The following is a 69,793-nucleotide window of genomic DNA, read 5'->3' as shown; positions in this document are numbered from 1 at the left end:
CCACTGCGCCACCAGGGAAGCCCCGTTTATTATTTTTAAGTGAACCAACCCCCAAATAAGAAAAAGGCCGAAGCTGTCTAATTCAAACCCGGTGGTGTTATTGTTGGTTGTGCTTTGGCATTTTAAGACTTGACTTCTTTCTCTCCCTTCCTCACTTACTTAAAAAAATCTAACCTTTCCAAAGCAAGACAACTCAAACATCCTGGGTTTAACTGACATCTTGACATTAACCTGAATCCAGATGGGATTGCAGAATAATTGTTAAAATCAAGTTTTGGCTAAACTTTCCCTATCATAGACTTGAAATTTTACTATTTTATCACTTCAGGAGTAGGCATTGAAAGCTTTATGCCCAAGACAATGGAATAAACATGGGCTTCAAGTCTATATCCATTTGTTTTATTATCAAGAGACTAAGGAAGTATTTGTAACTCCTCTTTATTTTTGTTTTTACATTTTTTTGATGTGCTGTCTTAACCATCCAGATGCAAGAGATGGGCCAAATACATTATTTGGTGTCATTTGGGTGTTCTGATTCCACAGATGTGTCTAGTTTGGAAGCTATTGATATGTTTTCTTTTTAAGAAAACAAATCTCATCTTGAAACTCTTTAAACCTGGTAGAAAAACATTCACAGCGAAAAGAAATCTTTCTTGTACTAAGTTCAACTAAGTTTAATCATTTAAAGGAAAACATGTTTTACTACTGCGTAAGTAGAGTCTAGTCATGTGACTCACAGTTTAAATATATCCAGAGCTCCCTGTGTTCACCTCCCTGGGCAACTGATTTTTCTGACCGCTCTTGATTCCAACCCTGTTTTCCCCAGACGTGTCTGGCTCACTCAGCTTCAGTGAGTGTATCTGCCAAAGCCTCTGTTCTTTCCACTCTAAGAGTGCATTTAAAATCAGCTACATTTGGGGACCTGGCTTCCATCTACTTGTGCTAAAAACCCAGACTACTTTTATTAGAAGCTTCCCATGACAAGCAAACAACCTGAGTTTTCCCACGTGACCAATGCCACCTAAGATCATCTCTAGAAATAAACAAGAATCTCTTTGTCCCAAAGGGTTGGCAAAGTCCCGGGAATATTGGGACCTTGAAAATGGGGTCTGATCCCTCTTAAGGAAGCAGCCATACTGGCAGCCACACTTCTCCAGCTAAAGGACTTCTTTATGCAGTGATTGGGGTGGTGGCTGGTGAGGGTGGTGGAAGATGAGGCCCAGGGTGGGAGCTGTCTGCTTAAACTCCTGGAAAAGAACATCCTGCAATGAATAAATTAAACTTTGCGAGAGAACTACAGTTGTTGATACTTTTGGCAGGAGATGTGTCCTGAGTGATGTTTCCCTTGGCAACAGGACTAGCCTGGCATCTGGAGATGAAGCAGGTCCTTTCCTTACCGCAGCCTGAGGACCACCCTCATTGCAGTGGGCGGGCAACCCCTGCCCCCCTTGCAAAGCCCCACTCAAGTGCCCTTCTTCAGGAACTCTCTAGATCTCTCTGCTCAGAACCTCTATGATTTCCCACCATCCCTGACCCATCACTAGCTATTACATAGGAGAGAGATATTGTATAGGTGCCCGTCATTATGAATATGCAGAAGGATAGTGTTTGTATTCAGATGAGAAATGAGATAGCATTTGAAATGTAGGCAAGCCATGTTTCTATTTTTAATGCTTAATCAGTAACTTGAGAGAGCCACAGTGCTATCAATTATTGCTGATACCTTCATACCTTTTGAGAGCAGTATCTCATATAATTGCTATTGTCTTCTTGCAAAGTTCCAAGCTTTTGCATTTGGTTTCATGGCTTCACCACTGAGAGGGGTGGGAGAAGTTGTAAAGGAGAGTCAACACCATTCATTAAGGACTATTAATGAGTTACAGAACTCCTTTGCAAGATTTATTCAGAAATAACATACCTTGGACTTCCCTGGTGGCGCAGTCGTTAAGAATCCGCCTGCCAATGCAGGGGACATGGGTTCGATCCCCGGTCCAGGAAGATCCCACGTGCTGCAGAGCAACTAAGCCCGTGCACCACAATTACTGAGCCTGCGCTCTAGGCCCTGCATGCCGCAACTACTGAGCCTAGAGCCCATGCTCCACAACAAGAGAAGCCACCGCAATGAGATGCCCCCGCTTGCCACTACTAGAGGAAGCCCGCAGGCAGCAACAAAGACCCAATGCAGCCAAAAATTAAAAAATTTTAAAAAAAGAAAAGAAATAACGTATCTTAAGTCCTCAGAGTTGGCATGTTTACATCATGATTGATTTGGCCCATTCTATAACATTGTAAAAGATTCTCACCCTATGGGGTAAACATGGATGACTTATACCCCGTTTGAACAAAAGATGGAAAGTGGGATTTGTGATGCAGACTTTCCATTAGCTGACCAGTTCTCACTGCTTAGAGAAACATCTACGGGCTTCTGGTTCAAAATGACAGATCAGGCAGAGTTTGCTTCTCTTGTTACTTGAGACCCCTCTAAAATTAAGATATTGAAGTTTAAAAAAGGAAGTTCAGAAAAGAAAAAAGGGACGGGGAAGGAGCTGTAAAGGGGAGAGAAAATCACAAATGAGAGATTTCAACACACTTCTGGAAGATGGAAAGCTGACAGTAGAGAGCTGCCAGATGAAACAGGAAGAGAAATTACAACCTAAGCTATGATGTCAGGGGCTGGAGAGGAAACGGGAGTCAGCTTTCTGACAGATGAGGTCTGGGACTCTTCCTACGGACAGTGCATCATCCCCCACCCCGTTCACGCGTAAGGAGAAAGGACCAGGTCGCTGGTGTGGCTTACTCTGCTACTGTGTGAATAAGACTTTTCCTGCTGAGTTTTTACTTGGAGTGGGGAGCTGTGTGTGGACGGGGTGTTTGCTGGCTGCTCTGGAGTTGCGTTCCTCCAGGTTCAGCTGCTCACACCTGCCCACTGAGCTGTGGTGATGGCTTGTGTGGAAAGACTGTCCTTCCCAGGGGCTGTGGACAGGGCAGGCATCGTGACTGTGCAGGACAGTATCCATGGCTGTTGGCCTTGAAGAACCCGTTCTCTTCTCCTTGCAGAGCCGCTGCACAGAAGCCATAGGCTGAGTGTTCTTTCCATGAACCCACAGTTTTGAGTTGGAGATGTGGAGGCTACTCAAGGCACACTCAGATTCCAGGCTTTGTTAGGGTTATTTATCACCCCGAGGAAATTGTGTAGCAGGAGGGGAGAGGGGAGAGGGCAATGGTGAGGAGGGGGCAATGAAGCCTGTGCACATGTGGCCATTAACATGCTCTGTTTATCACAGAAGTTAACCTTTGCAATACCACTGGCTAAAAAAGAGTGTGTAACATACATGAAATGTCAAACTTTAAGCTCAAACATCCTCACCATGAATGGCAACTCTGCAATGTGGAAACTGCCCTGTTTGGATAGTCAGTTCTGCACAGAAACAGCCTATGGTTCCAGAGAGCTGGGAAGATACTCACAGCCCCACTTCTCGCTGGAGACCTAAGAATTAACTAGTGAGATAATCAGCTGAAGGTACGGAGGTCTCCGCTTAAAGCTCAGGTTAAACGTTGTCTCTTGACTCTTTTGTTCGCAGCTCTTTAACTTGTAAAGTGGAGTTAAAGTCCTAGCCTGCTCACAGCTGTTCCTGATGAATGCCTGTGAGCTGTTTGCACAAGTCCTCCTGCTGGGAAGGATCTCTTGTCCTCTGGAATGTACCTTCTTCCTCAGTGCCATCAACTACCGTTTCCTGAGAAGCTGCCCTGGTTCCCTTACAGGCTGTAACTCATTGAAGGAGCCGCTCAACACATCCTTCTGGTGTGGATGTTAACTTCCTCCATTTTACGGACGCAAAGCTGAGGCTCGGGAGAGCGGGGGAACTACCGAAGATCTCAAAGCTAGTAAGTAGCAGAGCTGGGACTCAAACCCAGGGTCTTTTCATTACGCTAGCTATGCCCAGATAAATGAGAAACCTAGTAGAATAGACGAACGGACCTCTGAGTATAAGGAACTACTACTCTGGTACCCAGGGCTACCATGCAGGTAGGGTGACCAACCATTCCTGCTTGCCTGGGTCTGGGGGTATTCCCAGGTCATGGGACTTTCAACTGGATGAGTAGGTCGCCCTACATGTAGGGTTGTACAGGTTGCTCACTGCACAAAAGTATCTGACCAAACAGCAAGTCGAGGCTGCAGTCTACCCACGCTCCATTCACCAAGCTGTCCCTGTAGAGCAGAGCTGTATCCCCCTAGACGAAGGGCAGCATGGGCTCACCAAGGCCCCGCTGGTTCCTCTGACACTATTGACCCAGAACTTTAAGTAGTTCAGTGATTAAGGTAACGGCTTCATTCTAAACTGACCTTTTTACACTCTCTTGCCAGAGAATTTCTCCCAATCCCTGTACACACACACACACACACACACACACACACACACACACACACACAGAGGATCAAAACACAAAGTCCTAATCATGTTCTTACAAACTAGTCCTGTCACAGATGGGAAAAGAAGCTGGAGAAATACCATGACGGATCTGGAACCCCGCGTCTGACGGTGGTGAGCGCGGCTTTGTGAACATTTCTTCCCGGATGTGTGGGAGGGATGTACTTCCCCCCTGGGGATTGGGTGGTCCTGGAGCAATCTCTGGCCAATAACTCATGAGCAAAAGTGAGTGTGTCTCTTCTGAACTAGAGCAATCAATCTTGCTGAAAGAGCCCCTCAGTGACTGGCTGTGTTAAAGATGGTGGCAGCTCTGTCAGCCAGGGTCCTGGAGGGGCTAGCTCATGATGGACGTGGAGCCTGGGTAAGAACTAAACCTTGGCTCTCCCAAGCGAGTTCTGCTGGGTGCGTTTCCTACTGTGGCATAATCCAGCCTACCCTCGCTGATACTCCACGGTAAAGACAGTGACACTCGATTCTGTGAACCATGCGGGGCCCTGGAGAGTAAGTCAGGTTTGCAGTTTTCAAAGACCACCCTACTCTATCTCACTGGGTATTTTAAACATGAATAAGTTTAATAATAAGGTTAGTCTTAAATATATTCTTTTTTTTTTTAGTAAAAGTTACTTTAATGGTAGATGTGTGGTTAATTTTATGTGTCAACTTGACAGAGCTAAGGGATGCCCAGATTGCTGGCACAACATTATTTCTGGGTGTGTCTGGGAGGGTGTTTCCAGAAGAGATTAGCATTTGATTCTGGACTCAGTAAAGCAGAGGCCCTCACCGACGTGGTTGAGGGCCTGAAGAGGACAAAAAGGTGGGGAAGGGAGAATTCTTGCTCTCTTCTTGAGCTGCAAAATAGTCTTCTCCTGCCCTTGGATGCCAGCCATCCTCATTCTCAGGCCTTAGACTGGATTACATCACCGGCTTTCCCGGGTCTCCAGCCTGCAGACGGCAGATTGTGGGACTTCTCAGCCTCTCTAACCCTGTCAGCCAATTCCTGGAATAAGTCTCCTCTTATATACATCTCTATATGTATCCTATTGGTTCTACTTCTCTGAGAACCCTTACCAATACAATAAGCCACATAAAATCTCTGAGTAATAAAAGAAGCAAATTTACTTTCCTACATTTCTCAGAAAGTTAACATTTCCAGTGCATGAAGGTTTGAGTAGTTGCTTCAGAGCCCGTTTGTCAAAAAAAAAAAGGGGAGTTCCCTGGAGGTCCAGTGGTTAGGACTGTGCACTTTCACTGCCAAGGGTGAGGGTTCAATCCCTGGAGACCATTTGTCCTATGAAGCCTAAAACATGTACCATCTGGCCCTTTACAGAAAGTGTGTGGAGCCCTGGTTTAGTTGAAATTGCTCTGAGTTTCACCCATTAGTCCTGGATGACAGGGTTTATTCATTAAAGAAAAGGAAGTTAATATTAACCACCTACAATTTTTAGTAACTTATTCCTGCCTTCACACATAACTCAGTATGCTCACCTGAGCCCCTAGGTGAGATTGCTGAGTTACGAAACCCAAAGCAAAAAGGTTCTTCTAGACAAATCAGCCTTCCCAATGTTTAAATTCCTTCTTGTGTATGAACCAGAAACTAGACCTGAAAGACACCTTTACTTTTCTACTTCTAGATTGTGTTTTTTCCTTACAGATAAAATATGAAGAGCATTTCCCTTCCTTCTTCGCTCTCTTATTTGGATACAAATAAAAATCTTTTTTTAAATTTTTTTTTGGTATGCGGGTATCTCACTGTTGTGGCCTCTCCCGTTGCAGAGCACAGGCTCCGGACGCGCAGGCTCAGCGGCCATGGCTCACGGGCCCAGCCGCTCCGCGGCATGTGGGATCCTCCTGGACCGGGGCACAAATCCATGTCCCCTGCATCGGCAGGCGGACTCTCAACCACTGTGCCACCAGGGAAGCCCCAAATAAAAATCTTTTTTATACAAATAAAAATCTTTTCGATTTTTTGCAAGTATCAACACTAGGAATATATTAAAAGTTATTTTTGATCCACTCAAGAATACTTATCCAAATATGTTTTGATTATTTAAACTGAAAGCAAACTTATACCAAAATGAAATCATCAGAAAAGAAACTCAATCTGTTTGAACAAGGATACACCCCTTGTACGTAGATGTAATTTAATTCAACTCTACAAACATTTGCAAAGCACTTACCATATGGTAAATTTGGGGAATATACAAATAAATGATCCACAATCCCTGCCTTCCAGGAGCTCAGGGACCAGCGAGAGAGAAAGCTGTGTTGAACAATTAAAGTAAAGAGAGAAATGTGAAATAGGTACAAAATCAGAGGAAAGACAATTTACGTGAGTTAAGAAGTCTAGGAGAGGTCAATAAAGCATCATGGAGAAAACACCATAGCTGGGTTTTGAAAGTGGAGCAGGGCTTCCCTGGTGGCGCAGTGGTTAAGAATCTGCCTGCCAATGCAGGGGACACGGGTTCGATCCCTGGTCCGGGAAGATCCCACATGCCGCGGAGCAACTATGCCCATGCGCCACAACTACTGAGCCTGCGTGCTAGAGCCTGCAAGCCACAACTACTGAGCCCGTGAGCCACAACTACTGAAGCCCACATGCCTAGAGCCCGTGCTCTGCAACAAGAGAAGCCACGGCAATGAGAAGCCTGCACACCTCAATGAAGAGTAGCCCCCGCTGGACGCGACTAGAGAAAGCCTGCGCTCAGCATCGAAGACCCAACACAGCCAAAAATAAATAAATTAAAAACACACACACACAAGGAGAGGGCACAAAGTAAGTGATCAGAAAGTGCTATCGGGCTTCCCTGGTGGCGTAGTGGTTGAGAGTCCGCCTGCCGATGCAGGGGACACGGGTTCGTGCCCCGGTCTGGGAAGATCCCACATGCCGTGGATCGGCTGGGCCCATGAGCCATGGCCGCTGAGCCTGCGCGTCCAGAGCCTGTGCTCCGCAACGGGAGAGGCCACAACAGTGAGAGGCCCGCGTACCGCCAAAAAAAAAAAAAGTGCTATACGCGGGGCTTCCCTGGTGGAGCAGTGGTTAAGAATCCACCTGCCAATGCAGGGGACAAGGGGTTTGAGCCCTGGTCGGGGAAGAGCCCACATGCCTCGGAGCAACTAAGCCCGTGCGCCACAACTACTGAGCCCGCATACCACAACTACTGAAGCCCGCGAGCCTAAAGCCCGTGCGCCTAGAGCCCGTGCTCCACTGTAAGAGAAGACACCGCAATAAGAAGCCCATGCACTGCAACGAGGAGTGGCCCCCACTTGCCGCAACTAGAGAAAAGCCGCACGCAGCAACGAAGACCCAACGCGGCCAAAAATAAAATAATTTTTTTTAAAGTGCAACCCCTCCACACACACACAAAAACAACAAATAAGTGCTGAACACCAGCTGCCCTGAAAGTAAACTTTGGTTGCCATGGTAACTGGGCCATCAGCCTCTTCCTGACTTGAACAGTGCCAGCAGCATCACTGTGGTCTTAACTCCAAACTGTCCCTCCAGCAGCTCACTCTCTGGCTGCACACTGCGGAACTCTGGGTCCCTGGTCGGGCGAAAGGGGGCGAGGGGGTGAGGAGGGTGGGAGGGTCGCGGAGGAGCAGTCGGGCCTCTCCTTACTGGCTGCAGTGTTTTTCAGCTTCAGGGCAAATTTCAGAGTCAGTGTTTTGATCCTGACAGAGTTCAGGAGGGGCCCCCCTTTCCTTAACCATCTGTGCTCTGTTGAGGAAACAGGCAACACAAGGGGGACATTTTGCTGCCTCCCAGGCCCAGCTCTGTTGATCAGAAGTGGCCGTGGTCCACTGGGATAGTGGATCGGTGGTCCCTGGGCTAGGAGCTCCAGTGAGCTGCGGACCAGTGCAGTGGCCCAGGCCAGGGAGAGACCCAGCTTGGGCTACTCCTCTCTTGGGCAGGCTCCCTGGGTGGGCGGCCAGAGCTTCACCCCGGCCCCAGACTCCTGCCCAGACCTGGGGCCCAAGGAGAAAGGAGAGAGCTGCCTGGCAACCGCCAAGGAGACCGAGAAACTGTCTCAGATTGGAGGAGAGTAAGGAGACATGACAACAAAACACAGGGAGGGATCCTGTATCACAAAAACAACAGTAGGGGGAAAACTCGGGAAATGTGAGTAAAGTCTGCAGTTTTTAGCAGTATTGCGCCAAAGTTAATGTCTTATTTTTGTAGCTGTGCTGTGGTTATGCCATATGTTAACAGTAGGGGGAGCGGTGTGCAGTATGGAAACTCTGTACTATCTTCTATAAGCCTAAAAGTATTTCAAAATAAAAAGTTTAAAGCATTGTGTATTTTCCTTCATGGAAATAAAAGGAGGTGCTGGCTTCCATATCTTGGTACACTGTGAAATAGTTTTGTCATACTGCCTTCTGTCTTTACCCCTATAACTCTGGCACAGGCATGCCACCCAGACCACTGGGCAAAGGTCCACAGAGGCTGTGGGCTACAGAGAAGAGAACAGCTGGCCTCTTCCTGATGCTGCAGCATCATTCTAAATTCTTTATTATTCCAGCCACTCAGTTACTTGGGGTCCTCCTTGACTCCTCTTCTCCCACATCCCACCTTCAAACCACCAGCGATTCCCTTAGTTCTGCCTTCCAACTACATATCTAGAATCTGGCCACTTTTGACTACCTCCACTGCCCTTTCTTATCTCTCTCCAGCCTCGCTGGAGTCCTTGCTCGGCCTCAACCAGACACACACGCACCTCAGGGCCTTTCCACTGACTGTGTCTGCGTCATTCTTCCAGAAGGCTGCACGGCTCACATCCGCCCCCAGTCTCCCTATTATTGCAGGGAGGCTTATTTTATTTTATTTATTTATTCTTTGCGGTACGCGGGCCTCTCACTGTTGTGGCCTCTCCCGTTGCGGAGCACAGGCTCCGGACGCGCAGGCTCAGTGGCCACGGCTCACGGGCCCAGACGCTCCGCGGCATGTGGGATCTTCCTGGACCGGGGCACGAACCCGTGCCCCCTGCATCGGCAGGCGGACTCTCAACCACTGCGCCACGGAAGCCCAAAAGTTCAGATTTTAAAGAACTAAATATCAGTTGAATTTTTTTTCTGTTCAAGCTAACATTAAGTGGTGTTTAGACTTTTCCTGCACTGTTTTGAGCGCTTTTTGAATAGTTTCCTGTGTCAAAGCAGAGCTGGAGGGTCTCACCCACACATCCTTGTCTTAGGAGGGGCAGGGGGGAGAGAAAGGTGGGGCTGCCACCCATAGGAAGGTGCTCAGGAATTCAGCCGACATGGCGGGCGCAGGGGCTCGGCCAAATGACCGCCCCAGAGACGGGCTGGAGGACAAAGGCGGGGCCAAGCTGATGGCGCTGCAGGTGCTGGGGGCAGACACGGCGGGACGTCTACTCCGGACTGTTCAGGCACATAAACCAGTAACACCCTTTATGCTTAAGTGTCGATCACTTGCAGCCAGAAGAGTTCTAACTAACAGTCTCCCGCTCCATCTCTGTTCTGCTTTCCTCTACGTAGATTCCACTTCCCACTCTGTGCTCCCAAGAGCCTCAGACTTAATTCTCCAAGCTCCAAATGCAGCAGAAGTCAGAGCTTCTCTTCGCCCTCCCGCTGCCCCCCACAATCAGCCTGAAATCGGGCTTCCTTAGGAAGGTCTGAGATGGTCGCCATTCCTGAATGGGTCAAGAGACTAGAAATTACCACGGTCATGTCCGTCTCCCACATCTTCAAGGGCAAGGAGGACAGGTGGGGAGCTGACCCGCTTAAACCTCACGAGCCTTGTGGGCCTCGGAAGGACTTGCACTTCTGCTCTGTGTGGGACGAGACAGATGAGGGCAAAGTGCGTCAGGACCAGCGCTGAGTGTGGAACCCAGGCATCTTGGCCCCCTGTCCACACTCGCTCCATGACCTCATCCTGTCCCTCTACTTCCTGGAACATTTTCTTGCCACTTTGGGGTGTGTCAACCCACCCTAAATGTGATTCTGCAGGTTTTTAAAAATGTGCATCTGCCAGGCCCAGCCACCAACCTGTCTAATCTCCCTGCACCGCATGGGGCTGGGCCAAGATAAGCTTCCCATCAGGCACAGGCAGAGAGAGAACAGCGACACCTCTGCTGGGTCTCCTGAAGCAACACGGCGGTGGAGCTTTTGGATGGGGGGTATGGGGTGGGGTGTTGGAAACCCCTGGAGCAAAGCTCACAATGATCATAACAGCTACCATTTATTGAGGATCGCAACGTGCCAAGCACTGTGCTAAATCTGCCATGAATTCTCACTCAAGCCGCACAACATCCTACCACAGCACGAATCCCCATTTCACAGATGAGGGAGGTAAAGCTTGCTGAAAAAGCAACTTGCTCAGTTACACAGCTAGGATGTGGCAGGCAGGATCCACCTGGGTGTGTCTGGCTCCAAAGGCCGTGCACTAACGTCACGGCGCCTCCGTTTCAATGTCCCACCTCAGATGAATCTGGTCTCCTGTTGAACTTTCTCAACCTTTTTCACTAAGTAGGGTTATGTGATATGCAGCAGATAATAGTATCAGTTTTATTCCAAACTCTACACTGTCCACCTATTAAAATACTCCTATAAACGTTAATGATGGAAATGTACATCAAAGCCACAACGGTTATTTTTTTCTAAAAAACATAAAATAACAAATGTTGGTGAGGAGGTAGAGAAACTGGAACCCTTGTGCACTCCTGGTGGGAATGTAAAGTGATGCAGCCAATGTGGAAAACAATATGGCAATTGTTCAAAAAATTAGATTATTCTCCATGCTTAACAACATTTTTTTAATGAGAGAGAAAAACATGCCACATTTTCTGATCACAATGCAATAAAAACAGAGAGTGGAAATTAAAAGATAGCCCAAACTGAAATCAAACCAACATGGATTATGAACATTTTTGACGTTCTATGTAACTCAGATCAAGGTGGAAATCAAAACCAAAAATTCAGACTATTTAGAAAAGTGCAAAAATGAGATCACTACCTACTAAAACCTGTGGGATTTGCCCAAAGGATACTCAAAAGAATGCGCAAGGGCGTTAATGATTTCATTTTAAAAAATTGCTAAATGCAGTGGGGGATCCTGGATTGGATCCTGGAACAGAGAAAGGACATTAGTGAGAAATCTAATGGAATCTGAATAAAGTCTGTAGTTAATAGTTTGGTGCCAACATTAATTTTTTACTTTTAATAAACGTAAGATGTTAATATTAGGGGAAGCTAAATAGATGTTAATACAGGAACTTTCTGTAACATCTTTGCAATTTTTCCGTAAATCTAAAATTATTCCCAAATACAAAGTTCAAAGTAAAAGATAGCAGTTTATAGCTACATGGGTGTCAAGAGGAAGGGCATAGCGCATCCAGCTGGTGACAAGTAGTGTGGACCAGAACCCTGCAATTGGGCACTGGCTTCCTCATACCAGTCTGCTGACCAAGGCACTGGTGGAAGCTCCCGTGGGGAGTTCTATAGCGTTCTGAGAGTTGCCCCTGGCGCCCACCCCTCCAGCCCTTCCAATAATTTTATAAGCACTAATTCCCTCTAGTAAATACTTTTCTGCTTAAATTGGCTATAGTAGTTTCTGTTATTCTCAACTGACCCCTAACTGAGGTGCAGATAGAAACACTGAATCTATTCACCCCATAGAAGGAAGTGAAAAAGTTGTCAAATATTTAGCTCCCTCTGCCCAAAAAAAGGTGATAATCCTTGATAGTTTTTACAGGTAAATTCTATCAAACTTACCAAAGACAGATCATTTAAACTATATCAGAGCAAAGAAAATATGTTAAAATTCTTATTTTATTCTAATGAAACTACTTGGATTCCAGACTACGTGAGAATAGAGAACATAATAAAAAACTAACAATTTTATTTATGAATGATGCGATAATCTAAATAATCCTACTGGTTCTAGTAGAGTAATAAAAGAATAAAAGACCATGACAGATACAGACTAACTTTGTAGTTAAAAGCACAGATTCAGGAATAAGACATGGACATTCAAACGTGGCTTCACCAGCTTGATTTTGGGTCAGTTACTTAATCCTTCTGTTTCACTTTCTTCATATGTAAAAGGGGGATGATGATGTACCTACTTCATGGGGTTGTTATGAGTTAAAATAAGTAAATGCAGAAAGTGCTTAGGTGGCTTCCCTGGTGGTCCAGTGGGCAAGGATCCGAGCTCCCAATGCTGGGAGCCCAGGTTCGATCCCTGGTCGGGGAACTAGATCTCACATGCCGCAACTGAGAGTCCACATGCTGCAACTAAGGAGTCCGCACGCCGCAACTAAGAACAGGTGCAGCCTAAAGAAATAAATATATTTTTAACGTGCTTAGGACAGTCCTGGTGTATAGTAAATGCTGTGTATGAGTTGGCTATTATCATTAATATCATTCCAGGATGCAATGAAGCAACTGCATCAATAAATTTACGGAGAAAAGTCATACCATTTTATTGGCAGATGTCAAAAGAGTTTTTGATTAAATTCAACTTATAAAAACTCTCTGTGATCTGGGAAAATATTAAAATTTATTGTAAAAATGTGTGTCAAACATCAACAGATACTGCTGGGTAAAGAGAGTGAAGTGAAGCCCAGATCATAGACTCACTTGATTCACTCTCCTGTCATTCATTCAATGAATATTTATCAAGAACATACTGGGATCCCGCGCTGGGGATGCAGCAGTCAACACAGCTCACTGGGTCCTGGCTCTCGTGAGCTTACATTTTAAAAGGAAAAAATTCAGAGACTGACAAGTACTGTGTAAAACATTGAAATAGGGTGGTGTGTTACAGCGTGACCGAGCAGGTGACAGGAGGCTGATATCTGAATGAGAAGAGTGAGTCAGCCGTGAAAGAGGCTGCGAGAAAGGGCATCTCAGGCCCTGAGACCAGCTACTGCAACAGCTCTAAGTGGGAGTCAGGTTGTAATGGCCTCAGGACAGAAAGAAGGACCATGAACTAAGCTATAAAGATACGGAGAATTAAACCCTACAAGAAATATGCAAAACCTACAAGAAGAATATTATAAAACTCTACTGGTGGTCATTGAACACAACCTTAATGAAGGAGTATACTATGTTTATGAACAGGAAGACGCACTAAGATATTATCTTCCCCCAAATAATCTATAAAATCAATGCAATTACAATTTTTAAATTCCATTAGTGGTTTTAATTTGGAACTTGACAAATAAATTGTAAGATTCACCTAGACAGGGTCTTCCCTGGTTGGCGCAGTGGTTTAGAATCTGCCTGCCAATGCAGGGGACACGGGTTCAAGCCCTGGTCCAGGAAGATCCCAAATGCCGCAGACCAACTAAGCCCGTGCGCCACAACTACTGAGCCTGCGCTCTAGAGCCCACGAGCCACAACTACTGAGCCCGCATGCCACAACTACTGAAGACCACACGCCTAGAGCCCCTGCTCTGCAACAAGAGAAGCCACCTCAATGAGAAGCCCGCGCACCACAATGAAGAGTAGCCCCCCGCCTCCTGCAACTAGTGGAAGCCCGCGCGCAGCAACGAAGACCCAATGCAGCCAAAAATAAATTAATTAAATAAATAAATCAAAAAAAAGAGAAGAATATGGAGCAGCGCTGTGATAGATCAGTGAAACATAACTGAGAATCCAGAAATAGACCATGTACATATGGAAATTTAGTATTGTACTCTAAAGGATAAAGATATATTTAAAATTAGAATAGAAAGGATAAATGGATTATTCGATAAGGATACTGGAACAATTAGCTATCAATTAAAGAAAAAAAGTAGAGCTTGGTCTCAACCTTATTCAGCAAATCAGAGATTCAAGTATAAAAAATAAGCTATCAATGTTATATGAGAAAATGTATCTTTGTATGGTGTTTGAGCAGGACAGCAAAACCAGAAACCTTTCGAAAAGGAAACCTTTAACAGTTCTACCACAGAAAAATTTGTAAATTTCTGAATGGTAATAGACACCATAAATGATTTTAAACGATACATGAACAAGCCACAGACTGGGAGAAAATATCTGCAAACCATATATCCAACGAAGGACATACATAGAAAAAAAAAAAAACACCTCTCTAAACTCAACAGGAAGAAAAGAACCAAAAATGTCCCCAGACATTGCTGATGTCCCCTGCGGGTTCAAATCACCCCTAGACGAGAACCACTGAATTAGAAATCAACCATAAGAAGGAGACAAGGACTGAAAATAAATGCACATGAAAAGATGTTCAATATCATTAGCCATAAGGAAAATAAAGCTCTGATAAGATAATGCTAAACGCCTATTAGAACGGCTAAAATAACAAAACACTGATAATACCAGAGGTTTGCGAGGAAGGGGAGCGATTGGCGCTCTCGTTCATCGCTGGTGAGGATGCAAATGGTACAACCACTCTGCCAGACAGTTTCAGTTTCTTGTAAAGTTAAATATCCCCTCGCCACATGATGCAGCAATGACACCCTGGCGTATTTTTCCTAGAGAAATAAAAATGAATGTTCACACCAAAACCTGTATGCAAACATTCCTAACAGCTTGATCCGTCCTAGCCAAAATCTGGAGAAGACCCAGATGTCCTGCACCAGGTGGCACATGCATACCATGGACACCACTCGGCAATGAAAAGGAACAAACTACTGATCCACTCGGCAACCTGGGTCATCTTAAGGGAACTATGTTGAGTGAAAAAAAGCCAATCTCAAAGGGTACACACCGGGATTCCATTTATATGATATTCTCTAAATGACAAAATTGTGGGAATGGAGACCAGGCAGGTGGTTCCCAGGAGTCAGGGTCGTGGGAGGGTATAAGTGTTAAGGACTAGCACAGGGAGTTTCCTTCTGGTGATGAACTCAAATCTACATATGTGATAGTATTTCCAAGAACCATGTGTATACACACACACACACGCACGCACGCACGCACGCACGCACGCACACACGAGTATGGGTAGGAACTGGTGAAATCCAAATAAGGTTGATAATTAACTTAATAGGATTGAATGAATGTCAGCTTCCTGATTTAAACAATGCACACGGTTGTGTAAGTTACGAAGGGAACCTTGGTGAAAGGTTCACCGGAACTCTCTGTACTAATTTTGCAACTTCTTGTGTGTCTTAAACTCTTTCAAAATAAAAAGTTATAATCTAAAAAAAAAAGACAGAAAAAAGACACAAATGAAAAACCAGGAAACAGAACTGCAACATGTATAATAGAAAAAGAGGTACCATCCAAAACGTATAGAGCTCTTAAAAATGACTATGAAAATAAATAGCTCAATCAATACGTAGATCAATATCAGGAAATTCAGAGAAGAACTATAAATGTCCATATGTCCATATTCAATCTCACTAATAATCACATACATTCAGATTAAGGCAAGGAAGTGTGAGCTTCCATCCATAAAGATTAACGGCCAGGATACAGAGAAAGGGCCACTCCTAGACACTGCCAGCGAGAGTGGAGACTGGCCAGCATTCTAACACACAACTTGATGGTACCTATCCAAGTTCTAAATGTTTACACCTTTGGACCCAGTAACTCTGCTTCTAGGAAACACAGAGATGTCCATTGCAGCACTGTTTTTGGTTTGTCTGTTCGGCTGCACCGCGCGGCTTGTGGGATCTTAGTTCCCCGACTGGGGATTGAACCCCAGCCGTTGGCAGTAAGAGCGTGGAGTCCTAACCATTGGACCGCCATGGAATTCCCGCAGCATTGTTTATAATAGTGAAAAACTGGAGATGGCCTGCATACGTGTCACAGAGGGCTGGTTGGACAAATTATAATGGCAACTAATATTTACCCGTTGCTTTCGATGTTCCAGGAACTTTCATGAGTATTTTACACGTAATAATTCGATTTAATCCTCACAACCACCCTATGAAGTAGGTTCTAGATGCTGTTATTATGCCTGTTTTACAACTGGGGAAATTAGCCAGTGGGTAAGCTGGGATGCACATGCAGGCAGCCTGGGTCTAGAACCTGCACCCTTTTTCCTTAACAGAGAACTCTGAGCATCCTGAAGGTCTGAAAGTGGAATGTCAAGTTCAGAAAGAAGAAGGAGGTGCTCTGGAGTCACACAGGGAGTAGCTCAGTTCAGAGGAGGGTTGACCTTGCTTCCTAGTAGTTGGGAAACAAAAGAACTCCATGGAGGGAAGGGGCTGACGGATTGCAGAAAGGAAATCTTATAAACAAACTGTGGGATATCCACACAGTGGAATATTATCCAGCCTTAAAAAGGAATGAAATTCTGACACAAGCTACAACATGGATGAATGCTGAAGACATTATGCTATGTGAAAAAAGTCAGACACAAAAGGACAAAAATGTAAGATCACACTTGTACGAGGTACTCAGATTCACATAGACAGAAAGTAGAATGGTTTTTACAAGAAGTTGATGGGAGGGAGGAATGGGGAACTAGTGTTTAATGGGATGATAAAAGTTCTGGAGACGGATGGTGGTGATGGTTGCATAAGGCTGTATATGTGCTTAATACGACTGAACTGCATGCTTGAAAATGGTTCAAATGGTAGTTTTTAGCTTATGTACAAAAAAAAGATAAGCTAAATCTAATAAAGCCTTTAGATCTAACTTTCAGTTTACAGTAAAAACAGGGATTAACAGAACAAATTAAGTGACACTGTGAAGACACATTAGGCAAATGTAGAATGTGGGACATTCTACAAGAAAACTGGCCTGAACTTTGAAAAGTCAACCTCATGGGGGAAAAAATGGAGTAGTTGTTTGAATTAAAAGAGACTAAAAAAGGACTTCCCTGGTGGCGCAGTGGTTAAGAATCCGTCTGCCAATGTAGGGGACATGGGTTTGATCCCTGGTCCGGGAAGATCCCACATGCCGCAGAGCAACTAAGCCCGCGCACCACAACTACTGAGGCTGTGCTCTAGAGCTCGCAAGTCACAACTACTGAGCCTGTGAGCTACAACTACTGAAGCCCAAGAGCCTAGATCCTGTGCTCCGCAGCAAGAGAAGCCACCGCGATGAGAAGCTGGCGCACCACAATGAAGAGTAGCCCCCGCTCGCCGCAACTAGAGAAAGCCTGCACAGCAACGAAGACCCAACGCAGCCAAAAAAAAGAATGCCCCAAGGCAAATAAAACTGTGACAAATTCAAGAACTGTATTAAAAAAATAAGAGACTAAAAAGGCACAATAACCAAATGTAATGCATGCGTTTAATAGGATCCTGCATCAAAAATGAACAAACCAAATTAAAAGCCATATTTGAAATGACAGGGGAGATTTGATTATGGACGAGATATTAAGTGATATTAGAGAAATAATGTTAGTTTTCTTAGGTCTGAATATGGTACTGTGGTTATGTTAGAAGAATGTCCTTATTTTTAGGAGCTACTTGTGCAATACACTGCAATATCTCGGGGTGAAGTGTCATATCTACAACCCAGGTTCAAATGATCCAGAAAAGGGCTTCCCTGGTGGTGCAGTGGTTAAGAATTCGCCTGCCAATGCAGGCGACATGAGTTCGAGCCCTGATCCGGGAAGATCCCACATGCCACGGAGCAACTGAGCCCGTGCGTCAGAACTACTGAGCCCGCGATCTAGAGCCCGTGCTCTGCAACAAGAGAAACCACGGCAATGAGAAGCCCGCATGCAGCAACGAACACCCAACGCAACCAAAAATAAATAAATCAAATAAATTTATTTAAAAAAAAAAGATCCAGAAAAAACAAAAGCCTCACACACCCGTAAAGAGGGATAAAGCAAATATGGCGGAAGGGAAACAACCGTTGAATCCTAGGTGGTGGGTGAACACTGTAGACTTCTTTCCATTTTTCTGTATGTTGAAAATATTCTTAATAAAACGTTGGGAGAGAACCTGGTCCAGTGGTCCAGTTGTCCAGTGGCTGTGGAGTTATCATTAGTATTATTGTGACAGTCCCCAGCACGATGTCAGGTATATAGAGGGATGAGTGGCTTTGGGAAAAATCACTTGGGCTCCCCGGGCCTCAGTGACGCCGCCTGGTGTGGGGTGAGGGGCCCCGTAGAGGCCACCGCACACACCCTCGCGGGACGGTAAAAGTGCGACTGCTGGGGGCGTGGCGGCCGGAGCGCGGGCTGCGGAAGCGGGGGCGGAGCTTGCGGGGGCGGAGCTTGCGGTGGCTCGGCGTAGGATCCCACAGCCTTGGAAGAGCGCAGCCTCTCTGAAGTTGGGGGCGGAGTCTCTGTCTCGCGGACCAGTAGCGGAGTAGCTGTCAAAACGCGCGCCGAAGGGAAAAGGAGAAGATCGCAGGCGGATCCCAGGGCTTGGCGCTAGGCCGCTGCGGGGAGGGTCCTCCCTCTCCCGGACTGGTCCGCCTGGTCCGCCCGGGCCCTTTGCGTCTCAGGTACCCAGGCAAAGAGAGGGGGAACTGCAGACCAGAACCCCGACCTGGCTGTCGCCTCCCGGCGTGACCGCTCGGCAGAACCACGTAGACTTCTGCCCCTGCTTCCTCCTTTGTGAAGTAAAAACCCGATGTAGGGGGAGGACGGGACATGCCCGAATGACTCAGAGGTGGGAGGCGGTGAGGGGGAGGATGGTGGCTTCCCCCCCCCGCCTCGTGGCAGTTCAACCGAAAATGAAGTAATAGCTTCTGGCTAGCTCACAGAGTTATACTTTACAGTTCCTGTACATAAAGAGTATAGCAGGAGCTGAAAAGTACACGGTGCCTGGGACAGCAACCAAAAGGAGTACGTCGGATATTGATTACCCGAAACTGGATGTTTATTAGGTATTAGCGGATACCAAGGAATCACTGACAGTTTTGTTAGTTTTATGGCTGATAAAGCCATTATCACGTCTTCAATAAAAGTATCCATTTTCTGGAGGTGCATGCTGACGGGGAAATTGACAATGTCTGCGAGTTGCTTTAAAACAAATGACAGACTAAAGTTTTAGTTGTTGCTTTGTCTAAGAGATGTGATGGTCATTGATCTTTCTTCTGAGGCTAGAGGATACTTTAAACACAGTACTTTAAGAGAAATAGACCTCTGTGGGGAGGGTATCTTCTCTACCCCCCACCTCTTTAAAGTATTATATAGAAAAGACATTGTAAAAAGTCCAGTCTCACTCAGAGACAGCCCTGACTGTGTACAGCTGTTGGAGCTTTTCCTGGTTAATCTTTTTTTTTCCTGGATCTTAACACTTCTTTCTCTTCAATCATTTTTGGCGTTTTGCCAGATGCAGAGCAGAAGTCTCTGGCAAATCTGAAAGACCGCGTACGAAGTAAAATGAGAACTGTTACTAAGTTCATGTCTCCACCCTCATCCGAATGGAGGTTTTCAACGCCCCCCCCCCTTTAGGCTCTTTGATGCCCAATAAGCAGTAAATGAATTCCTAGTTCTTCAATCATTCTCTGAACTTTTTCTCAGGAATTTTTGCTCAGTTTGCAATTTTTAAAACAATGTCGACATTTGCCCAGTTTGCAATTTTTAAAACAATGTCGACATAGAGGACAGGAGTCCGACAGCAGACACGATTTCAGGGGGAAACTGCACCAAAGGCCCTCTCTCTGTTATTAACTTGAAAGTTTGAAAAGTTCGCATTTTACGTGAATTATCTCATTTAATCCTTTCATTTTATTAGTAATCCCACAGGTCAGGTATGGCTACGAGGCCCAATTTACCGACGAGGGCACCAAATCTTTGTCAGATGACGTGTCCTAGTGACTCAGCAGTCCGCGCCCCTAACCGTTTAGACGGTACGTTCACCACCGACCACCCCACACATTTGCCCGACCTCAGGGACCCTGCTTGCACCCCCGCCCAGCTACACGTATCTAAGTCGCCGCAGCCACGTTCCCTCGCAGCCAGGGGCTTTGTACTGGCATTTGCACCAACCTCATTTGCAAAACCATTTACCCGGAACCGCGAAACGGGTTCAAGAGACGTTTTCAGAGAGGTGGGGCTCGGCGGGGTGGGGAATCCTCTCCCGCTCTCCGGCGGGCGGGCTCCAATCGCGTTGCTTCATTCAATCCCAAACCTTTCCGGTACGAGCGAGTGCCCGCGCGCGCCAGGGCCACCGGAGCGCGCAGGGCCTGCAGACTTTGTCCTATGGGGCTCTCAGGGATATGGGCGGTGACGCCCCCAGCCCAGCCTGCGGCCCACAGAGGTCTGGGAGGGGTAGGTCCCGAGGCTCCCAGGAGAGCAGGGCAACCGGCGTCCGCGCGCGGCTCCGGAATCTGCTGCGGGAGGCGTGGCCAGCGGCCGGCATCCATCCAATGGGAAACGGCCACGCCCACGGCGCTCTCCTGTGAGGGAAGCTTTAAATTTCCGGCGCCGCGGAGAAGGGGCTTCCAGTACCTGCGCGCAGCCCCATCTTGACGAGCTGTACGCAGCCATGCTCTCCGTCCGTGTCCCTCTCGCCACCATCGCTGACCCGCAGCAGCAGCATCCCCTCCAGCTCTCGCCCATGAAGGGGCTCAGCCTGGCGGACAAGGAGAACACTGTGAGCGCGCAGGGGCGAGGGGCGGGACAGGGCGGCGGGGTCCTGAAGGACGCGGGCAGGCCTCTCACCACGCGTCTCCCTGCAGCCCCCGTCCCTCAGCGGGACCCGCGTGCTGGCCAGCAAGACCGCGAGGAGGATCTTCCAGGAGCCCGCCGAGCCAGTGAGTAGGCGGGCTGGGGGCGCCCGGCGAGGGGGCGCTGCAGGCAGGCGGTGCAGGAGGAGCCTGCTCTTGGCGCCAAAGCCTTTGTCTCCTCGCAAACCCTACCCCCTCCCGGGCCCGCGCTGCTTTCCCGCCAAAGTCTCTTCCCGATCATTTACTACTTTACACATCTGGACATTTTCCCATTATGTCTCTACTATAGTCCTGCTCTGTTATGTACAGAACCCATGTGTGACAAGCGACATACATTAAACCGCATGAAATTCCCGATAATTGGACATACTTTGCTTAAAAAAAAAAGACAGTTTCGTGGTTCGCCCTATACTTAACATTTTCCATCCTTTCTCCCCCAGCAGAACCCTAAGCTATCTGCCCCCAGTGTGGAGGAGGAACCACTTCTGAAAGAAAACCCCCGCCGCTTTGTCATCTTTCCTATCGAATACCATGATATCTGGCAGATGTATAAGAAAGCTGAGGCTTCCTTTTGGACAGCTGAGGAGGTAATCGGATTCAGGAACTAGGAGACTTAAAAGGCAGTTGGAAGCATTGCCCCTAACTCTAGAGGAAGACCCCTGCAGTGCCGGTTATAACTTGTGTGAAATGTGCTTTGCTTTCCTCGTGTTCCTCTTGGGAATGCTTGCCCACAGAGGGAGGATATTAGATGTTCTCCCTGGCAAAGTGCGTGAGGGGTATATTAATCAAGCGATACTAGTACACTTAAAGTTGAAGAATTACGCATATGTGTGAGGTCCTGCACGTTTGAACCCCTTGTGAACTTCTGTACTCCAGGTGGACCTTTCCAAGGACATTCAGCACTGGGAAGCCCTGAAGCCTGAGGAGAGATATTTCATTTCGCATGTTCTGGCTTTCTTTGCAGCAAGTGATGGCATAGTAAATGAAAACTTGGTGAGTTTCCAAAAATAAAGTCTACTTTTATGCATTTCAAGACTTAAGAGAACTAATAATTTTCTTTTTTCGTCTTTTAAATTTTTCCACACTGAATGTGTATATATCTGTAAGCTAGTATTTATATTCCATGGCATTTCCTGTTCTATAATATACTTTGCAGTTATTTCGTCCTTACGGTATTTTTTCCCCCAACTGTAGAGAAGCTCAAAGACGATGTTCAGTGGTAGTAATAGATCTACAGCCCTGGTAGCTATCTATTTGCTCTCCTTTTTGTGGCTTTGCTGTTTTAATAATTTGGTTGCATATATGTCTTGTTGAGTGCATCCTCCTTGCGATGAATTAAAAAGAATGAATTGCTATTTCTACCTTATGATGATACAAAAGAGGAAGTGTGACGCAACCAGTGTTCATTGACTTGAGTTGCTGCTGGTAGATTTTCCTTAAACTGACCTTTGTGTTTTACCACTAGGTGGAGCGGTTTAGCCAAGAAGTTCAGATTACGGAAGCCCGTTGTTTCTATGGCTTCCAAATTGCCATGGAAAACATACATTCTGAAATGTATAGTCTCCTCATTGACACTTACATTAAAGATTCCAAAGAAAGGTGAGTATTTGGGTGGTGATATGCCAACATATTTAGGATTACCAATTGTTACTTTTTGAGATCGTACAGGGATAGAAGAATGACTCTAAAATGACCAAGTCAAAGAAATTCCTAGCACCCATGGTCCTGTCTGCTCTGAAGAAGAGGCCTAAATTCACTTTACTAGCCCAGTCACTTAAAAACAAAGTTATGAGGTTACTCCATTTTCTAGAGGTGGAAATATAGTGCTGAACGTCCAACCTAATGCCTTCTAAAAAACATCCCTAGAGGCTGTGTCTGATGCCCTAAAACCTAGGTCTGATAGTTTTCACATCTGGCAAATCTGTCAACCTACAACTTGAGCCTGGGGCAGGGTGGAAAGGGTGGAGGATGCAAAGTAAAACATAAAACTTGCCTCGTAAGGGGCTGTAACATAATATAGAAAATAAGACCTAGGAGTATAAGTAGAGGAATTACATGGTAGTGCAGAGGCAGCTGTGAACCATGAGATTAATTTAGGCACACAGCTGTTTGCCTGAAATTATAGTTTATATTGGAGGATAATAGAGGAGAAATATAGGTAGCCTCGGGCCTATTTCACATTTTCAAGATTGACTGGAAAGGATGGGAGAGTTAGAAATGGGCGTTTGAGTAGTCTAGATACTAAGGTCAGCTTCAGGACAAGAGCCTGTGTAGAACAGAAGTGGTGAAGCTGAAGAGTAGCCTCTTGTAGATGACTTGGAAGAAAGTGAAGAGGGGAAATGAGTAGTGACTTGCAAGCCTAGCAGGATTGAGGCGATTCATTGGGGGTAAAAAGATTTGAACATGTTTGTAGACAGAAATGAACAAAGAAAGTAAAGGTAGGGGCATGATGGGGATACATTACCAGAACAGGTAGGATCAGGACGGCCTGGTGGTTGAGTTTTGAAAGCCAGGGAGAGGCGAGACCCAGGTTGACATGGAAAGAGAATGAAAGGAACCCAATGGCCTGATGACCTTGGCTTCAGAAAACAAGGTCATCTGGGAAGGACAAGGCTGGACTGGGGAATCTGTAGACTCCCAAGGTGGGAATGGGGAGGAAGAGAGTAATAAGACCAGGTAAGTGTAGGGCCAGTCGATTTGCTTTTCTGGCCTGGGATCAACATTGTAGCATAGAATTATAGCTGGAAGCAATCTCAGGTTGTTTAGTTTATTGGCTTTAATTGCTTTATTATATACTTGTGGCATTTGTGGCCCAACTAATTAGCACAATGATAAGAGTGTGGGCATCTATTTAGGGAGATAATGGTCAGCATAGCTTAAACAGTCCTAGCAGTTAAGATTTTATAGTTCTTCAAAGTTAAAGGTAGGGCCTTTGAACCTTGTCATGACCTGGACTTGAAATAATTAAGCCAATAAATGCTCTTGGTGTAATAGACTGAGTTTTCATGTTAGTAGATCTTGGGGCTCAGTGTGAACGAATGGATGCCTAAATTTGTATTAACATAAACCAAATGAATGTTGAGATTTTTGAAAACACTGGAGGAAAAAGCAAACAAGTAAAAAGAAAACATTTCAGTTTGAATCCCAAATTGGCCTTGGTCCCAATGCTCTTACCCAGAAGCTTAGGATAGGAGGTCTCTGCTGGAATTGTTGATGCTCTGTGTGCCTACAGGGAATTTCTCTTCAACGCCATTGAGACAATGCCTTGTGTAAAGAAGAAGGCAGATTGGGCCTTGTGCTGGATTGGGGACAAAGAGGCTACGTATGGTAAGGATACCTTGGCCCTACTTACCCCTGAGCTTCGTTTTCTAAGTGATGTTACTGGTTTGTTCCTATGAACACAAACAGATACTCAGTAGAAATATTTTGGCGTTAACTCTAGGAGAACGTGTCGTAGCCTTTGCTGCAGTGGAAGGAATCTTCTTTTCTGGTTCTTTTGCATCGATATTCTGGCTCAAAAAACGAGGACTGATGCCCGGCCTCACATTTTCCAATGAACTTATTAGCAGAGATGAGGTGAGTCTAGTTCAGATGACAGGCTGACCTGCACCCCAAACACCTACAACCCTGTGTTCACTGGAGGGAACCCCAGATGTCAGATTGCCTTAAATGCACATTGAACAAGTGGCTTCAACCATATACATACTTGGCAGAGAAAGAAATACTTTAGATAATTTGCTGAAATTATTTTACTCATATTCTCAATATACATAGGTATTGCTCTATAGGTGATGGGATTTTTTTTTAAGGGAAGTTTTATTATTTCTACCTGGTCTTCTGTGTGATCCTATTGTACTTCAAAGTTAGTTGGTGAGCGTCTCAGTGAATCTATTCTGATCCAGTATATGTCTTTGAATGCACTTGGATTAAAGTGCAGAAGGAAAAGTGAAGGTGCCCAGATGTTCCAGTGTTAAGTCCCACCAGCAATGGGATTTTTTTTTTAATTTAATTTATTTATTTTTGGCTGCATTGGGTCTTCATTGCTGCATGCAGGCTTTCTCTAGTTGCGGCGAGCGGGGGCTACTCTTCGTTGCGGTGCGCGGGCTTCTCACTGTGGTGGCTTCTCTTGTTGCGGAGCACGGGCTCTAGGCGCGCAGGCTTTAGTGTGGCTCCCGGGCTCTAGAGCGCAGGCTAAGTAGTTGTGGCACACGGGCTTAGCTGCTCTGCAGCGTGTGGGATCTTCCCAGACCAGGGCTCGAGCCTGTGTCCCCTGCGTTGGCAGGTTGATTCTTAACCACTGCGCCACCAGGGAAGCCCAGCCCTGGGATTTAATGCACTAAGACTTGCAGACTTGATTCACTCGAAATTGCATTCCCGATTTCCCAGACATTAGGTTTTAAATCTAAAAACTAACTAGCCTAGTCAGAGTTTTGCCTTTCCTGCTGGGAATAGTGGTGACAGTAGAGCTCAGGGCTCTAGAAAGAATGCTCTGAGTGCAAGTTCTGCCCAGTCCTTTGCCACCACACAGAGCAGCGAGGACCAGACCTGGCCTGCTGTCCTCTAGGGGGCAGCCCTAAGGCCCCTGGGTGGGACCGAGCCTGCCTAGGTGACACAGCAGCTGAGTCATCTTCCCTTCCACATCTTCCCTTCTTAGTCTGGCCACACAAGATGTATAAGGAGAATACAGACCAGCATAAAGCAGTTTCCTATTCCACGTTAATGCTAGAAGCCTGCTGGTTTGATAGTGACCTTAAACCTTTTCTTCTAGGGTTTACACTGTGACTTTGCCTGCCTGATGTTCAAACACCTGCTACACAAACCTTCGGAGCAGAGAGTTAAAGATATCATCGTCAATGCAGTTAGGATAGAACAGGTGGGTGGCGCGTGGAGGCCTCGTGCTTGCTAGAAGACCTCTTGATACTTCTGTTTAATTGAGAAGCTGTGTTCTGGTCCCTAGGAGTTCCTCACGGAGGCCCTGCCAGTGAAGCTCATTGGAATGAATTGCACTTTGATGAAGCAGTACATCGAATTCGTGGCAGACAGACTTATGCTGGAGCTGGGTTTTAGCAAGGTAAAGTATTGTGGGTAGCCCTCTGGTTCTTTCTGAAACTGGTGTTCCGTATTTATGTTTTGCTGTGAACCTTTTCAGGTTTTCAGAGTAGAAAATCCATTTGACTTTATGGAGAATATTTCACTGGAAGGGAAGACTAACTTCTTTGAGAAGAGAGTAGGCGAGTATCAGAGGATGGGAGTGATGTCCAGTCCGACAGAGAATTCCTTTACCTTGGATGCTGACTTCTAAGTGAACTGAAGATGTGCTCTTAGTTTGCTGATTTTTCTTCTTTTCCTTCTCATCAAAAGAGAAGAAAATCAGCTACTTGAACTGTATTAACCAGCTACACCATAAATCGCCCATAAAGTTCATTAATGGCATGTTTAAAACTGTGTAGCTACCTCAAAATCAATCCTGTTAATGCTAGTGGGGTCACCTAGATTGAAAGCGTAGACAGAAGCTACTCGGATTCTTACGAAAGATCTTGTCCATGTTTGGCGTTTGCAAGCAGGCTGGCTGTACGCGACTTCACCCTGGCTCTTAACAGCACCTTCCTTGGCCTCAAAGTGTGGGGAGTCAAGTGAGTTTGATCCAGCAGGATTAGATAGTTACTACCACGAGGCAGTAGGAAGACATCAGACACACTGCTTCAGATTTTAAAGCAGATTTTAAAGTTTACTTATGATTTGTATATAAAACTGGCACTTTACACACAAATAAACATAGTTTGTACTGTCAGGGTGAAGGCTTGGTTTAACCTACATTTGTTGGTTTCTACACCAAATACAAAAGTTTTCTGTTTACCACTAACAGCCAATTCAAGGTTTACTAGGTGATCAAAGTAGGTTAAGCCTGTGTAAACTAAGGGTGTCGTTTTTATTCTTTCTTTCCTTTGATGAATTGAAGAGCTCTTGAACTCAATCCTGTGCACACTTAGGTATCAGTATCAGCCAGGTGGTGCCACAGAGAACACAGGCTGGTTCTGTGTTCTGTAGCCCACGTTGAGTATCACGGGATAAGAGATGTGGAGAAAGGAGACTCTTAGGTCATTAGGAACTGAAGTGTGATCCGGACTCACTGTGGGCAACCTGGGTGTGCCTGAGGGGCGGTATCATTTAATTTCTCAAATTGTATGTCCCCCAACTTCAAGTTAGTATGAAAGATCCTTGAAGAGTTTTCCTAGCTGGGATCCAAGATATTAACTTCGTAAATTGGTTTTCAAATTATCCTTGAATGAAAGGACCCACGTAAGATCTTTCTCCTATTGAGTGGTAAAACCAGGACTGAAATTGCTTCTCCTAAAAGTTGAGTGTTTATTCTGATTTTGTTTAATTTGTGTGTAAGTAGGTACTGTTGACCTAACCATTTGTACTTTACTTTCAAGTTAGAAAGTTGTTCTGCTATATTTTTTTTATATCATATCTGTAGTTCATACTTTTTTTTTTTTTTTTTCCTCTTTTCCTTTCTTTCTTTGCGATACGCGGGCATCTCACTGCTGTGGCCTCCCCCGTTGCGGAGCACAGGCTCCGGACGCACAGGCCCAGCGGCCATGGCTCACGGGCCCAGCCGCTCCGCGGCATGTGAGATCCGGACCGGGGCACGAACCCGTGTCCCCTGCATTGGCAGGCGGACTCTCAACCACTGCGCCACCAGGGAAGCCCTGTAGTTCATACTTTGAAATAGTCACCCAGTATTATTTTGCAGTTCATAATTGATTGAGTGAATATTGTTCAGTGCAATTGCTCCTAGGATTTGCCTAAATGTGAACATCATCTACTGGATTCTTAAACTTCAGTAGAAAGCTAGTGTTCTGTGAATAATTAATACATGTTCCACTCAAATATTAATTTCAGAAGAAAGTATGAACTTAATAGATATATTTAATAAGGCTAGTTTGAATCAATCTGCCTTTATGTTCCCTCCCCCTCCAAAAAAGATGTTACGTGGAAGGTAATGCATGACACACACTGATCCTTTGGCCACGTTTGTTAACACATTGTGTTGTGTGTTGGCTGACCACTGGCCTGTTCTGTCAGTTTTCTTCATTTATTGTATTAATATAATTGGTAAAATAGTCAATTTAAAAATTTCTGTAATATGGGACCCTTTTCTACCTTTTAAATTATTGTTATAAAGTTAATCTAGATTTTATGGTTCTTACACTTGTGCAACACAAAAATAAACACTTTGGCGTTGTCAGGTACAGGTGGCACTTGGAAGCAGATTTTCGGATTCTACCTCCCATTAGCTGTGTGATACAAGCACTAGCTTCTGCCAACTAAGACTCGGTTTTTTAATCTGTTTAAAGGGAAACTTTTTGTCTAAAGCATTTCAAAGTCCTGATATTGAGTACTGCACAAGTGTCAATGATTTAAATAAAACTGTTCTCATGTCAGTTCCTTGATAAAATTTGCATTTCAATTCAGGAAGAAAAAGCCAGGAAGTTTTCATAAATACTGAACAGGAGTTCATTTGCTTTTAGCAGTTCTGGGGAGGGGACTTTCCTCATGCCTGTCCTGGCCCAAGTATGTGGGAAGCAGGTTCACTTGAAAGATGATGCCCCAGAGCATCTGCCACAAACTGACCTATAGGGGCTCGGGTTGGTCCCTCTTGTCTATAAATGCCCTTTCCTGGGGCTATCCCACCCACCTTCACCTGTCCATTCCCAAATTAGCAAATTATTCATTGTGTGTCATCACTTCAGACATGCAGTTACTCATTGAGCGAACAGCAGCTGTCTTGCTGGGCACTGTTCTCTGTCAGGTGGGACCGAGGACGCAGCCACCCTGTGCGGTTTAGGTTTACTCGAGGAGGAAGCTGGATGCATAAGTAAATCCTGGTGTTAGATGGCGATGTAGTTCGGAGCCAAACTAGGGAAGGCACCGCAGGGAATGCTAAGTGGGTGGGAACCTTTAGGAGCCGCGTGGTGACATTCCTTTTCCGTGGTAGAGGTGGGGATTGGGGGTGAATCTTACTGATTGTTGTGCTCCTGCCTTCCTGCGCTGTTGCATTAAGAGTCCTCCTCTTGGGGCTTCCCTGGTGGTGCAGTGGTTGAGGGTCCGCCTGCCGACGCAGGGGACACGGGTTCATGCCCCGGTCCGGGAAGATCCCACATGCCGCAGAGCGGCTGGGCCCGTGAGCCATGGCCGCTGAGCCTGCGCATCCGGAGCCTGTGCTCTGCAGCAGGAGAGGCCACAACGGTGAGAGGCCTGCCTACCGCAAAAGAAAAGAAGAAAAAAAAAAAAGAGTCCTCTGTTTCTTCTATGAAGGAGAATGTTCCCTTAGAAGGCACAAGTTTTAGCCGCTCCCTATCTCAGGGAGCACGCAGCCTCCAAGGATCGGCCCTCAGGGAGTGGCTGGTGGATGTGATTAATTTGAGCTGGTATTTGGGGCTGGATCGTGTCTTGGGTAGAAGTGTGCTGTGTCCTGGAGGAGTCTCGTGGGCAGCTTTGCCTTTGCACCCCAAGGGCACTCCGTGCCTTTATTATTTGATTCATAGTGTTGGGTTGGTCGCACCATTGGGTACTTTCCAGGCAGCCGTGCTCTAAGGATCATCAACTGTTAGAACAGCCTCCCAGTGGGCAGCCCAGGGTCGTGTTTTTTCTTGCCATCCATCCACCTGTGCCAGCTGCCCGTGGCCTTTCTCAGACACATCTCCGTACTTCACTTGGAGGGGCCTGCGTCAGAGTTAGTGTGGTCAGACCACTGAGTCTGAATTGCCTCTGGTATTAAAGGCTCAGGGGCCCCATCCCATACCTGCTGAATCAATCTTGGGGTGAAACTAGGGAGCCCACAATTTTAACAAGTTCCCTTTGGGAGGTTCTCAGACATTTGAGATTGGGATGGACTCCTACACAGTTCAGACCAGTGGTTTTCAGCTCCGGGTGTGCACTGCAGTCATTCACAGGCTTTAAAAAGCCAGTGCCTGGATCCCACTTCGCAGTTTCAACTGGATGCGCTTCCTGATTTGGGCTTCAGACGCATAGAGCCCTGGCACTTACGCAGGAGGCACATTTCATCACACCTGAGCCCTGGGGCTGTGCTCACGTGGTGTGGCCAAGTCCGGCTGCCCATAGCAGAGCTGTGAGAGGCTGCCTTTGCCTGCTGGGCACTGCCTGGCCTGGGATCCAGCCTGGAGACGGGCTCTGTGCAAAGCCGGAACTAGATGGGTATTTGCAAATGCCATCTGGCCAGCGAGCTTCCGGAGATCCTGATAATGGTTTAACTCTGCAGAGCAAGACAGTCCCAGCCCCTCAGTGAGTGGCTGCAGCTTTGAGGCTACAGGATTGCATGGCTTGGCCGATTCAAACCAGAGAAGACTTTGATAGGACCCCCCGTCACCCAACCCTATCCCCTGCTGTAGAGGAGGCTTCCCCTCCTGGTGTTGTACTCTCTGGGCACTTGGGAAAGAACACCATCAGTGATGTCGCCTTGTCATTCCCTGGAGTGGATTCAGTAACCACAACCTCCTCAGCTTGGTTCTAAAGACTAGAGTGGTCCAGCAAGATGGTGGGCTGAGGCGCCCTAAAGCCTCCCGCTCCAGACGCCTCCCAGTGAGAAGCCACAAACGGTAGATGGGCAATGACCTCCTGAGAAAGGGGGATCCACAGGTGCCGGGTGGGAACCTGTGCTTGGAGCAGCCCTTAGAGAAATCAGAGGATGAAGGACCAAACACCCTTGGGTTTGGAGGGAGGGATTAATCTGTACTAGGGGGAGTTAGAACCAAAAGAGCTGCACAAAGCAGGATCCTGGATGAAATGGAGACTTAAGAAATAATCCCACCGGCCCTGGGGGAGAGGCTGAGGGTGTTCATGTTTCTGGGCTCTGAAAAAATCAAAACCCTACGTAAGCCTGTGCCTCTCAGACTTGGGGTCTAGGAACTCACGAGAGATACATACTCCCAACCAAACTGCGCATGATTCCCACGTTACAAAACGTGCAGGGAAACAGACCACATGATTGTAGGAACAATGGGTATAAGAATCTCAAGAACTTAGGTGCATAAGATAATGTGTGATCAAAGAAAATGAAGTCAGAAGGAGAAAAACAAATACCGTTATATATATATAACGTATATGTGTGCTATATATATATGTGTGCTCCATATATATGTGTGCTAACACATATATATGGAATCTAAAAAAAAAACATGGTTCTGAAGAACCTAGGGGCAGGACAGGAGTAAAGACGCAGACCTAGAGAATGGACTTGACATGGGGAGGGGGAAGGGTATACTGGGATGAAGTGAGAGAGGCACCTAGAGGGGTGGGAGGGAGGAGATGGGGATATATGTATATGTATAGCTGATTCACTTTGTTATAAAGCAGAAACTAACACCATTGTAAAGTAATTATACTCCAGTAAAGATGTTAAAAAAGAATCAAACCCCAAAGAACAGAACTATAAAGAATAGGCAGATTTTTAAAAAGAACCAGCTAGAATGTCTAGGAATACAACACTACTGGAATTCAAGCTCTTAGAGCTTTAGAAAATATCCTGCTTAGTAAGATTAGACACAGCTGATGAGTTAGTGACCTGAAGGGGTGTAGCTGAAGTAATTATCTGAAGGTCAGATGTGGAGCGTAGAATGGGGTTTTTTATGGAATGGACAATGTCAAGGTAGTAATGCAATTTCCCAGAATTGACTCGTCTTCACAATCCAAGTCCAAGGATGCCTCACCCTCCCATGTCCAGGTGGTACCTCAGAGCGAGGTTCTGGGACCAGTGTGGGCTGGGCAGGTGTGACCTAGTGGCCGCTCGTGATGTGAGCGGTGTGAGTTTTGCAATTTGGCCGCACTGACCTGGGGACAAACCAGCTGAGGGCTTGAGGCCCTGATGGTAGCATGTGAAGAGACATGCGGGGCTGGTGCTGGACACACGTGGCTATAGAGACCAAGACCCTCTTAGTTTGGGCGTTGGGGCTGAGCCTTGCTGGGTGTGCTTGACCTGAGGATTCAAAGGACCTGCCCGAGGTTGCCTGAGACCCAGAGAAGGCCTGTAACTCTGTACCCTCTGAATCAGGTGGAGAATGGGGAGGGGAGTTGCCGTCCCTCCCGGCTCTAGGAAGATGGAATCTGCTTCGGGAGTGGGTAGGGCCTTGGAAAGGCTCGCTACCCCCTCTTCCTGCCAGACTGACCCCTGTTGCCCACAATCAAAAGTACCTTGACCACAGCCAGTGGAGTTCCAGACTGCCTGCACGGAAGAACTGGTTACTGCCAACCAGAGCCAGGCTTAGGACTCGAGTTTGGTTTGGACTAGGGGCGGCCCTGTTTTCCCCGGCCTTGGAGTTTAGGGTACAGAGAATCTGGGGCTGCTGCAGCCACCCCTCAACCATGAAGTAGGCCTGTATGCACAGTGGGTCCCACACACGGGAAAAGAGGGCTGATTTACAGAGAAACAGAGTCCTCATGACTTCATTTTCTGGATCCAGCCATACTTGAAGTCCACACCCCAAACTATTCACTTAAGTAAGCCAATGAATTCACAACAACTCACAGCCCTGAGTTCATTTGATCCACACCACCCTGGGGCAGCGAGGATTAGACCCATCTTACAGATGTGGCCTGGAGGCACAGGGAGGTCACATGCCTTGCTGGGGAAAGCACGTGGATATGGATAAACAGTGGCCGACCTGAACTCAGGTGTCCTGGCCCCATGGCCACCCTCTTGTCCCTTTACTAGTTGGGAGCTCTTGTTCCCCTTTATGAGGCACCCAGGCCTCCGCCCCGGTCCCGAGGAGGCGCTTCGAGGAGGCACCTTGTCCAGGGGACTGTGTCCTCGATCCCCTGATCCTGCTTTCCCTGTGTGCCTGGCGCGGTGCGGAGGCTACTCTCTGCCCTCTCCTTGTCCCCGTGGCTCTGTGGTCTGCCTGGGCAGGAGCCTCCCCTGTTTTGTCTGTAAATCAGAGAAGTTCATCAACAGCCCAGGCTTTGGACCCAGGGAACCACTGCCGGCTGGCTTCTACCCAAGTCTCCCAAGTAAGGTTGCAGCGACGCGCCCTGCACTGCACCAGGAAGGCTGAGAGAGCCGGGCACTCACGGACTTAGTAACAAGGTGAGTGGGAGCAGTGAGTGACCTTGGAGGTGGAAAATGGCGAGGTTCCAGCTGTTTCCAGAAAGCGCCTGGAGGCATGGCTGCCTGTGTGAGGTCTGGCTGTGCCTTCCCTCCTTCCCCTTGGGGTGGGCAGCCTCTCCTGCAGGACCCCAGGACGTGCTCCTGCCTCAGAAGGCTTGCGGATGGGCGCCCTGGTCTGCTCCAGCCTGCCTTGGGCCAATCCCACACGGATTGCAGTTGCTGAGCTGCATTTCCTCACCTCGGTGAGCCTGTTTCTGTCACTGCAGGGACAGTGGCAGCAAAGACTGGTTTTAGAAATTGTCACCGTGAGAACTCGGTAACTATAGTGCCTGGTGTATTTTTTAAACAGCTTTATGGAGATACAGTGTCAATGGTTTTTAGGCTACTACAGACTTGTGGAACCATCACCACAACCCACTTTATAAAGAGACCCCATACCCAACAGCAGTCCCTCGGGTTTCCCCTCCAACCCCCAGCCTTGGGAACCAATGATCCGTAGTTCTGTCTCCACCGGTTTGATTTGGCACATTTTTGAGACGCTCGGTAAACAGAAGTTATTAATGGAAAAGGCACTGCATTTTCTTTCTAAGACATCATTTAGAATATTAGACGCAGCAAAGAGGGAATGGGTCTGCCTCGCAGAGACAGATTTGATTTACGTTTCAGAAAGCTCTTCTTCCCTTGGCATATTAGAAAAACATTCTGCATTAAAAAAAAAAGATTCCTGACATTGCCTGGAAGGGAACTTGGCCGACTGAAATGCCAAGCCTGCGAGCTGGCTGGTGGTGCTTCATTCCAACACTCCCTGGATCATCAAACATTAACCAAGCCCTCCTCCCTCTGCTGGGGGGGGGACGTTCTGAAGGCCAGGGGTCAGAAAACCAGGCCCCGGGGCCAAATCTGGTTTGCTGCCTGTTTTTACAGACTCTGAGCTAAAAATGTTGAAGAATGTATCAAAAGAATATTTCATAATGCATGGAGATTATGTGAAATCCACATTTCAGCACCCCGTGGATGGTTCCACTGGCACATGGCCACATTACTTGTTTATGTATTGCGACAGAGGCTGCATGGTGTGTAGAGCTGAAATATTTTCTCTTTGGCCCTATCTAGAAAGCATTTGACGTCCTCTGAGTGAGACAGGACCTTGCTCTTGAGGGATCTACAGTCAAGTCAGGAAACGGGAAAGTGGTAGATGGTCAGTAGTGGTGGGCTGGAGCCAGCAAGTACCCACTCGAGCTGGTTATTAAATTTTCAGGGATTTTGGGAGTGTATTAGCTTGCTAGGGCCGCCATAACAAAGTACCACAGACTGGGCAGCTTACACAACAGACGCTTATTTTCTCCCAGCTCTGGAGGCTGGAAGTCCGAGATCAGGGTGTCAGCAGGTTTGGCTTCTCCTGAGGCTTCTCTTCTTGGCTTGTGGATGGCCACCTCCATACTGTGTCCTCACGTGGTCAACCCTCGGTCTATGTGTGTGTCTTAATCTCTTTTTTTTTTTTTTTTTTGTGGTACGCGGGCCTCTCACTGTTGTGGCCTCTTCCGTTGCGGAGCACAGGCTCCGGATGCGCAGGCTCAGCGGCCATGACTCACGGGCCCAGCCGCTCTGCGGCATGTGGGATCTTCCCGGACCGGGGCACGAACCCGCGCCCCCTGCATCGGCAGGCGGACTCTCAACCACTGCGCCACCACGGAAGCCCTTAATCTCTTCTTCAAAGGATGCCAGTCAGATTGGGTCAGGGCCATCCTTATGATCTTATTTAACCTTAATTACTTCTGAGGTATTGGGGGTTGGGACTTCAGCATATAAATTTGGGGGCAGTGCTCAATTCAACCCATAACACTGAGCTAGTTGTTAATTAAAGCCATTACTAAAAACTAAATTACATAAACTTATAATTAGATAAATTAGATTAAAGCGGAATATGATAAACATTCAAAAGTCTTACTACCTGTTACTATCGTCCATGCTGCTCGGGCTGTTTATATCTGTCTGGTGGAAATAACTGCATAACAGCACGTTACTGGGCATCTCTTTCCAATTCCATGACCAGTGACATCACTTTGGTGGCTCAGAATCAGCTTTGGTATTTACAGCATGGAAACTGATCAATGCTACAATTCAGGCTCCCCACCCAGAGAGCCGATTGTTACCTTTTCCAGCACACCACGGGTGCGAGATGCTAAGTGCCGAGGCAGAGGTCAGCCCAGGCGTTGCGGGGCTCAGAGGAGGAGGCCAGGCCCTGGGGAGCCAGGAAAGGTTTCACGGACCAGGGGATGCTGAGTGGCACCTTAGATCGTGTAGGGGTGGGCCAGGCAGGGGGAAGAAGGGGTGACAAGGGTTTGCAAAGCCCTGAAGCAGGAGAGCGTAACTGGGTCTGGGGAGATGGGGGAGGTGATGACAGGGGTGGTGCATGAACCACCTGGTGGGAGAGAAGAGAGGAGCTTGAAAGGGGGGGTAGGGCAGGCCCTGGGGCACCAGGCTAAGGAGGTTCTGCTTGCCCTGGCGGTCATGGGGAGCCGTGGAAGTATGTGGAGCCATCCGGAGGGGGACGGACCAGGTTGGTGAGGGGATCGCTGACTGACTGCGGGTTTGTGGTCGTGCCTGTGTGTGGGGTGTGGATGCAGGGCCCCGTGACTTGCTTCCTCTGTGTCCTCTACAGGTAGAAGGTAGAAGGTTCTCCACGAATGCTCGCTACACGGCTGAATCATCCCATTCATTTTGAAATCTCTAACAGGGGACTCAGCCTTCTGTCTCCCATTAGAGTTGGAGCTGGAAATTGCCTAAGTGTCAAGCAGAGGGGAATGGTTAAAATAAATTACAGGCTATCTACTCAGTAGAATGCTAACTAGTCATTATAAATGGTAGATATGAAGGCTCTGTGGCAACATGGAAAGCTGCCTCCAGAGTAATGGGAAATGAAATAGCAGAACATAAAATTATAAGTATACTTTGGTTACAGTGATATAAATGATAAAGAAATACACGTACATCTGGATAAAGACGGGCGGTATCACAAACGGAAAAATGAAATCAGGGTGGTGGGAGGGAGGGCAGTTTTCCTTTCTATTCTGTTTTTCTGTTTCAGTTTTCCTCTAATGAATGTTGAAGAGTAGTTGCAGCAACTAGGGCAGCACCTACCAGGTGGATGGCTGTTCAGCCCCGGGAGGAGCTCAAGGCAGAGGGGTGGGCCCCGAGCCTGGGGTGCTGGACCCAGCCCTGGAGTTGCAGCTGGAAGCGCCAGGCATGTGGAGGCCGACGAGCTGGGGCTGCATCCCGTGGATGTCATGCCACTTGCTGGGCCACGCTGGTGACTAGTGTGTGCACCCACTCCTCTGCAGTGATCTCTGCATGCTACTTAGAAGGCTCGGGATCTGGCTGGGAACCAGGAGTCAGTGGCTTCTGTGGTAAGGGCTGGCCAGGGGTCAGCTCGAAGCCCTTTTCAGTTCAGAGAACTGAGCCCAGCTAAGTCCCGCTCCGCTGTGTACAGGCCGAGCTCAGAGGGGTTCAGTCCGCAGATGTCAGGGCCCGGACTTCAGGTGGGGTGTTGGGCCCTCTGTTCCCCCACCTCCACCCCCGACTGTGTCCTCCACAGGGCTTCGGAGAGCTAGTGCCAGCCAGCCACGCTCAGTGACAGGTGTCGTGGGCTGTGCTAGGATGACGTCCCTTTGTTCATGTGGCCTCTCCAGGGAGACTGTCAGCTCCCCCCGGGCAGGACCCATCTCCTTCGCATCCCTGGTTGCTGCCAGCAGAGGCAGGTGGAGGCTGAATCCTTGAGTGGAGCAAGCCTGCTGTCTGCGCGTGGTCTCGAGTCAAGGGGGCATGGGGTTAAGGGTCTTGTGCTCCAGGGTCACAGGGAGGACGTGTAATTGGCTCCAGGGAGGGAGAGAGTAGGGAGCAGAAGAACCCCCTACGTGCTCTTGGGAAGGAAAGAGCAGGGGGCCAGGGGTGGGGGTGCTCTTCCAAGGTCACAGACACTGAGCACAGGCGAGGCAGACATAGCAGTCGGGGGAAGGGGTGAGGCGTGGGGCGGGAAGGCCATTAATTCCAGGCCTACTATGTCTCCCCTGGGCTGCAGGCGCTGGGGAGACAAGCAAGCACAAAGCAGATGAGGCCCAGGCCCTTGTGGAGAGTGTGTGCTGCTGGGGAGACAAGGCCGACCACTCAGGGATGTGCGGTAAGTCAGGCCGTAGCGGTGCCCTGGGGGCGCGGGCGGGGGCGGGGCACGTGCTCTTTGTTGTGTGCGGTCAGGGAAGGGCTCTCCGAGGAACTAGAGGAGGAAGTGGGGGACAGACCACATGGTTAAAGGAAGAAAGCGTGTTTCTAGCAACCACCAGGCAAGTGCAAAGGCCCTGAGGCAGGAACCTCCTGTTGTCTTCGTGTGAACAGAGCAGCCTGAGGGTTGGGAGACGGGGTCAGATCAGTGGGGTTTGTGTGTGTGCGTGGAGGGTCTCGTGGGTCCTTGTAGGCCAAGGTAAAGAGTTTGGCTTTTGTTTTAGGGATGAGAAGCATGGGAAGCGGGGGATTAGCCTTCCATTTTATCTATCTATCTGTCTATCTATCTGTCTATTTGGCTGGGCCGTGCGGCATGCAGGATCTTAGTTCCTTGACAGGGATTGAACACGTGCCCCCTGCAGTAGAAACACGGAGTCTTAACCACTGGACCACCAGGGAAGTCCTCCTTCCATTTTAAAAGGAGCACTCTTGTTCCTGTGTGTCAGGCATCAGCCAGGATGTCCAGTGGAAGCAGGAGACTCGCTCAGAGGCTGTTGCACCTGCCCAGGTGAGGTGACGGCGATGTGCCCGGGTCGGGGAGGGCAGCAGGGAAGGTGGCGGGCACGGCCAAGTTCTGCCTGGATTTTGAAGACAGAGCAGATGGGATTAGCTCAGGGGCTGCCTGTGGGTGTGAGAGGGTAGTGAAGGAGGGTGCCAGAGCAGAGCACTTGGAGACACACACGAGAGGCCTGTCCTGGGCAGGTTACCCTTGAGATGCCTGCTAGGTACGCAGGCACGTGCTGGACAGGCAGGTGAGAACAAGGGACTGGAGTCCAGGGAAGAGGCCTAAGCTGGACGCAGCACCGCGGGGGTCTTTGAAGTCATGGGACGAGTGAACCCCAGGAAGTGCGTGTCGACGAGGAGAGGAGAGGGCAAGGACTGTCCCACGAGACTGGAAAAAGGGGCGCTTCCAGCAAAGGAGGAGGGGGGCCAGGCGGCCAGGGGGGCGCCGTGGGTGAGGCTGAGAGGGGTGCGCCGGGTCCCGAGGGCAGAGGGACAGGGTGGCTGTGAAGAGCGCGAGGCCTGCGCCCGCTCCCTGGGCTGCTTTCCTGCTTCCGCCGTCTGTGGGTGCCCCCCGCCTATTCCTGGGGATGCAGTGGAGAGTCTGTCCCCCTGCAGGGGCACCTCTGCCCCCACCTGGTCCAGGCCCAGCTCCTCCAGCCTCTGCTGTTCGGCGTGTGGTCAGAAGGGGCCTCGTGGCCCGTCGGGCCTTCAGCGGAGTGAACCGGAGGGAACTGTGGACAGCCACGCGCCTCCCCCACCCCGTGGGCCCCAGCGTGTTTGGGGTCTGAGAATCCACGTTCCTGGGGAGCAGCAGTTTGGGCCTGAGTGGTTTTACCTGGGGTGGGGGGAGGACGGAGGAAGGGTCAGCCTTCATGACCTGTCAGCCGGCACTGCCAGAACACCAGGCAGGGGTCCGGTGCAGGGCCTGGGCCCCTCGGAGTTTTCCCAGATCCCAGTCTGGGTTTCTTTATCCTTCTTGGGTCGTGTTGTCTGGCTTCCTCCCCACCTCAACCCTGACACTGCGTTCCCTAGACACCAGGACCTTTGTTTTCTTTTCCCTAACGTTTCTATGTTGCTCACCATGCACTATTCTAAGCACTTTTCATATACTGACTCATTCACTCCTCACACTATCCCTTTACAAGCGAGGGACCGGAGGCGCAGAGAGGTTAAGTCACTTGCCCAAGGTCACACAGCCAGTAAGGGGAGGAGCTGGTATTTGAGCCTGGGGCAGCCTGGTTCAGCTGCTCTGAACCTTCACGTCTGTCGTGCTGCCCCCTTGTGGCCCCTTCAGTTCTCACCTGTGTCCTCTGGGCTCCGCTCTGGAGGCTGTTTCTCAGTCCCCTTTGCCTCCCCCATTCCCCCCCTCCCCCTGCCCTCTCCTCTCTCTCTCTCTCTCTCTCTCTCTCTCTCTCTCTCTCTCTCTCTCTCTCTCTCCCTCTCCCTCTCCTGCAGGGTTTTCCCCCAGGGTCTCGCCACACCTGTCTGTGGAATCGAAACTCTCACTTCGACGCAGGTTGAGTTATTCAAGTAAGCTTCTCCACCTGGGTGTCGCACCGACACTCCCCAAACTACACCCCCAAGACGCTCACCATCTGCCGTTTCCTGGCTCTGCGAACGGCACCCACAACTCTCCAGGTCAGAAATCCCCAAGCTGGGGGATCTGCCTTTCCTCATGTGGCCAGGAGGGGGAGCCTCCCACCCTCCCTTCTCCCTCACCCGCACCCGCCTCGGCCCCATCCTGCGGATCCGCTCCCAGATGCTCTCAGGCAGCCCGTCCTAGTGGAGATCACGGCTGGCCGTCTCACCTGGGTTCTGGCCGTCTCACCTGGGTTCTGGCCACACTCGGTCAGGCTGCCTTTCCGCACTTTGCCCTCCTCCAATCCGTTATCCACATAGCCTGCAGATGATCTCTTAGAAAGCAAATCACATGATGGGTCCCCCTTGCCCTCACCCCGCGGGAGCCAAGGCACCTGCTGGCTTCACCGTGCCACCCTGCCTGACCAGCACTGAGCCTTAGGGCTTTCCCACCTGTACCTGGATCTCACCACCTGTCCAACTTCTGCTTTTTCGGGGTTCAACCTCCAGGTTACTTTCTCAGGGCGCTACCCAGACACAGTGGGGCTGTGTTCGTGTGGCTCTGAGTGTTTATAATACAGAATTGGATCTGTCTGTCCCTTTTGTGACCTCCCCATCCCATGGGTGTTGAGTCCCCTGAGGGTAGGGATGGGGACTAATGTGTCCACGGTATCATCAGCCAGCACTGGCACAGGCCTGGCACTCTGGATTCTCTCAAATGTTTATTGAATGAATAAATCAATGAAGGAGCTAGTGAGTGACTGACCTGGGGGAAGCCGCTGTCTGTGACCCAGTAGCAGGGCAGTGGGGCGGTGAGTGGCACACTAGTGGGGATTAATCGAGATAATGGTTGCAGAGGCGCTGGCCCTGGAGGGGGTGGTCGCTGTCTCCACTCCCCATTCCCTTCCCACTAACGGTGACTGCAGGTGCTAGGTGGATATTACGGCCATCCCTCCCCTGCATTCACAGGACCTTGTGGAGACTGTCCTATGACCCGGAGCTTCAGGTCTTTAGAGCCGGACACCTGAACCATGGTGGACTTCCTTCCACAAGCGTCCCCAAGCTCTGGGCCGGGCTGTGCTCCCTTCTGTGGATGCAGGGGGGATGGAGAAGCAGCGAGCCCCCAAGGCCTTGGGTTCCTCAAAGGTCAGTGACGAGGTCCCACACCTACTTGTTAGTGCACAATGTATCTCACATCTACTTGTTAGTGCATAATGTATTGCTTTCTCAATTTTCTTTGGAACCTGTGCTCGTCCGGATGTTCACAGGATGTGGTGGGAACCGAGCTTTATGAAGCTGTTGGCAGAGTAGCATTTGGTATCCCTGTGGTTCTAGAGGTTTCTGGGGCCTCGGGGCTGGGCTCCAGCTGCAGACAGCCACCTGCCTTCTCAAGCAGTCGGCTTGTGAGCCCCGCAGCTTCCTCGTTCCAAACACGTGAGTGACCTTATGATTCCGGCCCTTCCGTGATCCCCAACAAACTCCCGATCACCTAGGAGACGCCCGTGATGTCACGCCCTGCCCACTGGGTCCTGACCTTGAGTCCTGTTGGGGGCGTGGGCAGGCTGGCTGCTCCTTTTCTCTAGTGGGGGTGGGGGTGGGATGAGGGGGGCTTTTGGTGTCATGCTGAGGGACCTGAAGTCTCCCTAAACCCGCTGAGTTCTAGCTGGGGAGTGACACGCTCAGGTGTGCATTTCAGGCAGGTTGAGGGTCATGGACGAGAGCCGCACCTTTCAGTCTTTCGTTCACGTCACAGGGGCCTGGTGTCCACCCCACAGCCAGCGTGTCGTGAAGCAGCAGTCACTCTTACCACGCCTGATACATTCCAGCGTTTTCTATCCTCTTCTCTTTCATTTGTTTTTCTGACAATGCTGTTTGCAGCTCTCCCCATCGATTTCCTGTCTCCCTGAATGTTTTTGATGTGCAGTTTGAACGGCACTGGATTGGCGAGAGGGAGACGGGGGCAGGAGTCCAGCTGGAGAGTGGCAGGGGCGCAGGGCTGGGCCCTGGGCAGACCGAGCGAAGGTTCTGCACCACAGGCTCTGGGCCCCAGGGCGTGCACACCGCCTTGATTCCCCGGGCTCAGCACATCCCCCTCAGGAGACAGGAGACGTGGGGCAGCTCCCGAAGCAACAAGAAGGGGCCTGTTATTGTGCCGCGTTGGGGATCCAGAAGATGTGGTTTCATAACTCAGACACGCTGCGTGGTGTCTCAAAGTCATTTCATTAAATGTCGAGTGGAATCAAAATAGAAATTACATCTTTGGGACAAAGCCCATTGAGCCAGGAGCCAGGCATTCTGAAATGGAACCAGAATAGTCTCCCAGAGGCTGGAGCTGTGGATCCAAGGCAGCCCTGTCTACACGGCCAGCTTCTCCCTCTCTGGCTCATCTGAATCCCCAGATGTGGCAGGTGGTGCAGGAATCAGAAGCAGCCGAGGTGGAGATGATGATGACAGCGCCCCCTTGTCACACACTCCTCGGTACCTGCGCTGAGCTGAATATCGCTGATCCCCACCCGTCATCTGGGAGGGACACTTCTTACATTTGAAAACACTAAGGCTCAGGGAGGGCAAGGTATTGGCCTGAGGCCACACAGCTGGTAGAGGCAGAGGGGATTTGAACTCCAGAGGGGCTCCCATGCCCACCTTCCTTTCTGTGTCCTGAGCTTCCTCTCCCCCCTTGCTCCTGGTTTTTGCAACTAGATGACCAAAGTCGATTAAATCCGAATGTCTGGGGGAAGGGCTTGGGCATATTTAAAGCCCCCTGGCAATCCTAATGGGCAGTAAGGGCTGGGGACCACTGCTCTCGAGGGCAGGGAAGCGTTATGAGTGACTTTGTGTCTGCCCTCTGCTGGGTGGTCCATTCAGCTGGTGCACGAGAAGGACCCTCTTCTGCAGGCCTGGTAACCCAGACCTTGCAGCCCTGTGAGCTCGTCCATCCCACACACCACCCCCAGGTGTGTGCTCATCCCCCATCCCTGTCCCCAGGTGGGCCAGGTTTGGAGTGCTGGAGAGCTGGGGTGGCATAGGAATGGAGCAGACCCTGAGGTGTCCGGTGAGCCCAGAGGGGAAGGGGGAGGGGGGCAGTGCAGGGGCTTTGCACCCACCAGGTGGAGGAAGGACATTCCTGGGCATTGCTTTTCTAATCCATTACTTTCACTTTTGTATGTATTCTTTCCTTCTACTTAGGTTGATTTTGTTTTTCTTATTTCCTACTTTGGATACATAATTTATTTCCTTTTTTTTTTGGTTTGCTTATTTAAATGTAAGTTTTTGAAACCGCTTTTCCTGTGAGAACTATTTTAGCTGGGTGTGGTTTGGGGTGTCCCCCTTATCATCATTTCCACATACTCTGCAGTTTGGGTTTGGGCTTCTTTGACTCACGAGCTACCAGAACTTTCCTCCCTCAAGATGGCAGCCTTTTCCCCCCAGGTTTTGTCATACATTTTTAGTTTTATTGCCCTGTGATTAGAGAATGTTTTACATTGTTTCTGCGTTTTGGAATTTGAGATTTTCTCCTTGTTAGTTGGAGTGATTTTATTTTCCTGTTTTTCCCTAGCTTTATTAAGGTACTCTCGACATACAGTAAGCTGTGCATATTTAATGTGTACTATTTAATAAGTTTGGACACATGTACACACCCAGGAAACCATCACCGAAGTCCAGCTGGTTACCATCTCCGTCACCCCCAGTTTCCTCACGCCCTTCTGTAATTTCTCCCTCAGGCTCTTTCTTACCCTCAGCCTGTCCCCAGGCAGCCACTGGTCCGCTTTCTGCCAGTGTAGGTTCGCTTGCATTTTCTAGAAATGTATATAAATAGAACCTGATAGCTGATTGGTTTTTTTTAATTAAAAAAAAATTTATTTCTCTTTTGGCCACCCTGCGTGACATGCAGGATCTTAGTTCCCCGACCAGGGATTGAACCTGTGCCCCCTGCAGTGGAAGCATTGGAGTCAACCACTGGGCGCTCAAGGAAGCCCTTGATTTCTTTTTCGACTGGCCTCTTTCACCTACCATAACTATTTTGAAATTCACCCAGTTGTGTACAACCAGGGTTCATTCCTTTATATTACTGGGTAGTATTGCGTCGTATGGACGTACCACATGTATTTATCTGTTCACCTGTCGATGGACATTTGGGGCTTTTATGAATAAAGCTGCTGCAAACATTCACGTAGAAGTGTTTCATGGATGCTTTCCTTCCTCTTGGGCAAATAACGCAGATGCAGAATGGCTGGTGATATGGTAGGTGTATGTTTAAGTTTTAAGGAACTGGCAAAGTGTTTTCCAAAGTGACTGGCCCTTCTACATGCCCCTGAGCGCGGAGAGCAATGTGAGAGTTCTCGTTGACAACTAGAACTGGTGGCCAGTCTTTTTAATTTTAACCGTCCTAAGTGGGGGTCAAGTGTATCCCCCATAGTTTTATTTTATTATTATTATTTTTTTAATTAATTAATTTATTTTTGGCTGTGTTGGGTCTTCGTTTCTGTGTGAGGGCTTTCTCTAGTTGCGGCAAGCGGGGGCCACTCTTCATCACGGTGCGCAGGCCTCTCACTATCGCGGCCTCTCTTGTTGCGGAGCACAGGCTCCAGACGCGCAGGCTCAGTAGTTGTGGCTCATGGGGCCTAGTCGCTCCGCGGCATGGGGGATCCTCCCAGACCAGGGTTCGAACCCGTGTCTCCTGCATTGGCAGGCAGATTCTCAACCACTGCACCACCAGGGAAGCCCCTCCCCCATAGTTTTAATGTATGTTTCAATAATGACTGATGACTTTGCACATCTTTGCTAATTTGCTATTCAAACGCCTCGTCTTATTAAGTTGTAAGGGTTATTTATGTTCTAGATACCGGTCCTTTGTTAGATATATGATTTGTGAGTATTTTTTCCAGTCTGTGCCTTCCCTTTTCATTTTCTCCACAGTGTCTTGAAAATCAAAGTTTTTTAATTTTGGTGAAGTTGAACTTCTTTCTTTCTTTTCTTTTTTTCTTTTATAGTCTGTGTTTTTTGTGTCTTGTTTAAGAAATTCTTCCCATGCTAAGATCATGAGGATTTTCTCCTGTGTTTTCTTCTAGAAGCTTGGTGGTTTTAGCTCTTACCTTTAGGCCCATGATCCTTTTTTTTTTTTTTTTTTTCTTTTTTGGCCACGCTGCGAGGCGTGTAGGATCTTAGTTCCCCAACCAGGGATTGAACCTGTGCCCCCGACAATGGAAGCGCCAAGTCCTAACCACTGGACCACCAGGGAAGTCCCCCATGATCCATTTTTTTAGTTAATTTTGTCTATGGTGTAAGGTAAGGTTTTTTGTTTTGTTTCATTTTGTTTTACATATGGCCCTCTTTTATGCATTTTCTGAAAGGAGAAGTGGGATATGCCAGCTCCTCTGCTGTGTTTGAGTTACAAGGCCCCATTCCACTGGGATTTCTTTAATTGGCACGTTTACATTCTCCAACGGGGTGGAGTCTTGTGAAAATGTAAGATAAATTACAGAGAAATAAATAGACTAAATATTTGGCATATCTGAGTGTCATGTGTTAAATTGCAGCCTAGCCGTGTGAGACTTCCCGGGCTGGGTTTTCTTCTCTCTGAGTCTTTGTTCTGCAGACAGAAGGAACTCAGTCTCTCTGTCCACCCAGCTGGTCACCTACGAGTCGACCCAGAGAAGTGGAGAGGGCACGGGCTGGAAACAGACTGAACTGGATGTGTCCCTAGCTCAGGCCCTTACTGCCCGGCCATGGTTTCCTTACTGTAAAGCAAGAGTAGAATATCTGGTCTCCCACGCCACACAGCAGTCGGGTTCTGGAGTTTTCCTCCACTTTTTCTGACTCCCTCCCCTCTTCTATTTCAAGCCAAAGTGTCTCCTTTCTGCCTCAACGCCTCTGATTTTCATTTGACTGGGAGCAGCCCCAGAGCCACGAACCAGGAGCCATTGGGCCTGCCCTGGGTGACGCCTGCTCTCTTCCTTCCTGCCCTCCCCAGCGCATGGAATTTCCTCCAGGACACTGCAAAGAGCTCTCCCAGAGCCAGAGACACCCAGCTGGGGGAGTGATGCTGAGCCAGGGTTACGTGACTCCCACTGGCCCCCAGGGAGGTGTAATTATGCCATCAAGTTCTCATTGGCTCTGCTTTAAGGGTAAGGAGGCTGCAGCCCAGAGAGGTTGTTCAACTTGTCCAAAGTCACACAGGTCGTGTTCTAAACCAGATCAGCTGAATCCAAAGCCCCCATTCCACACTGCTCTCCAAGGACTCGATTCCTCTGGCCGGGGTCTGCCTGGGTCTGTGGGAAGAGCCCAGAAGGCACCCCAAGGAGCCCGTCTAGACCTTGGAAATACAGCTGCTCTCAAAGCTAAATTCGAAGTCAGTCTATTATGCACAGTCTTCTTAGAGGGAGAACAGCTCCCAGGCCTGTAGGACCTAAAGGAAGCTGAGTGAATGCTGTGAGCAAAGGAAGGGGCAAGCCCGCTGTGTGGTCCTTGGTGGTGGGGGACCAGCCGTGTTTCCTCTGGGATGTGGTGCATCTGAGTCGTTTGGAGTGCTGGGGGACAGCCCCCCAGGTCTGCTTGCCTCTTGGGAAGTGCTCACCTGCAGGAACAGAGGAGGGAGGGGCAAAAGCCTGGCCAGGTCATCCATCCACTCATTCAGTACTATTCACTGAGCCTTGGCTACGTGTGAGGGACGGTTCTGGATTCTGGAGGCAACAATGGAATGAAGGGAGGGGAGTTTCTGAGCTCACCCCATTACCTGTGCTGGGATTTCCCCCAAAGCCCCAGGGTGAGGGGCTGCAGTGGAAGAGAAGTAAAAAGGGAATGGGCAGTGGTCTTGGCCACAACGATAGGAGGTAGAGCCTGAGCTTCAGCAGCTTGGAGGGCCGGGAAGCCCACACCATTGCAGCGAGCAGGTGAGGGCGCTATGCCGGGTGCCCTGAGACCCCTGGGTCCTGTGACCCTGTCCAGAGAGAGGACTGGGAATACTGCATCTCTGGGAGAAAGTAGCCCAGTCCTTGTCACACCTCAGTTGCTCGAGTCAGTAAAAAAAAAAAAAAAAAAGGCTTCTTGGTTTATACATCAGTCTTATGAGTCTGGCTAATGTGAGTTTTCCCTGCAAGCCAATCTGTGTTCTGGTTCTGGCACAGCAGTGAGCTGGGTCAGCTGAGGGGTAAATGCCACCTCAGGAGGCTCTTGGAGGACAGTAGCAGCGTCAGCCACCAGCCACTTAGCAAGCAAGAGGTTATGTTTGGTTCAAACACAAAGATTGTGAAGCCCAGTGGTGAAAAGCCAGATGAATTCTTGTCACCCCAGCTTTTCCCAAGCCTCTGCAGCCTGGGCTGGGGCGGGGGTCATGATGTGAGCTGGATGCAGGGGACGCGGGTTCTATTTACACACGTTCTCTTGGTTGTCCCTCCTGTGGGCTGAAAATAAGTGCTGCTGGGGGCTGAGTCATTCCTTCCTTCATACCTGGGCTGCTTTTCCAGCACTTTTTGAGCACAGACCTGCTGTATGCGGGATGTTGCCCTGAGCCTTGTGAGGGAGAGGGAGGTGAATCCCACCCAATTCTTGCCCTCGAGGCCCTTGGGGTCTAGAGAGACTGAGGGGGCCAGAGAACCAGTTTCTTGGGTGAGAGGCAGGGAGTGTTGGTCCTGCCCTGGGCTTACCTGTCTCCCTGCTGTTTCTGGGTTTCCTCACTCCAGAGGGTGGGCACTGCAGGTGGATCTCCATACGTTCTATAAATTTGACATTTAGTCTGTTCTGAAACGAGGTTCTGGGTTACATTCTCTTTGGAGGTTTTGACAGAATGCACAAGGAGCTAGATTAAATTAAAACAAAATTGCAATCGCTCAGTTAATGACTGTGACAATACAAATAATTTGCAACCAAATTAATGCGATATTAGGTCTCATCATTATTCTAATTATCTTCGCACAGCAATACAGAAACAGTTGTTTGGGGAGGAACAATTCATTACACGGGAGAACAGAGTTTTGGGAAAGTCTCAGAATTTCCTTCTGTGATCTGAAGAGGGAGAGAGTGGCGCTAAGGTTTCTGAAGTGCCTGTCGTGTGCTAGGACGCAGGGGTGACAAAGAGACAGTCCCTGCTCTCGGGGAGCACCCAGCTCACATAGTGGGGACAGCCATAAGTGACTGTAAAGTGGTGTGGCCTTGAGAGGAAGAGGGCCATAGGGGAAGGCTTCCTGGAGGTGGCGGCATTGAGCTGAGCCTGGGCAGACAGTAGCATCCACTGGGTCTTGTCCCCCTTCTTGCCTCCGTTTTCTCTGCAGCTGGCTTCAATCCGGCATTTGTCCCCTCTTCACCTCCGAAATGCTCTTCTCACGTGACCTTCACATTGCGAGATACAGACGGGCCCTCGGTCCTCATCTTCCGTGACTTCTGCTGTACCTGCTCCCAGAGGCTTCCATGGCCTTCGGGGCTCCCCCCAGCATCGCTGGCCCCCTTCTCTGTCCCCTCTGCTGGGTCCTCTTCCCTTCTGGACCTCCGAACACCTGCAGGCACCGGGCTGAGCCTTTCCCTCCTCTCTGCCTCATCTCCTGGCTCCCCCAGTGTCCCGGACACTCACCTTCCAGTCCTGACCCTCCTGACTGCCGCGCGCAGGCACCTCACTATCCGTACAGCACCTCCCTGCGTGTAGGGTCTAATACACATTTCTTAAGCCAGATTTTGTAATACAGAAAGGTGCACATGGCTTAAGAGCCCCGCTGGATGCCTTTCCACAAAGGGAATGCACTGGGGAGCTGGCTCTGGGATCAGGGAGAAGGAAGCCCCTCCCGGCCCCTGTGGCCTCAACACACAGGCATGGCCACGTCCTGACTCTGTCATCTGAGATGGGTCTTTCCTGGCCTAGTACTGAATATGAATGGAATCACAGGGCATTTGATCTGGCATATGTCTTCTTCGGCCCAGTGTCACGTTCATGGGACTCATCCACGTTTCTGTGTATCTGTAGTCCATCCTTTTTGTTGCTGTAGAGAGTATTCCACTGTACGGATACACCACAGTTGATTCATTCTACTCCTGCTTAGCATTTGTGCTGTTTCCATTTTTAGAATTATGAATAATCCTGGTAGAGGGGGCTGATGGCTCAGTTTTACTCCTTACTCTGCAGGGACTAGCTTGACGTGGTCGGTGCGGGGGCGGTGAAGTTGAACACACGTGTGTTAACGGGACCCGCAATGCCCTGGCCTAATGGAGGGCCTGCTGTTGGCATCTCAGCACCATGGCTGGCCCTTTTACTTTAAATAAAGGAGTGCACGAATTAACGAAGAGATAAATGAATGAATGCATGGATGCATTTCAGAAAAGGACATTATTGCCTGTCGCCTTGTGTCAAATACTGTGCTGGCCGTTTCCATAAATGTTACCACAGTTAATCCTTGGAGATGGGGGATTACCTTGACTTTATAGATGAATAGGAGATTCAATGCCCAGAGCTTCCAGGTCATTTAGCTTCTCTGGGCTCAGTTTCCCCATCTGCGAATTGGCAACAGTAGATCTCAGCAGGTGGTTGAGAGAATGAGTACGTGATATACACAAAGCAGTCAGCATAGTCCTGGCACAGACAAGGGCTTAATAAACTTGCTTGTCATCTTTTTTTTTTTTGCGGTACGCGGGCCTCTCACTGTTGTGGCCTCTCCCGTTGCGGAGCACAGGCTCCGGACGCGCAGGCTCAGCGGCCATGGCTCACGGGCCCAGCTGCTCCGCGGCACGTGGGATCTTCCCGGACCGGGGCACGAACCCGTGTCCCCTGCATCGGCAGGTGGACCCTCAACCACTGCGCCACCAGGGAAGCCCTTGCTCATCATCTTTATGGTTCAAGGTCATGAGCTTGTAAGTGGCCAACTCAGGATTTGAACCTGTGAACCTTACATCATCCCACGGCATGATTTCCACCACTGGGGAATGGGAGAGTGAAGGCGGGGTCTTGGCTGTATCTTTCCAGCCTCCTCTCTCCCGAGCTTTGGGACGTGGGGGGGCTTGTGTCCGAGCCACCTCTGTCCCCTCCCTGCCGTAATCTGGGCGAGGATTAAGCAGATCAGTTTAGACTCAGCCCTGGGATCTGGCGCCCTCCCTCCTCTAAACTCTCTTATCCAGAGGATGAGATTAGTACACACTCGTGGGATCTCCTCACTAATTTCATTTTCTGTGTCTGGAGTAATAGGGCCTCTTGAACTATCAGGCTCATTTAAATTCAAATAACAACCAGATTAGCATGTGACTGGAGTTGGGGCCCTAGGCTTTGCTCTGAGCAGGCCTGGCTGCTCCCAGCAGAGGGCATGGCGGGTGCTTCCAGAAGCAGCCTCCTCCAGCACCAGGTCAGCCAGCTGTGACCAAGCTGAAGCCACTGGGACCCAACCCGGGCAGGCCCCTCTCCAGCACCTTCACCTCCGGAGAAGCCACTAGGAATTAGAACAGTGACCCATAAAGAGCAGTGCCCCTGGGGGCCCGCCCGGTGGAGACCTTAGCCCCTTGGATGGGACAGCTTCTGGGCTTCTTCCATGAATTTGTCATTTATATCACACTCTTGGGCCAAGCGATGCATGTCAGTTTCAAATGGGGATCAACTCTGGTGCTACTTTTTAGTGACATCTGGTGCTAAGAGGTGAGGGGGAGCAGGTGACATTTTCAAAGGGTTCTGTGGCTCCAAATAGGACAGAACCACTTCCCTGGTGAGTGATGATTCCTTAGTTCAAGCTTGAGTGTTTGAAGAGCTGTGAGCTGTGGTTGCTCTGGGTGCCGAGACAATAAGCAAAAGCTTCCCGGCTGTCTCTTGCTCAGCCCTGAGAGACCCCAGGGGGCGGAAGCAACACCTGAGGGACCCCAGGAGGACACTGCAACACCCAAGAGACCCCAGCAGGACACTGCAACACCCGAGGGACCCCAGGAGGACACTGCAACACCCGAGGGACCCCAGGAGGACACTGCAACACCCGAGCGACCCCAGGAGGACACTGCAACACCCAAGAGACCCCAGGAGGACACTGCAACACCCGAGGGACCCCAGGGGCCGCGGCAACAGCTCACTCTTCCTCGCTGCTTGCCCTTCAGTGGCAGGGAGGCACACCGAATTCCTTGTTTCTTCCTTCGCCTTGACGGGCAGTGTTTGCCTAGTGTCTACTCCTGTCTGTGATTCTCAGGAGACTGAGGCTACCCTCCTTGGGGCTTTTCTCCTATTCAGTTCCACAAACAGCCCCAAGCCAGCCTCTGTGCTGGTGATACTGAGATCAGACTCAGGGTCTTTCCATGAGGATCTCACAGTCAGGTGGGCTTGGAGTGATGTTTTCCAAATCAGGATTTTACTAGTGCAACCAGAAAAAACAGCTCCAGGAGGAATGAGATTTAGACTTCACTGGAGTGAAACGGTTCAACAGGCTTCTTTCCTGCAGGACTGCTCAGAGCCTTTATTGGCCACAGAAAGGTATAGGTTGGGGCATTTCCCAAACACACGAGGGCAGGACCCTCACTGCATGCATACCATGTAGCAGCCTGGCCCAGGCCCTTTCCTGGCCCTGTGAGGTGGGCAGCGTCATCTCCATTTTACAGATGAGGGACAGAGGCGCGAAGAGCTGAGGAACTTACCCAGGTACACGGTTCAAAAAGGAGCCGAATGACAGCCGGAAATCCCTCGCTTGGACTGGTCTCCCTCAAGCTGCTGGGCCTACAAAGTTGTTGGTTAATGGGATGGTACGGACTCGCCCTTTCAACGGCATGGGCTCTCTGAGTCAACCAGGCTGCTGTTTTGTTAGGATTGCAGACACAGCGTTTGGGGGACAGGGGTGACTGATACCACATGTGAGCCCTGGTCCAGGAAGCAGGGGACACAGGATGAGTCTTGGCTCTGCCATTTATTGGCTGTCTGAGATGAACTAGCTCCTTCTGGATCTTGGTTTCTCCACATGGAGATAAAGGACCCCCTCTGTGTCCCCACGGAAAGTTCTGGCAACAGTTTCCGCGGCCTGTCAACAATTGGATGCGTGCGCCAGTTTAGTGGGGAAAAACGATGCTCTTTAGCTGGCTGGAAGCCTTTACTTTTTTCTGGCCAAGATGACTGTGTATCTCAAACCAGCTGTTTGGTCAGCATGAGGCAAGCACACCTGCAGGGAGACTTGTTTCCGAGTGGAGGCTCTGCTTGGACTTGCCGCATGACCTTGGGCAGGACGTCTCTCCTCTCTGATGGCGAGGACTCCATCTTTACAGTGAGGCATCTGGGCTCCAGCATTTCATGACTGGGGTTCTTTAGGCCCTGACTAATGGCCTGTGGCTGCAGCTGCCCAGGCCTGACGAGGGAGGGGGCCTTGGGGCATCGCCACCCCCAGGCCGGCACATCCCAGAGGCAGGTGCGCTCGGCCCGCTGCTCCCAGGAACAGCCGCCAACGGGCGAGAGGTGGGGTCCTGGCCGGGGAGAGCCAGCGGGACCTGCTCTCCTACAAGCAGGGCTCTGGGGTCCAGTACTTCTCAGCTAAGCAGGTAATTGTGTGTGCTCTTTGTTCCCCACACAAAGGAGCTCTCAGAGAACTTCCGAGAGCCTCGGCTTCCCGGCTGATTTGATTTTTTTTTCAGAACTGGAGTGTGAAAGCCAGGCCGAACCTGCCTAATTGTGCCTGTGAAGGCTATTCAGAGAGACCGTTCTTGGAAGGAAATCAGGACAATTAGCTCTTGGCTGTGGGTAGAGGGGGGAAGCGAGCTAATCACGGTGAATGTCAGCCTGTTCCCGGGGGAACCAAAGGGCACAGAATTGGGAGAGGAGATAGGAAAAAAGCAGGGCGTCTGCCCACCTGCCTCCGAGGGCTGGGTTCACCCATCAGGCGGGAGCAGAGGCCAGGCCAGGACGGGGAGAGATGGGGAGCGCTCACCTCAGACTGCTGGGGTTGGTTGTGCGGCCTTGGGCAAGTCACTGAGTCCCTGGGGTCTCAGTTTTCCTGAGACTGCAAAACAAGCGCTGTGCAAAAGGACCAGATGGAGCGCATCCATCATGGAAACGGCAGGTGGGAGCTGCAGGGTCCAGGGCAGACGGTGCCGGAAGGGCCTGAGGAGAGGGCTCCCGTAGCCAAGCGCAAACCCTGGTCCTCTGGCCACTTCCCGGCTAGCTGCTGTGTCCTCTCCCTCCCCTCCCCCTCCCAGTCTTCTGCCTGGACCAGAGGAAAATTTCTAATTCTAAAGCAAGTGCCTTGGGCGATTGGGATTGACATGTACACACTGATGTGTATAAAATTGATGACTAATAAGAACCTGTTGTATAAAAAAATAAATAAAATAACATTCAAAAATTTTAAAAATAAATAAAGCGAGTGCGTCACTAAGCTTCCAAGTCAGAGAGGTGGCAGTTTAAATCTCAGCTTTGCCTCTTCTAGCTCTGTGGCATTAGGGACGTTCCTTAGCCTCTCTGAGCCATTTCTTAGCTAGATACGTTGTCGTACGCAGTGGCCTGACACCCAGTGGGTGATGAATGCTCGTTGTTGCAGCCACTACATCTGGAAACAAGAGTCCATGCAAACTCATTTTCCCCGTAATGAAAGCTTGTGTGAGTGTGTAGCTATTTAGACAGTGTTTCAGAATAGAGGATGTGCTTTTCTACCTTTTTTGAATGGAGTCCAAGAGAAGCAACAGAGTGTTAGAGCACCAGCGTTGTGGTTGGACGCCTGAGTCTGCATCCAGGTTCCACCCCTCACTGAGTGTGTGATAATCACTTTGATCCCCAGTTTCCTTGTTTCTCAGAAGAGATAACTAGATCACACCCGCTTCATAGGTGAGTTATGGGGATTAAACTCGTTGCTGTACTCAGAACAGGGGCTGACGCTTAGTAAGTGCTCGATAAATTTTAACATCATCATCATTATTATTTGATGGCTCGGGGTCACACTGTAAGATCCACGTGTGCCAGCAGGCAGTGTGGGGATGAATCTATTCCCACGTGGCTGAATGAGAGAATCAGGGCTCAGGGTCAGCCAGTGCTCACGGGCAAGGCCAGCAGGCTGACATCCGTTTTCTTGGTCTATGCTGGACCACATCAGTTGTTAACTGTTTTGAATACCACCCCTGGAGAGAAGAGACAGACCCTCAGGGCTATGTCCAAATGCAGGGACTGAGGGGACAGATGTGAGTGTGGCCAGCAAACTGGCCCTAGAGGTGACCCAGGCCTGCTGTGAGGAGCCCCGGGCCCTGCGGGGGTCCTCTGGCCCTCACAGCCACTCCCCTGGTCCCCAGGGGTGAGAATGAAGCTGCTACACCAGCCTCAGCTCTTTCACCCGGGCGCGTGGGGACAGGCTGCCCCAGCCACGGGAGGAAGCTTCCTCGTTTTATTCCTTTATCCTTTCGCTGCTCCTTGAATAAAACGCCTTGTGTTTTCCCCACTCAGAGGGCAGCCACTTTACTCTTCTGGTTACCTTAATCTCAACACTTTGGGGGAAATTTTGGAGCTCGCCATACACGTTTCCCAGCGAGCACCTTCATGGAATCCTGTGGGATGAAGTTTTCCGCGGGGAGCAGGGCTGAGACCAAGTGGTGGTGCCTGTGGGTTCACAGCCCCATAGCTGATGTCCCCAGGACCCTGTTCCATCTGGGGAAAAGCATGTGCAAAGCTAACTGGGCTGCCAACACCACGCAGGGGACCCACTGTTCCTGACCCCAGCCCCTCGTTTAGGACCCAAGAGAGATAAATAGTGTAACGCCTACGTGAAATAATGGTTTGAAGCAAGCTCTGCAAACAGCACTGTGCCAACAGGCCCTCATGGTTATATGACTAGTGTCCTCTCCTGGGTGACCAGGGTGGCGACAGAGCTGAAAACACAACGTATGAGGGATGGTGACGATGTCAGGGAGGATTCTTCCCCCGAAGAGGCCTGGCCAAGATGCACGTGACCCATTGGACTCGGTGCATGGTTGGGGCAGTGTTCACTATGGGCCATGGGCCGTGGGCCTTGTGGTTTCTCCTTCCCTGTTGCTGGACTCGAGTACAGAAGCCCTTCCACAGTCCGCAGTGTCTGAAGATGGGAAGGGCAGTGGGCAGCGAGGAGGGAGCAAAGGCAGCGGGGCTGGCTCGGGGGCCTGGCGGCCTTCCACCTGTGGGCTGTGTAGCGGGGTGGCCTGGAGAAGACGGAGCCCTGCTTGGGGAGCTCTGTCCACCCAAGCCTCTCCACGTACCCTCCCCGCTGCCTACCTGCCGGCAACACAATTCTGTCTTAATGCCTTTTCAATAAAGCCTTAAGGATGGCAAGCCCCATTTCCCAAGCAGAGCAGAACGGTCATTTTACACTTCATCTAATTGACGAAAATTGCTCCTCTAAATTAACCAGGCCTTGCTTGCAGAGCTGAGGGTGGGTAGTGAGACCCGGAGACAGAGCGGCTGGCCGGGGAGAGAGGCACGGGCGGTGCGGGGCAGCGGGGTCTGGTCGGAGCCCCGAGGTGCGGGCTGCTACCCCTCTCCTTGGCCCTGCTCTCCTTCTTCCCCCCCGCGCAGCTGCATTCCCCCCCTGCCCACCCCCCAGGCTCCTGCTACCCTGCTAACCTGTGTCAGCCACTGGCTCCTAACAGGCTCTGTCCCTCCCTGGACACCAGGCTGTGACCATTTAGGGCCTCTGTCTTGGGGTTGGCGAGGGTCAGGGACACATCCGTTCACTGCGTGGCAAGTGGGTGAAATGTTTGGTCTCCTTTAATCCTCCAAACTGCTCCAAGAGCTAGATAATTATGATCCCATTTTACAGCTGAAGAAACTGAAGCCTGCTAGGAGGTGCTGAGGACCAAGGCTCACCCTGCTGACCTGGAGCCCAGGCCTGTCCACCGCCACACTCCTGCCCTGTGGGGCTGGGAGACGTACCTTGCTGTTGTGTGTTATCTTCCAAACCCTGGCGGAGTGCGCGCTGCGCCCCGTAGCGCTCTGAGCATTTCCCACGCGCACTTGGTTAGGAGGAGGCTGTTTGCCCAGAGTCCAGGCCTTTCCCACCCGTGAGGCCTGGATATTTGGGGGAGGATGGCTTACCTGGGACTGCACGAGGAACACCTCTCCCTTTGCTGGGGGCCGACGTCAGCAGGAATGAGAGCTGTGCCTTCACGAGCCGGCTGTAAAATTCTGTCTGGTGCACGTGTATTGACACCTGTCAGGGAGGCCTGTCACAGCCTCTTTCAAGCAGGGCTCAGGTTCCACCTCCCCTGTGAAGTCTCTGCTCTCCGGCCTTGCCTTCAGCTCCCCTGGAGCATCTCCCTGGCTGTGAACTTGGTTACGGGCAGGTCCCTCCACTGTGCCCATCACCACTGAGTCTCACTTGCCTTTTCCCAGGTCTGCCCCAGTAGTATGCGCTCAGCAAATGATCGTTAGAGGAAAGGGTAGACAAATTAAGGAATGAATTAGCAAGTGAGTGAGAAACGAATGACTGGCTGTGAATGGATCCCTCAGCTGGGTTGGGAGGAGTCTTCCCTAGGCATCCCCGCTCCCCTTTGCTCCTGGACCCCAGCTGCCAGATACCTACTGGCCCTGCTGGCTCCAGGGGGCCGGACAGACACCTCCTCCGTACCCAGGCCCCAAAAAGTAAGTGCGCGCGCCCTGCACAGGTGGTCGCAAGACCGGGCAGGGCAGGGTGTGGAGTCCTCCTGGCCAGCGGTGTGTGTCTGTGGGCTTGTGTTCAGGGGATAGGGTGCAAACCAGGCCGCGAAGGCAGTGGTCCCGCCTTGCTGATCTCCTCCACTGACGAGCTGTACGTAGCCAACACAAGACCCAGCCGCTGCGGAGGTCCTCTTTCCCTTGGCTTTTCCTGCCTCTTGGAGGAACTGGATGCAGAATGGAAGCCGAGAGCTTGGGCGGGAGGCTGGGGGAGTGCGACAGGGCGGGGCTGGTGGTCGGGGAGACATGGCTGCCACCAGAGTCCACCCGATGTCCCCAGGCCACCCGGGTCCCCAGGCCACAGCAGAGCAAGGCCGGCTGTGCGTTGTGTGGGAAGGCAGGGCCCAGCCGTGCAGGCTGGGACGGGAGAAGGCAGGCTGTCTGGCTGCTGCGTGAGGCTGGACAGAGATGGGAGAGGCGGGATCAGGGCCAGCGTCCCGGCCCCAGAGGCAGTGTGCTCCCTCCCAGTGTACTGCGTTTATGGCCTGCCCACTCCCATTTTCCAAAGTGAAGATGATTGTGGCTGTTCTGATTTCTCTTCCCACCCGAGGCCCTGTTTCTGCGCGTTTACTAAGCCCCTTGGCCAAACGTCTGTTCGCCCAGAGGAACTGTCTCCGGGGTTTTCTTGGAGACAGCTCTGAAAGCAACACATCGAACGGTTGGGAGGAAAAACTCACTCTACGGGTTTGGGTTCGGTGGTTGGGGCCTGCGAATTTAACTGACAATGGACAGATGAACAGGAGAAAAGATAGCTATATTCACAGGCATATAAGCGCACGAAAGAAGCGGCTGGAGGTAGGGGTTTATACACCTAACTGATTAGGGGAAGGGGAGGGGCAGGAAGGAAAAATGAGTTTATTTAGGAAAGACGTACAGGCTTTAAGGGATAAGACAGCTTGATGCTTGTTTATGCAGGTGGTCTCCTGTCTTCTTCTGGAGGGAAAACTCCCCCAGGGAAGGGATTTATGGCAGCATCCCTCCCAGAAGCATCTGTCTGTAGTCAGGTAACGGAAACTCCGAAAAGACTTCTTTCTGTACCTGTTTATCTGTTTCATTCTAGTAAGCAGTCAGCCTTCCGGGCCCATGACGCTGAATTCTCTTTATAAATTCTCAAGTCGAAGCCCCCTTTTTAGGTATAGTTGTACATATGCAGCAAGAGGGAAAGATGTATTAGATTAACTGTTGGGTCCAGGATTCCTCTTAAGAAAGGCACTGTCTTTGTTCCCAAGGATGCCCTCATATGCCCTGTGGAGGCCTAATGTCCCTTCTCAAGAGAGAAGACGGAAAAATGCTCTGCATGTGACGGGTCTGGTTTTTGTGGCAGAGACAGTAGCACACTGTGGGTGGTCCAGGCTGGGGCGAGGGAGAGCGGAGACCAAGGCCTTCCCAGCAGAGGACATGCTGAGACTGGCGCTGTGTGCTGCTGTTTTGAACCTTGCTGGCATGGCCCTGGTGCACATGCCCTTTTCCAGAGTGCCCTTGATGTCCAGTGGCTCCTGAAGGCTGTGTAGATGAGCTTGAAGTTCAAGTTCTCTGAGCTGAGTTTCGCACCTGGATTCCTGAGAGATGGAAGCAGGATCCTGGAGGGCCCAGGGGTCTGAAGCCTTGAACTTCGGGAGAAGAGAGAGATGCGAGTCAGTTTTTCCCAGCTCCTGAGGCCCCTCGGGGCCTTGGCTAACATCCAGTTGACAGATATTGGGTGCCCCCCACCCCTGCTGAGTGTAACCCAAAGTAAGTGAGACCAGGGGAGCGGCCTCAGCCCCGCCCTACAGGCTGCCAGCCCAGCTCTCTCCCACGGGACACGGGAGCCCCTCTGATCCCTCAGGAGGCGAGCGCCCTGAGTCCCAGGCTCAGACAGAATTCCGGGCGGGAAGGGGTGAGGACTGCCTTTCTCCGCAGGCTTCCCGGCTCTAAGGGGGGCTCAGGAACCCCCCAGACTCCCCGGCTGGGATTTCCTGCGCCTGCCGGGACCCCTTGTCACTCTTTCCACCTTCCAGAATGACCCATCTGCACTTTTCCCAGTTAACGATCACATTTCCTCCTTGGCTGGGACCTGGAATTTGTTTTGGAGGCCGAGCAGGTGGCTGCGACATAGAGCACGTGAATGTATCATGATCAGGGAGTCGGCTGGCTGATCGGAAACACACGTCCTCCCTCCCAAAAAGGGGCCGTGTGGCCAGGTTGCTGAATGATTCCTTCACTGGCTTTGATCTCAGCCGGGAGGGGAAGCAGGCAGCCCCCAGCCCAGCCCGTGGGCGCTGGAACCAGAGGGGGAGTTTCAGTATGAGTCACTGATGCCGGGAGGGGGAGCTGGATGGGCTGTGTTGTCAGTCTTGTTTCCCTGTCTGGGGTGTGTGTGTGTGTGTGTGTGTGAGAGAGAGAGAGAGAGAGAGAGAGAGAGAGAGAGAGAGAGATGCAAGGAGACGTCTGGGCGGTTGATTAGCTCAGCTACCCTCAGTGACTGCAGTCAATTTGGGCCTGTAATTGGGACAGACACAGGCCCTGCTGTGAGGTGGGTCATTTAAGGCCTGGGTCTCTCTCTCTTCTCTCCCTTCTCCTTCCCTCCAGCCTGCCTTCCTGCTGGAAGGAATAGTGAGTCTGCCACGTGCCTCTGAGCAGCAGAGAGAGTGCTCCCTCCCATCTATGGCCCCTTGAAAGCACAGGAGATGAACGCCTGATTAGAAACCAGATGCCAGAAGGAAGGTGTTCCCAAAAGCCAGTGCGAAGTGAGAGACCAGGAGAGACAGCCTCCATTAAAGAGTCCCCCTAGCCACAGGCTGTACCCAAGGACCACAGGCTGCTCTGAGATGCGGGGCCCAGGCCTCATCAGGGGAAAAGAGGTCACCTAGAGCACCCTGTGTCCTGAGCAGATCTGTGTGGGCCTCCAGCGGGCTCAGAGCCCGGGCGGAGAGTCTGCAGGGGCTGCAGTGGGGCATGAGGCCCAGCCCCTCCACGGCTCACACGTGCCTGACTGGCCTTCTCCACAGAGAACCTCAGTCCTGTCTCCCCCAGGGCTGTGGAAGGGACCAAGGGAGGCAGTACAGAATAGAGCTCGGGAAAGGGTGGAAACAGCTCTCTACAGGGAAGATGCCCTGAAGCGGGAACGGAAACCGGCGGGCCCAGCGACTCTGAATGGGGAAGCTGCGATCCGTGTGCTCTGTGGCCTCCGTGGTCTCGCTTCCAGTCTAGCCCCCAAGCCCCTTTTGCCGGATTTGGCATTTTTACAAATGGTCTTAAAGATGCGCCTGTCCGTGAAGTGGGCAGGGGCTGGGCAGGCACAGGCTGGCACCACGGCTCTCCAGATGTGGCCTGTGACGCTGACAGGCCTGAGCAGAGGGGCGATTCGGGAGCCACGGAGGAGCCATCCTGGGCATCTTGTCCGGAACAATGTCGTGACGTCCCGGGTCCCTGGAGGACATTCCCATCGCCTGGGGATCGGAGCAGGTCAGCTAGTCAGAGGCAGGAGCGGTCACGGACACTTCCCCAAGGCCACCATCACTCAACTAGTTTTCCTCATTAAAGAAAGTTGTGTCACCTGCGTGTCAGGCTCCGACCGGACACGGACTCTCGGTGGCAAACAGAACAGAAGCCTGGGCCCTATGGACTATCGGATGAGAGGAGGGCACAGGAGGCTCTGAGGGTGTCCCTAGCCTGCTGGGGCCTGGAGAGCTCAGGAGAAAGTCCTGCTGCAGGGTGTCTGCCGGCTCGGAAGGAGGCCTGGAGGAGGGCCGGGGCTGTGGCTACGGGGAGCCACGCTGCTCCAGGTTAGGCGCCAAGGCCCGAAGCTAAGCATCACGGCTCCTTTGAGGGATGAAAATGTCCTCCAGTGTGACTATATTGAGAGAGAGGCAAGCTGAGCTAACGGGGCCTGAGTTCCAGAGCCAGACGAACCTGGGTTAGATCCGGATGCGACCACTCACTGGCCGTGCGGCCTTGGACAAGTGGCTTACAGTCTCTCTGCTGTAAGGGGGGAAGCCGACCCCTCCGTCATGCCATTCTGGAGGGTCAGAGGTGAGGAACGCAGGCCGTCACCACACTGGTTCCCTTGGGGCCCTGCTTTCCCCCCTCCTCTAGCGTCTTCCAGGACCGGAGGAACCAGGGTGGGTGAGAGCAGGAGAGGGGCTCTGCTTCCCCTGCTTGTCAGCGACAGATGGGAACCCGGCTCAACCCGGAGCCTGAGGAAGACACAGGGAACGTCCTTTTGTTTTTAGTTCAGTTTTGTGAGTGGAGTGCTCCTGGGGCCGATAGATTTTTTCCAGTAATGAAATTGTAGAAAGGATTGAGTTATGCCTCTCGAGCTTTAAAGGACAATCTGTGCCCTTTCCCTGGCCCTTCCGGCTAGACCAGCAGATGCTCACTCCCTGTGCTGAGGTCAGGACCCCTGCCTTCTTTCTTCTGAGTCGCCGGCACGGCCCCTAGAATGTCATCCCATGACAAGGAGGCACTTGGGGTGTTTGCTTTGTGACTGCACCCAGGACTGGAGACGTAGTTTGCCAAATGAAATGTGCGGCCCCGTGTTCAAAAATTATTAAGGATTTCAAGATGGCGACAGCGAGCGTTAAAGCAGGTGCAGGGCCCTCCGGGCTGCCTGGGTTTAAAGCCAGCTCTACCACTTACTAGAGTTAAGTCCTGAGTCTGATGACTTAAACTCTGTGCTCAGTTTCCTCATCTGCGAAACAGGGAGAACAGTAGTAGCAGCCTCTCCCCCTCCAGGGGCACGGGGAGAGCCACCTGGGCTCTAGGGGTGAGGCTGTGTGTGATTCCAACCCTTCCTCCTCCCTCTCTCCTTCCAGGGGCACGGGGAGAGCCACCTGGGCTCTAGGGGTGAGGCTGTGTGTGACTCCAATCCTTCCTCCTCCCTCTCTCCCTCCCCTTTGATCCCCTTCCTTTCCTTCCTTCCTCTTTCGAGGGTCCGCTTCTCCCCTCTGCATCCCCAACATGCTCGCTAGTGGCTAATGCTGACCTGTCCTTGCTGCCGAAAGCTGGTATCCGGGTCAGCGAGTCCCCTGGGAGCACCCTGGGCCCTTCCCTCTGTGTGCAGGGTGGCCCAGCTCCAGCGCTCCACTCTGAAGCCCCCGCCCTCCCCTCCTCCTTTAGGCAGAGGCCACGCCCAGCGCAGGCCCCTCACTCAAGGGGCGCAGCCCTTCCCACCAGCACAGGGCTCAAGCCCCTGGGGCACCTTGGATTTTCACCCAGAATCTCAGGTAGAGAAGGAGAGTGAGGAGGGAGGTGATGGAGGCCCCCGAGCACCCCTACTGTGGGAGGAGAGAGAATTAGGTACAGAGGAAAATATGCCCGTAACCCAAACATAAACACAGAGCTCCGCCAGCATCCGTAGCGCTGCCTTCTGTTCTTTAATCAAGGCGTAAGTGTTTTTCTCTTATTTAAAAGTGTTTATTTGAAGTGTAACACACAGCGGAGTGCACAAATCTTGTGTGTGGTTCGATAAAGTTTTATAAACATACACACCCGTGTATCCCCAACTCTGACCAGGACATAGAGCACTGCGCGTGCTCAGAGGCCCCGCAGGCCCTGCCTGGGCAACCCTTCCACTGCCTCCAACACTATTGTGATGCGTCACCGTAGAAGAGTTTCGCCTGTTCTTGAACTTCAGTTAAATGAGCCTACGGTCTGTGGGCTTTGTGTTTGGCTTCTTTTGCTCATCATCCCATCAGGAAGACTCACTAATGTGTGTACAGCACTAGACTGTGTTGCGCTACGCGGGCCTCGCACTGTTGCGGCCTCTCCCGTTGCGGAGCACAGGCTCCGGACGCGCAGGCTCAGCGGCCATGGCTCACGGGCCCAGCCGCTCCGCGGCATGTGGGATCTTCCCGGGACCGGGGCACGAACCCGTGTCCCCTGCATCGGCAGGCGGACCCTCAACCACTGCGCCACCAGGGAAGCCCTGATTTCCCCAGTTTTATCTGTACTTGTGTGTGTGCGTGTTTCTTTAGTTCTATGAATTTTTACCACCTGTGTAGGTTTGTGGTTCCAGCACCACAGTTACGACCCTGGATCCCTCCAGCTGTGCTTTCATAACCTCATGCCCCTCCCTCCCACCAGTCCCCTCCCCCCACCTCTCTGACAACCACTAATCTGTTCTCCATCTTCACACTTCTGTCATCATAAGAATGTAGGTAAATGGACTGAAGCAGTACAAAACCTCTGGGGATCTGCTTTTTGCACCCAGCATGGCTCTCTGGGGATCCGCCCAGATTGCTGCATCCTTGGGTGTTGGTGGCAGGGATCTGCCGCGGTGTGCTTACCATTAACCCTTTAAAGGACATCCAGTTATTTCCAGTTTTTGCCTGTTGCAAATGAAGCTTCTGTGAACATCTGGGTGCAGATTTTTGTGTGAACATAAATTCACACAGGGGTGCAATTGCTGGGTCAGATGGCTGTCTCCTCGTGACTAGTTTTAGAGGAGCCCAGGGTACATAGGTGACTCTGCTGAGAACATATTCGAATGCGAAATTTTTCTGTGACCCTGAAGCCTTTATTATGAGACCTCTGGGGACCACCCCCCCAATCCCTCATTTTGGGGGATCAGAGCCTCTCTCTGTCTAATCCGGGTCTGGAGACATCTCTTCAGGCGAGGGAGGTGCTTCACCCCCTCAGCCTCCCTCTGAGAGGGTCCCCACTGATGACCCTCCTTGGGCAGAGGACACAGTGTGTTGATTTCTTTTTCTCCCAGAGGCAGGACCCATGAGGTTTACAGGCTAACATGTCCAGCTCCAGACTCACCCAGTTCTCTTGACCTGGGAAAATGTAGAGTGTGTGTCACCTGTTGTACAGACGAAGCCCTTTGAGAAAGCGAACAGAATCCCATAAGAACTTTCCTCTGGGAGAAGCTGACTTGGTCTGTTGAAAACTTGCCCCCTTGCTTCTAGCAGAAAATGTCTCAGTGGAGACGTGAGAATGTCTCAGTTAGCCTGAGAGAATTATGATGAAATCATTCTCTTAGCTCTAGAGACGGGCTGGGTAAGACCATTTTCAATGTCCTGGAGAGACATCAGTAACCAAATGGTTAACGAGAAAATTCCAAGTTATTCATTATTTACCCCTGCTGCATAATGCATGAAGCCCGTGAGCCAGGCCCATTTGTGTTTTCAACATTGGCCTCAAATGTCAGCCCAGTGCTTCACGTCCTCGGAAGTGATTTGGCCCTGTTGCGTGGCCCTTCCTCCCCTCCAGCTGGATTTTAAGGGGAAGGGACCAGCCTCAGGCCTCGAGGCCTCCTGCGTCCTGCCCACTGTGCTCTTAGCCTGGGTGGGCCTCCCTCTTCTACTAAACTCCTATCCTCAGACGCTTAGCCTGGAAATCCCTCCTCTCTGAGTCCTCACAGAACAGCAAGTGGTCCTCCAGCCACCATCCCCCTGCAGCACTTTGGGGCTCCGATAGAAATTTACCACCACCATCACCACCATGACAATAACTACTACGATTTATTTAGTTTCTAATGCCTGCAGGACACTTGGACACATTATCACCTTGAACTCTCATAGTAGCTGGTGAGGCAGATATTATACTTCTCAATTTTAAGATGAAGAAGCAGGCTTAGAGAGGTTAATTAACTCACCCAAAGACACATAGCTAGTAAGAGGCAGACTTGCAATTTGCTGGATGGCAGGAGCTGTCATTCCTTTTCTTCTTGATCATTCTCAGTAGGAGTTTATTCATTTGTTCAGTCTCTTCAAGAAACCAACTTTAAGTTTCGTTGATTCTGTTTATTTCTTAGTTTGTTAATTTGTGTTTTTATTCTTTTAATTTTATTTAATTAATTTATTTAAGATTTATTTACTTATTTATTTATTTTTATTTTTGGCTGCATTGGATCTTCATTGCTGTGCGCGGGCTTTCTCTAGTTGCGGCGAGAGGGGGCTGCTCTTCATTGCCGTCCTTGGGCTTCTTATTGTGGTGGCTTCTCCTGCTGCAGAGCACGGGCTGTAGGCACGCAAGCTTCAGTAGCTGTGGCATGTGGGCTCAGTAGTTGTGGCTCGCAGACTCTAGAGCACAGGCTCAGCAGTTGTGGTTCATGGGCTTAGTTGCTCTGTGGCATGTGGGATCCTCCTGGACCAGGGCTCGAACTCGTGTCCCCTGCATTGGCAGGCGGATTCTTAACCACTGCGCCACCAGGGAAGCCTTATTTTTATTCTTTTCTTCTACTTTCTTTGGATTTATTTTTCTTTCCTTTTGTAACTTCTAGGGATGGATCTGAGTTCATTACTTTTCGATCCTTCTGCCTTTCTGCATTTAAGGCTAGGAATTTCCCACTGAGTGCTGCTGTAGATACATCCCACACGTTTTGCTCTGTAGGAGTTTATTATTTCATTCAAAATATTTTCTAATTTTCACTGTGATTTGAGCTGGGTTTGTGCTCATGTTTGGTGGGTGCCACAGCTTGCTTTCCATGAGATCTTTTTTTGGCATCGAGTGATTCATTTTCATGTCTGTCCCTCCCTCTGGATCCATGGTTCAGGTTTTTTCCCAGTCCCACCATGGCTCCCAGTTGCCAGACTCCACCCTTATAGGTACAGTTGGTGGGCTCATGTTACGTGCCTCTGTGCCACCTGCAACTTCTTTCCCACCCTGAAGTCACAACGACATCTGGGTGGGCAGTGTTACTACAGGGATACCATGGAGTCTGTTTTAATCTACCACAAAAATAAGCAATTCATAAGTTTGGTGTTTTGGCCATCATTGGTCATACATTTTGACCAGGGTCCACTTAATTGGAGACGATCAAGCAGCTCGCCACCTATGCATTCCTGTTTTCCAGGGGAAGAAGGAAGTGGTGATAACAAAGAATTGGAGGGAACTGTATGAATTACCCAGTCTTTATGACAGAAGATAGGCCTTCATGTAACCACTCAAATGCAGGTTCTTTCAAAAGTGAGCGAGGGGGGCTTCCCTGGTGGCGCAGTGGTTGAGAGTCCGCCTGCCGATGCAGGGGACACGGGTTCATGCCCCAGTCCGGGAAGATCCCACATGCCACGGAGCGGCTGGGCCCGTGAGCCATGGCCGCTGAGCCTGCGCGTCCAGAGCCTGTGCTCCGTAACGGGAGAGGCCACAGCAGTGAGAGGCCCACGTGCCGCAAAAAAAAAAAAAAAAAAAGTGAGCGAGGGCTGTGTTTTGAGTATAGTGGGCAGAGACGGGCACAGTGCCAGCTCCCCACCACCTTGTCATTCCATGTCTGGGCCCAAGGATCTCAGGTCCTGGCGGGCGCCCTTGGGATGGATGGGGCTAATGTGGCCTCAGACCATGGCCTCTGGAAGCTGGAGGGGCAGAGGCGGGCATCCAGGCAGAGTCGACGGTGGCAGCCCCCTCTGGGCCAGGGTCCCCTTGCTCTCGCCCGGCCCTGGTTAAGTCACTTTTCTTGTTCCACAGGCAGAGAAGGACCCTGGTTCTCATTGGCTGCTTGACTCAGAGAAGCAGGATTCTTCCTATTGGCTCTGCTGCCTTTTCTGGCTCAGACAACGTTTAGCAACAACAGGAAGGCAAACCTTCCTGTGATTGGGTCTCGCTGACCAGCACAGGCCTGGTGTTTTGCTATTTTCATCACAGGACTTGCAGTTCATAAACAACCTCCACTTTCCTCATCTCCCAAACCTGGACAGTCACGACAAAACTTAAACTTCCTTCCCTTCCAGTATTCCTCTTCACTAACAGTTTCGTGGCCAGCCTACCTGCTGTGGGGTGGCCAGCTTGCCCAGGCTGACCGGGGCGGTCCTGGTTTTAGCACTGAAAGTCCAGTGTCGTGGGAACCCCTCAGTCTGGGCAAACTGGGACAGCTGGTCACCTCACCTCAGAGGCTCACACTCGGGAATGTTCTGCTGCTCCTGTGGCCCAAGGCCGATGGGAGTGAGAGGGACCCAGACAGAAGGGCTGAGTTGAAAGGAGGGTTGGTCTTGTGGCACCAGCCGACGAGGGCTGAGGCCTCTGTGCAGCCCCTCCAGCCTCCCATTTCTCTCCGTGGCCCCGTGCAGTGGGCTGGGAAGGGCCAGAAGGGGAGCCCTGAGCTCTCTTTCTCCCAGAATGGACCCCCAGCCAAGTAACGCCAACTATCCCTGCAAGAAGTTTAGCCCAGGTGACGTCACATCACAACCCTGAGCTGGGCAACCCTTCCACTGCCTCCAACACTATTGTGATGCGTCACCGTAGAAGAGTTTCGCCTGTTCTTGAACTTCAGTTAAATGAACCTACGGTCTGTGGGCTTTGTGTTTGGCTTCTTTTGCTCATCATCCCATCAGGAAGACTCACTAATGTGTGTACAGCACTAGACTGTGTTGCGGTACGCGGGCCTCTCACTGTTGCGGCCTCTCCCGTTGCGGAGCACAGGCTCCGGACGCGCAGGCTCAGCGGCCATGGCTCACGGGCCCAGCCGCTCCGCGGCATGTGGGATCTTCCCGGGACCGGGGCACGAACCCGTGTCCCCTGCATCGGCAGGCGGACCCTCAACCACTGCGCCACCAGGGAAGCCCTCTTCAAATACATTTTTGTTGTTGTTTTGTTTGTTTGTTTTTTGGCCATGCTGCGTGGTAGGTGGGATCTTAGCTCCCTGACCGGGGATCATATCGGCACCCCCTGCAGTGGAAGCGCAGGGTCTTAACCACTGGACTGCCAGGGAAGTCCCCAGCCTTCATTTTTATTTCTTGTGCCCTGAATGAGGCAGGATAGGGTCAGGGGGATTGGCTGACCTTGGCCGCTACCCCTCTCCTCACCTTGGGCCACCCCACCTCCTCAGGGGCTTGGGGACCCGTTTCCTGTGCTCCGTGTTCTCAGGTCCCAGCGAGGCTGTGCTCTGACACCAGGTCAGGCAGGCCCAGAGCAAGGACCCAGGGGCTCCAGAGCCCACAACTCTGCCCCCAGCTCCCAGAACCCCTGAGCGGAGCTCGGAGGAGGTAGATGTGGTGCTGGGTGGCAGGGCCCCTGACAAGACCCGCAGGCAGCCCACCCCTGGGAGGTCCTTACCCAGCTCAGTGGTGCTCCCCGGTCTTGCATGGCTTGTCCCCCTGGAGTCCCGTTCCCTGAAGGCTCCCAAACCAGGAGTGACCCAGAGGCTCAGATAATCAACGTTCCCTGCTTCCCACTGCTGTTGAGTGCGGCCTCTTCCCTTCCCAGGAAGGGTCCAGGAGAATGATCAACTCTGAAGGTAATTATAATTATGGACAACTGCAGCTTGGTTGTCATAGAAACCCGCCGCGCACAGCTCCGTCTTTGGGACCGCAGCTCCTCGACCTGGCGGCTGCAGCCGGGCATGGACACTTTCTTCCCTTCCTGCCTGGATTTCGACAATCCTCAGAGGAGAGAGTAAAATGCAGCCATAGATTCCTCTCAATCCCAGTCATTTGAGACTTGCAGGAAACAACAGAGCCTAAAGTGGTCGGAGAGAAAGGCTTTCTCTGAAGCTGGATCTGTGTCTTGGGAGACACGGGTGCCCCGAGGCTGTCTCTGTGTGTCCCAGGTCGCAGGGGTGGAGGGTCACTGGGAGGGCGGGAAAGGCAGGGGCTCTGGACCCCTGTGTGTCTGTGTGACCTCAGGCGAGTCACTTCACCTCTCTGAGCGGTTTCTGTCTGTAAAATGGGGATGGTAACACCCACCTCCTCAGTTTCTCCTGAAGATTAAATGGGCTGAATTGTGGGCCAGCCACATCACAGGGGCTTGACGAACGTCAGCCCCCTGCCCACCTCATTGCTCTCCCGGCTCCATGAAGACATTCGGGGATGGAGAAGGGAGAGGGGGCCCCCTGCTCCCTGCCTCTGACTTTGACCTTTTGACGCACCACTCCTTGTTGCAGCGGTTCTCAAAGCAGGGTTCCTGGAGCAGCATCTCAGCCCCTGGGATCTGGTTAGAAATGAAACTTCTCAGGCCTCACCCCAGACCCACTGAGTCAGAAAGTCCGGCGGGGCGGCACCCAGTGGTCTGTTCTGATGCTTCTTCTAGGGGATACGGTGCCCCCTCAAGTGTGAGAACCACTGATCTGGGGATCTACTCCTCTGTCCCTGAGGACTGCTCCCACCCTGGACACCGTCTGCTCTCGTCTGAGCTGAGGGAGGGTCCACAGGGGACAAGCCCACGCCTCACATGAGGAAGTGGTGCCCAAGGCGATGGGACGAGACTCAAACCCAGGCACCGCTCCGGGGCACACGCCCCTCACTCTCTGTGTGAGAGAGCCGCTTTGGGGTGTCTCCCAAGGTGGGCACAAGCGGGCGGCCCCCTCCGACCGCAGTGCCCACCCCCGGGATGGTCAGATGGCTGGATTCCGCAGGCTGGAAAGGTCAGGCGGAAGAGCGGGCTGAGACGGGAGAGGGGTGTGAGGGGCAGTCCCGGAGGAGGGAGGAATAACTCAGCCGGTAAACGGGAGACCAGAGGCTGAAGGTGACCGTGTCAGGAAGGGCAAGGAGGGACAAGGGTGCCCGCTATGAATCTGTCATGTCCCAGGACTTCAGCGTCCGCTCAGATTGGCTGGGGGCCCATGACCCCCGTTGGAGCAGGAGCCTGCAAGCGCAACCTTGGTGGCTGGTGACAAGCATCCTTGGGGCTGCTGTGTAGCCCCCAGCACAGCACAGCCCCTGCCGTCCGCCCTCCCCACTCAGAGGCAGCAGTATGAGAAGAGCAGTCCCAGGCTGTGTGACCCTGGGCAGGCCCTCACCCTCTCTGATTCCATTTTCTCACTTGTGTCCAGAGAATGCAGGTGCTGACTTCCCAGGGTGAGGATTAAGTGAGATGATTTTAAACATCTGGCTTGAGGCTTGGGAACACCACAGGGGCTTCCTGAAGGCAGGACTGGGTCTGATAAATCTCCACGCCCCCAGCCCCTTACCTTTAGAGGGGCTTCGGGAGAGAAGCACCTCCAAGTCTTCAGACAGAGCATCAGTAGGGCTGATGTAGAGCAGCACTGTGGCCGCCCACCCATGACCATGAGGGCTGTTTCTAAGTGGAGAGAAAGTAATTCTGACATTTCTTTGCAAAGAACAAACCACTGGGTTTCCCTTGCACACAAGGCATTGTGAGGGGAGCAGTCTGCCTCATAGGACCCTGGCATTGCCCTCCGTGTTCTTTCCCAGCTGTGCTTGAGGGCAAAGAAGGCAGTACCATGGCTGGATTTCTATCCGTTGAGACGCTGCCTATGCTTGTCAGCCCTGCGGGGTAAGCTCTCAACAGAGCGCTGAGGCTCTCCAGGGCAGAGTCGCCTTGATCAAAGCTGAACCTTGGGTTCTACCATTTATGAGCTGTGTGACCTCAGGCATACTCCTTAACCTCTCTGAACCCTCCATGCCGCTGTGGAAGATTAATAAGATCATATCTGTAGGAGGTCTTAGTGCCATAGCAATCGTCGTCAGTGATGGGGGCTTAGCGTCATGGCCTGTGACATGCTGGTGGCGTTGGGTAGACAGTGAGCTAGACCCAGACAGGCTGAGCCCGAGATGGCCTGAGCAGAGCAGGGAGGGGTGCTGTTGGCTGGGTGCATGGGCAGAGGTGGGGTCACTGCCCACAAAGGGAAGGCTGATTCTCACTCTGTGCAGGGGGCCAGGAGAGAGGGAATGGGGCCTTCTTGGCTTCGGGGCATCTGAGCACTGGGGAGACCCAGGTCACATACACTGTGCAGGGAGCAGCCCACAGCTGGGGCTTAGAACCAGTGTCCAGCCCTGGTCCCACTGACCAGGCGTCTATGGCAGGTCTGGAAGGCAAACAGGAAGCCAGGGCACTTGGGGATAGATAGGAGGCCATGGCTCTCCCCAGGCCTGGGTGTGGGACCTCCCGGAACTTCCAGGG

General features: G+C 50.8%; 1 protein-coding gene and 1 long non-coding RNA gene across 7 annotated transcripts; one reads left to right on the top strand and one right to left on the bottom strand.

Moving 5' to 3' along the window:
- Positions 1 to 18,058: 18,058 nt before the first annotated feature.
- Positions 18,059 to 20,578, bottom strand: LOC113624073 (uncharacterized). The gene is made up of 2 exons (XR_003434198.1): positions 20,260 to 20,578; positions 18,059 to 18,632 (listed from the first exon to the last, which is right to left on the bottom strand). It is a non-coding gene; the product is annotated as an uncharacterized LOC113624073 (long non-coding RNA).
- Positions 20,579 to 20,706: 128 nt separating this feature from the next.
- On the top strand, positions 20,707 to 43,357 carry RRM2 (ribonucleotide reductase regulatory subunit M2). 6 transcript variants are annotated; one of them, XM_027113826.1, is made up of 13 exons: positions 20,708 to 20,866; positions 20,952 to 21,026; positions 21,380 to 21,526; positions 21,816 to 21,932; positions 22,405 to 22,538; positions 24,172 to 24,266; positions 24,382 to 24,515; positions 25,708 to 25,812; positions 25,897 to 26,010; positions 37,145 to 37,243; positions 37,788 to 37,849; positions 40,393 to 40,569; positions 40,692 to 40,967. In XM_027113826.1, exons 1-13 carry the CDS (start codon positions 20,759 to 20,761, stop codon positions 40,732 to 40,734), a joined length of 1,410 nt encoding a protein of 469 aa, XP_026969627.1. In that variant the 5' UTR covers positions 20,708 to 20,758; the 3' UTR covers positions 40,735 to 40,967. The 6 variants fall into 6 exon arrangements, with proteins under 6 accessions (XP_026969625.1, XP_026969627.1, XP_026969626.1 ...); XM_027113827.1 differs by lacking the exon at positions 40,692 to 40,967 and adding an exon at positions 43,336 to 43,357 and having other exon boundaries at positions 20,709 to 20,866; XM_027113824.1 differs by having other exon boundaries at positions 20,707 to 20,866; positions 40,393 to 40,732.
- Positions 43,358 to 69,793: the final 26,436 nt, after the last annotated feature.

Source organism: Aethalodelphis obliquidens, unplaced genomic scaffold (assembly GCF_003676395.1).
Source record: "Aethalodelphis obliquidens isolate GAN/ISIS:26980383/991018 unplaced genomic scaffold, ASM367639v1 scaffold12, whole genome shotgun sequence".
Lineage (NCBI taxonomy): Eukaryota > Metazoa > Chordata > Mammalia > Artiodactyla > Delphinidae > Aethalodelphis > Aethalodelphis obliquidens.
Note: the sequence above shows the minus strand (reverse complement) of the source record. Positions and strands in the feature narration are given on the sequence as shown.

Excerpts from the sequence above, each read along its gene's own strand:
- RRM2 (XM_027113824.1), top strand. The coding sequence starts at position 20,759 with ATGCTCTCCGTCCGTGTCCCTCTCGCCACCATCGCTGACCCGCAGCAG. Across the intron at positions 21,027-21,379 it reads TCCAGGAGCCCGCCGAGCCA|CAGAACCCTAAGCTATCTGC; the intron begins GTGAGTAGGCGG and ends TTTCTCCCCCAG. Across the intron at positions 21,527-21,815 it reads CCTTTTGGACAGCTGAGGAG|GTGGACCTTTCCAAGGACAT; the intron begins GTAATCGGATTC and ends TCTGTACTCCAG.